The 72,089-nt window shown below is 47.3% G+C and overlaps 1 pseudogene; it reads left to right on the top strand.

Moving 5' to 3' along the window:
* The first annotated feature begins 16,417 nt into the window (after positions 1-16,417).
* On the top strand, positions 16,418-23,490 carry LOC123080790 (putative leucine-rich repeat receptor-like serine/threonine-protein kinase At2g19230; annotated as a pseudogene).
* The last annotated feature ends 48,599 nt before the right edge of the window (positions 23,491-72,089 follow it).

The following is a 72,089-nucleotide window of genomic DNA, read 5'->3' as shown; positions in this document are numbered from 1 at the left end:
TCATATTATCTCTATCAGATCTCACTTTTGCAAGTGGCTGTGAAGGGATTGACAACCCCTTTATTGCGTTGGTTGTGAGGTTCTTGTTTGTTTGTGTAGGTGTGTGGGACTTTTGAGGAGCCTCCTACTGGATTGATACCTTGGTTCTCAAACACTGAGGGAAATACTTATGCTACTTTGCTGCATAACCCTTTCCTATTCAAGGAAAACCAACGCAAGTTCAAGGCATAGCAATGAGCATCCAGGTTCCGCTATTGGTTATTGACCGGAGATGTGTCTCGGTCATGTCTACATAGTTCTCGAACTCGTAGGGTCCGCATGCTTAAGATTCGATGACGATATGTCTTATGAGTTATGTGTTTTTTATGACCAAAGTTTGTTCGGAGTCCCGGATGTGATCACGGACATGATGAGGAGTCTCAAAATGGCCGAGACATAAAGATTGATATATTGGACGACTATATTTGGACACCGGAAGTGTTCCAGAGAAGTTTCGGATAAAACCGGAGTGCCGGAGGGTTACAGGAACCCCCGGGGGAACTAATGGGCCTCGATAGGTGTCGGTGTCAAAACCGGCAGATCTCGGGTAGGGGGTCCCGATCTGTGCGTCAAGGCTGATGGTAACAGGAAGCAAGGGACAAAGATGTTTACCCAGTTTCGGGCCCTCTCGATGGAGGTAAAACCCTACTTCCTGCTTGATTAATATTGATGATATGGGTAGTACAAGAGTAGATCTACCACAAGATCGTAGAGGCTAAACCCTAAGAGCTAGCCTATGATGGTATGATGTAATTGTGATCGGCCTTCTAAGGACCAACCTCTCCGGTTTATATAGACACCGGAGAGGGCTAGGGTTTACATGGAGTTGGTTACAAGGAAGGAAATATAATATCCGGATCACCAAGCTTGCCTCCCACGCGAAGGAGAGTCCCATCCGGACACGGGCCAAAGTCTTGAGTCTTGTATCTTCACGCTTCAATAGTCCGGACGTTATACACAGTCCGATTGTCCGGATACCCCCTAATCCAGGACTCCCTCAGTAGCCCCTGAACCAGGCTTCAATGACGATGAGTCCGGCGCGCAGTATTGTCTTCGGCATTGCAAGGCGGGTTCCTTCTCCGAATACTCCAAAGTACCTGTTACGATGAATTATGTCCGGCCTCCAATCAATGTTGTGCTCCTCGGCTTCAGTGCCTCAGTAATGACCATATCCACGTGTCGAGCGAATGCGAGGAGTCAAGGCATTTTTGCATTTGCCACCCTTGATCCTCTGGGCCAACCGTCTATTTGAAGGGACAGGGATTCTCAGATCCAAGCCTAACTCTTCTCCCTCGAGCTAGCATCCTAGAGCGCTCCGCAAAAAACCATCCCAGCATGGCCGGTCGCCGCAACTCTTCTTCTTGCCACCGTCGCTCTAAGTCGGGGGATTGGGGAGAGTGCTCAGTTCCTCACAGTCGTTTGGTAAAACTACAGACCCAAGGGTTTCTCCCGCCGGCATTCATGGTCTCCGTCCGAGCTGGAATATCCACTTATGATGGAGGGGAACAGGCTGAGGGATCTCCTAACCCATCTCCGGACGAGCGGATATGCCTCATCTCGCATCTGCTAAGGGGCGTCGGGTTTCCTATCCACCCATTTCTTCGCGGGCTCTTGGAGTTTTACGGCCTCCAGTTACACAATCTTACCCCAGCCTCTATTCTGCACATAGCGGGGAATGTCGCCCTTTGCAAGCTATTTTTAGGCTGTGAACCACACTTCGGATTATGGAGGAAGCTGTTCTTCCTTGTCCCCCGCACCCAGGGAGAGTCCCTATGTCAAGTGGGCGGGGGCGAAGTATGGCGCATCGCCGAAACCGGATACCTGTCCGGCACTCCTGAGAAGGCACCAGAAAACTGGCCTTCAGAGTGGTTCTATATAAATGACATTCCCCTTCCGGATCCAGTCCGGATATGTCTCCCCAAGTTCAGCAACGCCCCTCCGAGGGCACACTTAAGCTGGCGCCCCCGGGGCCCTCAAGAAGAGGACACAAAAGAGGTATACCTCCTGATGAACAGGATAAAGTCGTTGGCCAAATCCGGACTAACGATAGTCGAGGTCATGGCGATATGCATAAGGCGAGGAGTGCAACCACTCCAATATCGGGGTAAGCCCATGTGGCATTTCAACAGGGAAGACGGTGCCACCCGTTGCGGCCGTAAGGGTCCGGACTCCGCCGCTGCTTTGGCGAGGATATTGTCCGATTTGTACAAAGGGGAAGAGGAGGAATTCCTCCGCATAAAAACGAGGGACAGATTCTCCATGTACAACCCCCCAGAGTGGGTAAGTTGCCATTCTTTTCCCAGCTTTGCTTACTCTAGCGTCCTTCCGCTGAGATTACTTGCATCACTACTTCTGAGCAGGAACTGAGGAGGGTCGTAGAGGGAATCTTCAGCCCCTCCCCGCAACCAGAGGACCCTGGAAGGGCCCTAGATCCGGGACTCAAGGTAGACCCGGATATTACAGTGGAGCTTGTCAACGGGGTATTTTATCAGGCAAGCTGGGATGGCGCCCTAGTGGCCATTACGGCCGACTACCCCGGACTGCTCCCCGCATCGCGTGTAAGCTGGGCTAAAAAACCCTATCCTTCGAAGAGGATTCCCCCCAGGTATTGTAATTTACCCCTGAGGCGTCGTTCTATTTGCAGAAACGACAGCCGGAGCAAAGGGCCGAGCCCTTAGGGACTCGTCAACCACGGGCGTCCGGATCGGGCAGGCTCAAGAGGAAGGCGGTGAGGGTTGACACACCGCTACAGAGGTAAAGTAATGACCTGCCTTGCAATTTACAGAGTTTGAAATATGACCGCGCCCTTTGTGTCTGGCAGGAAGAGGGATATCTGGACTATATCTGGGGACCCCACCAATCACGCCTCCACCAGCCGGGTTCCAGAACCGGCTTCGGGAGCGGAGGCGGACACGGGGCCAACACCGCATAGCCCCCCGACGGAGGATGCGGATATGTGTTCAGCCACGAACTCCGAAGTGGAGAGCGCCATGAATCACCGGCGCCGGAGGGTCGTGCTCCGGAACAACATCTTATCCGAAGAGGCTTTTAATGCCTTCAATTCGGCGGACGCGTATGTCTGAGCTGCCCGAGGCGGGCTTGCCCAAGCGACAAACCAGTATACCAAAGACATACGAGTAAGAAATTTTGATAAGTATGTATAGTAGTAGCCCCTGAGACTTGGAATAGTTGGGACAACTGTTTGAAGGATCAATATATGCGCAGGTCCTTGTGGACAAGAGCGAACAATTGGCGCGGGAGCTGGAGGCATGCAAAGCCCGGTTGACTGATGCGGTGGCCAAGTTAGAGGGATCCCTAAGGGCCCCCTCTGGTAATAATTGTTTCCATTATACGCAGATGTATCAGTTAGTAAATGGCTGGTGCGGTTAGTCTAACAGAAGATTCTGCAGACAATCCCGGGGTGAATCCGGAGGGCGTAATGGGTGATGATTCGCATCTCCAACGGCAGCTAAAGGCGGGCGAGCGTGTTCTTATGCAGGTGACCCGAGAGAAGAATAAGCTACAAGATGCCAACATTCGTCTGGACGTGGAATTAAAGGACGTCCGCGCTCAACTGGCGGACTCCATGAAGGAGAACAAAAAGCTTCGACGCGGCATCTATGGTAAGAGCTCAAGCGAACTGTGTGATAGTTCGGCGAGGAAGTTTCAATGAAATTTTCTGCCTGCAGGAATGTTAATGGGTCGCCCTGAAGAGGAGATGCCCTCCTCTGCAGGTGATTTGCTGCAAGAACTTTCGCAGTTGCACGAGCGTGCTCGGCAGGTGATGCACAGCGTTGCTCAGGCCTTGTGGCCGTCGAGCCTCCTGCCGAATGGCATGGGGGAGCTTGCGGACCTGCTTCAAGGAGCCCGGCGGCGCTTCCGTCTATGGAAGATATCAGCATGCCGACAAGGAGCAAGAGAAGCCTGGGCAATGGTGAAGACACGCTACACCAAGCTGGACCCGAACCACATGGCCGAAGTAGGACCGGCGGGGCCAGATGGGCAAGAAATTCCCGTGAGTCTGGTATATGACCAGGTAGCGTTAGCCGTCAAGTGTTCTCAGCAAGATTGTAGGCTAGATAGCCTGTTAGATGGTATAGAGGAGGAATATGGTCAGTCTCAGTGACTTTGTAATTTCATTGGCATAAACAGCCCCTATCCGGATTTAAATCATTTGTCATGGCGGACCTTTTCGCTTCAGCCCCCGGACCCTATAGTCCGGGGTGTGTCCGAATACCCGCTCGGTTATACAAGAACCGGGGTATGCGTGGAGACCAGGCGTAGGGGTCATAAGTGCTTGAACAGACAAGTACCCAACTAGTTATGTTATATTGCATGGATAGCAAGAAACATCTTCCAGGGAGAATAGTTCCGTTAGGGGTTCCTTTCCCTGGGTATGCATGTGTCAATGCACATGTCCGGACTGGAACTATGCCGCAGGATAAAAAGCTTCTGGGTTTTTTTTGTAACCAATAAATACATCCTTTGTTCACTAATCGAATATTCTCTTAAGGAAACTAGCTTTTGGCTTCACCCAGTCTGAGGTACACATCCGGCTTAACCGGCAGTAACAATCGCAGAGGTGCTCCCCTTATGCCCTAGCCGAATTAACGGGAACATAGGGCATGAACACAAGAGCCAGGCAACCCAGCTTGGCCACATCTTAAGTCATATTGATGCATAAAATAGTGAAGAAAGGCAAATATGGAAAAGGAACGCATATGCTATGGGCAAAAAGCCATTTAAAGTAATTATGTCTAGCTTCCGAATAGGAAGCCCCCTGGTATAGCTTACACACATGGTACGGCTGGAATGATCCGGTAACCCGCACTGTATTAAATACTTTGTGTGAGGAGAGAAGGAAAAAGAAAAAGGAAAAGTCGAGAAAGGAGAGGAAAAGAGGTGGAGCATAATTAAAAAGGAGGGGTGAGGAGACGAACACTGAGTTCGGCGTTAGGCGTAGAATCTCCGGAGTCTGGCCGCGTTCCATGTGTTCGGCTTGAGTCTGTTATCGGATGCATTACATAGACGGTACGCTCCTCCGGTGAGAACTTTGCCAATGACGAAGGGACCTTCCCATTTGGGTTTAAGTTTGTCCTTCTTCTTCTCCGATAGGCGTAGAACGAGTTCGCCAATATTGTAAGTTTTGGCCCGCACTTCTCTGCTTTGATATCGTCGAGCCTGCTGCTGATAAAATGCGGAACGGGCTTTTGCAACATCGCGCTCCTCCTCCAGGGCATCCAAGTTATCCTGCCGATCTAACTCGGCTTCCTTCTCTTCGTACATGCGTACGCATGGCAAATCATGTATTATGTCGCAGGGTAGTACTGCTTCCTCACCATACACCATAAAAAATGGTGTATATCCGGTGGTTCGATTCGGTGTGGTCCGCAGCCCCAGAGTACGGAGTCTAGCTCCTCTACCCAGTGCGTATCCGATTCTGTTAAAGATCGCACTAGTCTGGGTTTTATGCCGCTCATGACGAGACCATTTGCACGTTCGACCTGGCCGTTTGTTTGGGGGTGGTAGACGGAAGCGTAGTCGAGCTTAATGCCCATTTTGCCGCACCAAGTTTTCACTTCATCGGCTGTGAAATTTGAGCCATTGTCAGTGATGATGCTATGGGGGACACCGTACCGGTGTACAACCCCGGATATGAAGTCTATTACTGGTCCAGATTCGGCCGTTTTAACTGGTTTGGCTTCGATCCATTTGGTGAATTTGTCCACCATGACCAGCAAGTATTTTTTCTTATGGCTTCCTCCTTTAAGAGGTCCGACCATATCCAGCCCCTAGACCATGAAGGGCCAGTTTATGGGGATTGTTTGGAGAGCGGTGGGGGGCATATGACTCTGATTGGCGAAGAGCTGGCAGCTGACGCAATGTTGGACAAGGTCCTGTGCGTCTGCTCGGGCCGTCGGCCAATAGAAGCCTATACGGAAGGCTTTGCTGACTAGTGCTCGAGCTGCTGCATGGTGTCCGCCCAGTCCGACATGGATTTCAGCCAGGAGTTGCCGCCCTTCCTCTTCGGAGATGCACCTTTGGAGCACTCCGGTCGCGCTTTTCTTGTAGAGTTCCCCTTCGTGGACTTTGTAAGCTTTAGAACGCCAGACTATGCAGCGTGCTTTGTTTTGGTCTTCGGGGAGCTCCTGCCTATTTAGGTAGGCCAAGAAAGGCTCGGTCCACGGGGCGATTACGACCATGATTTCGTGGGCTGAAGATGTTATTTCGGTGGCAGAGCCTCTGATTGTATCTGATGGTTCGGAGTCTGGGGGTGTATTCGGATCCGTGCTAGTATTGCCGGACTCCCCTTCCCATACTACGAATGGCTTGAACAACCTTTCCAGGAATATATTGGGTGGGACAGGGTCGCGTTTAGCACTGATGCGGGCGAGGACGTCCGCCGCTTGATTGTTTTCTCGAGCCACATGGTGGAATTCGAGCCCCTCGAACCAAGATGACATTTTGAGGACGGCATTACGATAGGCCGCCATTTTCGGATCCTTGGCATCAAAGTCTCCATTTATTTGTGATATTGCGTGGTTCGAATCCCTGTGCAATTCCAGGCGTTGGATGCCCATAGAGACTGCCATCCGAAGACCATGCAACAGAGCCTCGTATTCGGCTGCATTGTTGGAGTCTGTGTATAATATTTGTAGGACGTATTGGACCGTGTCCCCGGTGGGAGATGTCAGGACTACCCCTGCTCCCAGTCCGGCCAGCATTTTGGAGCCGTCAAAGTGCATGATCCAGTTAGAGTATGCGTCGTACTCTTTAGGGAGTTCGGCTTCTGTCCATTCGGCGACAAAGTCAGCCAGTACTTGCGACTTGATGGCTCGCCGTGGTTTGTATATTATGTCGAACGGGAGGAGCTCGATAGCCCATTTAGTGATCCGGCCCATGGCGTCGCAGTTGTTAATTATGTCATTGAGTGGTACTTCGGAGGCCACGGTAATCGAACACTCTTGAAAGTAGTGCCTTAGCTTCCGAGATGCCATAAAGACCGTGTATGCTATTTTTTGATAGTGTGGGTATCAGGATTTGCATGGGGTGATGACCGTGGATACGTAATAAACCGGCTTTTGAATCGGGAATTTGTATCCGTTCACCTCTCGTTCGACAACGAGCACTGCGCTTACCACTTGATGTGTTGCAGCTATGTATAGTAGCATAGGTTCGCCTATGTTTGGTGTTGTTAGGACTGGATTACTGGCCAATAAGGTCTTTATCTCATCGAGTCCGGCCGCGGCTGCATCCGTCCATACAAAGTGTTCGATGCGCCAAAGAAGGCGGTAAAGAGGCAATGCCTTTTCTCCTAGCCTGGATATAAAGCGGCTCAAAGCGGCCACGCATCCAGCTAGCTTCTGGATGTGCTTGAGGTCTGTTGGTATAGCCAACTGTGACAGAGCTCGAACTTCTGCTGGATTCGCTTCGATTCCTCTATGGGAAACAATGAAGCCCAGCAGCTTCCCCGAGGGGACACTGAAAACGCATTTTTCCGGATTTAACTTGATGTCGTATGTCCGGAGGTTATCGAATGTAAGCCTCAAGTCATCTATTAGGGTTTCGACGTGTCTAGTTTTTATGACTACGTCGTCCACATATGCTTCCACTGTTTTGCCAATTTGTTTTTCCAGGCATGTTTGAATCATGCGTTGGTAGGTTGCGCCGGCATTCTTGAGCCCGAAAGGCATAGTGTTGAAGCAAAAAGGGCCATATGGCGTTATAAAAGCTGTTGCAGCTTGGTCAGACTCTGTCATCTTTATTTGATGGTATCTGGAGTATGCGTCGAGAAAACATAGCGAGTCGTGTCCAGCTGTGGCGTCGATGATCTAATCGATGCGAGGGAGGGGAAAGGGATCCTTGGGGCAGGCCTTGCTGAGGTCTTTGAAGTCGACGCATAAGCGCCAAGACTTGTCCTTTTTTGGTACCATTACCAAATTTGCCAGCCAATCCGGATGTTTAATATCTCTGATGAATCCGGCCTCAAGCAGCTTGGCTAGCTCTTCCCCCATGGCTTGTCGTTTGGGTTCTGAAAACCGCCTTAGGGTTTGTTTGACCGGTTTGTATCCCTTTAGTATATTGAGGCTGTGTTCGGCTAGCCGACATGGGATGCCTGGCAGGTCCGAAGGGTGCCAGACGAAAATGTCCCAATTCTCGCGTAAGAAATCTCGCAGTGCGGCATCCATAACGGGGCTCAACTGTGTCCCGATGGATGCTGTCTATGCGGGGTCTGTTGGGTGGACTTGGAACTTGACTATCTCGTCTGCAGGTTTAAATGAGGTGGACTTGGGTCGTTTGTCGAGTATCACATCGTCCCTGTCTACGGTGGCCCGCAGTGTCGTTAACTCTTCGGCCGCTAGGGCTTCAGATAGTGCTTCTAGGGCTAGTGCTGCGGTTTTGTTTTCAGCGCGAAGTGCGACGTCCGGATCACTGGCTAGAGTGATGATTCCGTTGGGCCCGGGCATTTTAAGCTTCATGTATCCGTAATGGGGCACAGCTTGAAAGCTTGCAAACGCGTTACGCCCTAGAAGGGCGTGGTATCCGCTGCTAAAGGGAGCCACTTGGAATGTGATTTCTTTGGACCTGTAATTCTCCGGGGCGCGAATACTACATCGAGTGTGATTTTTCCTGCGCACCGTGCTTCCCGAGTAGGGATGATTCCCCTGAAGGTGGTATCACTTTGCTCAATGCGGCCCTTATCAATTTCCATTTTATTGAGCATTTCTTCATAGATCAAGTTTAACCCGCTTCCGCCGTCCATGAGTACTTTGGTGAGCCGAAAGACATCCACGATTGGCTAAGGACTAGAGCGGCCGGTGCCCGGACAGTCTGGAATCGAGGTTCATCACTGGCGTTAAAAGTTATGGCAGTCTCGTTCCAGGGGTTTATCTTTGCCACATGGAAAATTTCTGCAGAGCTTGGATGAGCCCGCTTGCGCCTGTTGTTCGAGGCAAAAGTCTCAAAGACTGTTAGTACCGTATTGTGTCCGCTGGCAGGATGTTGTTCCGCTTTATGGCTTACAAGAAGATCCTCGCCACTTTTTGCCACCTGCCGGAGTATCCAACATGCCCTAAGGCTATGAGTTGGCATTGTATCCGGAGTACTATGGAGCTTACATGGCCCGTCGAGCCATTCCTCCAATATGGATCCCCGCCCTAGGGCGGGCGTTGGTTTCTTAGGGATTGGATCCGACGACTTACGAGAGTTCATCCGTTTAGTTCGGACAAAGGTCTTGGTGAGAGCAGTACTATCCCAAAATTCCGTTCGGGTTTTCCAAGTGCTGTCCATCGCACAGTACTTCCGTACTATGTTTGTAAAGTCCGCGAAGCGTACTATGTCGCGGCGGCTTATAGCATTAAGGATCCCTTCGTCCGTGCAGCTTTTGCAGAAGAGTGAGACCATGTTCTCCTCGCGGCAGTCCTTGACCTTGTTAAGCGCAAGGAGGAATCTGGCCCAGTAATGGTGTACCGTCTCCTAGGGCTCTTGCCTGATGCGGGAGAGACAGTCTAAGTCCAGGTAAGTGTTGCTAGCGGAATCCGAATTTTGATCTGATCTAACACCCAAGGGCGCGGGCGGTTGCGAGCTTAACAGCTCGGAATCCGGGATACCGCCCAGTTCCTTTGGCCCGGTGCCCGATTCTAAGTCCGGGGCCTGGGTCGTGTTTTCCTTTGAGCAGGTTTTTGGCTCAAGGAGTTCGGCAATCCGAACATATTTCATCCTCAAAGTTGAGGGACAATCTGCGTGTGGTTCCTCACTATCGCTACCTCATGGGTGGCCGGCGGGGACCTGATGTCCCTTCGGTCGGGTTTAAGCCCAATCCAGTCATAGTTTGTAGCGACTCCCAGAGCGGCGATGCGATCCAAGAGTTCATTAAGGGAGGAGAGCTCCATTGGGTCCATCTGTTCGGCAAGTTCCGAACTGACGTGAAGGTTATGATTGATGACCCGAGAGGCCATCATCGGCGCAACCACCGATGGGGCGGCCATAATAAAGCCGCCGAGTCGAAGCATCTGGCCTACAGCCAGAGCTCCCTCCGAAGTAATGTCGTCCTTGATGATGAGACGAGCCATCGTGCCTGACAACGACGACACAGAGGAACTCTCAATGAAAGCACCAATGTCGGTGTCAAAACCGGCGGATCTCGGGTAGGGGGTCCCAATCTGTGCGTCAAGGCTGATGGTAACAGGAAGCAAGGGACACAGATGTTTACCCAGGTTCGGGCCCTCTCGATGGAGGTAAAACCCTACTTCCTGCTTGATTAATATTGATGATATGGGTAGTACAAGAGTAGAACTACCACGAGATCATATAGGCTAAACCCTAAGAGCTAGCCTATGATGGTATGAATGTAATTGTGATCGGCCTTCTAAGGACCAACCTCTCCGGTTTATATAGACACCGGAGAGAGCTAGGGTTTACATGGAGTCGGTTACAAGGAAGGAAATATAATATCCGGATCACCAAGCTTGCCTCCCACGCAAAGGAGAGTCCCATCCGGACACGGGCCGAAGTCTTGAGTCTTGTATCTTCACGCTTCAATAGTCCGGACGTTGTACACAGTCCGGCTGTCTGGATACCCCCTAATCCAGGACTCCCTCAATGGGCCTTAGTGGAGATAGAGGAGGGCTGCAGGAGGGCCGGCCGCCCCTCCCCCCTTGAGTCCGAATAGGACAAGGGAAGGGGGGCGGTGCCCCTCCTTTCCTTCTCCCTCTCTCCCTCTCCTTCCTTCCCCCTCTCTCCTTCTTGGTGGAAACCTACTAGGACTTGGAGTACTAGTAGGATTCCGCCTTTGGGGGTGCACCAAGGAGGGCTGGCCGGCCTCCCCTCCCTCCTTTATATACGGGGCAGGGGGCACCCTAGGACACACAAGTTGATCTTTTAGCCGTGTGCAGTGCCCCCCTCCACAGTTACACACCTTGATCATACCGTTGCGGAGCTTAGGCGAAGCCCTGCGCTGGTAGCATCATCATCACCGTCGCCACGCCATCATGCTGACGAAACTCACCCCTGGCCTCAAATGGATCAAGAGTACGAGGGGCGTCATTAAGCTGAACATGTGCTGAACGCGGGGGTGCCGTATGTTCAGTACTTGGATCGGTTGGATCGCAAAGACGTTCGACTACATCAACCGTGTTATTGAAACGCTTCCGCTTTCGGTCTACGAAGGTACGTGGACACACTCTCCCCTCTCGTTGCTATGCATCACCTAGAGATAGATCTTGCATGATCGTAGGAATTTTTTTGAAATTACCGCGTTCCCCAAAAAAGGCTTCCACGCATCAGCAGTTCAGGGGCTGGGGTTTTGTTTTTTTTTCTGAAGGGGGGGGGGGTTGGGGGTTTTGGGGGTTTTGTAGGGTTAATTAAGGGGTTTCATATATTGTGTTAGCTAGCTAATAGAGAGAAGTGCCCTCTCTTATCTCCGTGCTTGGTCAACGCTGCGTACTATACATATAGAGAGGACTCGACACGCTAGCTAGCTAGTAAGAAAATAAAGGAAACCATTAAGTACAGAAGATCGTCATGAACCTATACAGAGAGGAGTGATCGACCTCTCCTTCTCCGAGAGATTGGTCGAACAACAAGTTTTTGTATATCTATCCGACGCTACTGGCTACATATATACAATATAAGATCTCTTACAAAATCCCCTAACATCTGAACTCAGCTTCCATATGGTATTCTCCGTCTTTGTCGATGACATGGTCAAGAAAGAATCCCGCCAATTCCTCTTGAATTGCTCATATGCGATCTTGTGGTAGGAGTTCATCCCGCATCTGAAACATCTAATTTGAAGAAGGGGAAGAATACATATATATGAATGAAACTCAACACAAATGATGGTAATAAAATAAAATTGTGAATATTATTGCTTACACACTTCATATTGTTTTTTAGAGTAGCCCCGCTCACAGGTCATCTGGCGGATGAACTCGCAAATGTAGTATCCACAGAAATCATTCCCGGGTTCCTGCCACAACCACTTTACAAGAAATAGATGTCAATCATACTGACAAGCAAGCATGCTAAATGGTATTGATGAAACTAGATAGAATCAAGGGAGATCCGTGGAACTAGCTAGTACTACTTACTTTCGAGTGGTTAAATCGCAGCTCCGCCGACAGTCCCAGAGCTTGTGCGGTGAACTTTCTCCAAACCCTACCAGACAAAGAAAACAATTACTTGATATCAGGAAATGAACAAAGTTGCCGATATGGTACGATAATGATCAATTGAACTTACTTCTCGAGCATTTTAGTCATGGACGCATACTCCTCGGGATTTGGTCATTTCGAGTCTATGACGGTTACTAGTCCCTTATCAAGCTTAATCTCTAGCAGAATAAAGTGGAAGCTGCACACGCATGCATAACTCATCAATTACATTACTATAACCTCGAGTAATAAGGGAAACCGAATATGCACAAGACAGTAACACTCACCTGTATTCGTAAGGAAATAGTATTGTATCTTTGTTTTGATTTCGAAGTAACAATGCGAGCAAGTTGGCCTCGGTTTATTTGGCATCATTTTTAACATTCCATTCATCCATGAGATTTGTGTTAATGAACCCAATATCACCTATTTGTCTTTTTTTTTCAATTCGGCGATCTTCAATCTGCATAATATAGTGAGGATAATTATATATACATGCAATGAAAGAGCTGAGCTATATATAGAGACTTAATTAATTACACAGAAGTAGTACTTACAGACAGTAGCAAGTGATGGTTGTTTTATCGAGGGCCTTTTGATTGAAAAACTGGAAGAACTCCTCATATGGAACAGGCAACAAATCAATTCTAACGAGGTCGTGCTCCTCTTTAACTCTCAGCGTCAAAGTATCCGTCCCAGACTTGATGCAGATGTCCATGTACCAATCATGGAATCTTCGCATCATCGTTGTTAGAGGAGTACCAGGTTTGGCGAGAGGCTTCCCGTGCCGGAATTTGAATGTGTCCACCTCCATTGTATCAAAAAGTGCATCGTCGGGTATGTAATCTCCAAGATTGGTACCGGGTAGCATCCCCGGAAGATTAGCAACGATATCGCTAGACACATTGAGCAGGGGGCACGATTGCTTCGCTTGTTCGCCGAGCTGGGGAATTTTTTCCCACTTCTTCGTTCTGCTAACCTTTGATAAGTGCAAGTACTTCCTGACCGCTCTGCTTCCTTATATGTCTTTTCAATAACGCGGCCATAGTTGGATTGCGGCAGAGGCGGTGATGGTCGTTGCAGGGCATCCAAAGTGCGCTTCGCTTTCACCGGATCTATCTTCTCCTCTGGAGGTGGATGTTTCTTAGCTTTTACCGATTCAAAGAAGTCCCTCACTTGGCCTTCACAGATCTTCTGGTTTTGCTCCTTGCTCCTCCCATATGGCAACTTCTCTAGAGGCTTGAGAGAAGATGGACTGAATCTGTATTGCCTCCCGCCTCTGGTTGTACTGCTAGACGCCGGAGCAGCCGGAGCGGCTGCGGCTGTCTTCTTTCGTTGCTTACGAGGCGGCAAAGGAGGAGGCGGGCTGCTCGGACGCGCCGGAGCAGGCGGAGAAGGAGGTGGAGTACGGCTGCCCTCACGCGTCGGAGCAGGAGGCAGAGTGCCCTGATCACTCGCCAGAGGAGGAGGAGGAGGCGGGGTGCCCAGCTGACTCGCAGGAGGCGTGAAGTTCAGAAGCTTGACGTGCTCCTTCAGCCATAGACATGGAGTCTTCAAAGAAAGACCCAGCTGAGTCTCCCCATCACCTGTAGGGTGCTCAAGCTGGAGCTCCTCAAATCCCTCCGTTATTTCATCCACTATCACAACAGCATAACCTTGTGGAACCAGACGGCAGTGAAAAGTTGCTCCGGGTGAAGGAGGGAACACAGAGCCGACAGCCGCCTTGACTTTGAGCTGAAGCCATTGCGTCATAAGGTGGGACTGGTGTGAATCCGTGATAAAATCCACATGGTAGCTAGGACCCGTGAAGTCAGGCTGCTGAACGAGCTCGGTGGAAGCCACGCTGCTTCTCCGCCGAGATGGCGGGGTAGCTTCTGGGGTAGCTTCGGCAGGATCTCACTGGTTCTCAACAGCTTGTCGTTCCTCTAGCTTTCGTACCCTTGCCTGAAGCTGCTGCAGTTCGCTCTGCTCCACTTTCCTCCTCTCTTCGGTTTTGTAACCGCCTGCGTCGGGAAACCCAACCTTCCACGCAACAGATCCTGGCGTGCCTCGTGTTCGTCCAGGGTGCTCAGGATTCCCGAGGGCCTTTGTGAGCTCGACGTTCTCTTCGTCGGGAACGAACGTCCCTTCCTATGCTTCCTTGATTGCTTTCTGAAGCTTCATGATGGGTGTTGCAAGTTGCTCATCCGTCCAACAACACTTCCCTGTTTCGGGGTCGAAAGTTCCCCCAACCCCGAAGAACCAAGTCCTTGAACAGTCTGGCCAGTGCAATGTCTCTAGTTCGACCCCTTTAGCAATCAAGTCCTGCTCAGCCTTGTCCCACAACGGTCGAGCTTTGAGGTAGCCACCTGACCCCGTGCGATGGTGATGCTCCTTCTTTGCAGCATTTATCTTGTTAATTGTTGACATCTTCTTACTCTTCTCCGATACCATGTGGGCCACAAATGCAGGACAGTGATCTCTTATCTTCTCAAATCGGTCGAATCATAGACAGGACGGGGGCCGACGGGGGCGGATACCAAAACCATCGCACTATATAATAAGAAGCAATAATAAAAGTAAGAAAATTATACAAGTATCTCTCTAAACATACAAGTAAGAATTTTTTTCCTTTCAGAAAGAAGATAAGAACAAGAGGCTCACCACGATGGTGCCGGTGACGAGATCGGCGCGGGTGATCGACGGCGGTGAAGACGGAGACGGGACGTGACGGACCGCTAAACCTAGACAAATATTGAGGAAAATGGAGTTTGGAGGTCGAGCTTGCAGAGGAGAAAGCTTAAGTAGTGTGGCTCGGGCATTCGATCGAACACCTCATGTGCAGAGGACAAAGCCCTTCCCTCGCCAGCCAGAAAAAACAGAGCAGTGTGGGGTGCTCTTCTCGCTGGCGAGGGGGTATATATAGGCATCACATTGGTCCCGGTTCGTGGCTGGAACCGGGACTAAAGGACACCCTTTGGTCCTGGTTCAAGCCACCAACCGGGACCAATGGTGGTGGGCCAGGAGCGAGGCCCATTGGTCCCGGTTCGTCCCACCAACGGGACCAAAAGGGCCAGACGAACCGGAGCCAATGCCCCCACGAGGCCCGGCAGGCCCCCTGGCCTCACGAACCGGGACTAATGGGTTGGTCCGGCCTGAACCAAAGCCTTGTTTTCTACTAGTGCTATGCTAGAAGAAATACTCCCATGACTTTGGTAAAGTGGTTGTAATTAGACTGGAACAACAATATTGTCACTCTTTGACCCGCACAAACATTACCAATAAAGGGGTATTGACAGCGCCTTGAGTCGTCCAATCAAAAATATGGGAAACCTTGATCGATGAACGTACTTGGACAAGAGATGATCATCTAGAAATGCAGGCCGTTGAATCACGATATCTTCAACATGGGGTTGAAGAAAGATTTCACCCGCACAAAGAGTCAAACCAACAAAAAAAGGTTGACACACTAAAATAAACTCATCAAATCCGAATAATCGGATTTGTGAGGAAACAAAACTATCTACCTTCATGATACCGCAAAAGATTCAGAGTAAAATTATTATATTTTTGCACGAAGAGGGTAATTTTATTCTCACAAAACTAGGATGCATGATCACCAGATGATGACCAAGAACATAGAACTCTTGAAGATCTAGGTGCATCATAAGAACCGGAAGAGTGAGGCTTTCTTTATCTTTCCTGCAATTAGAATTATTATTATTGTAATTTAGTTTTAGATTTGTATAATTAGTTTCCGCAACTACTATCTCTACCAAGCAACGTGGGCTCGTTGGCATGCAGAGCGATTGGCTGGAACCGGAGACATTCTACACACTGCCACCGCGTGAACACAAACGCATGTTATATCATGTGTACTAGTACCCTTTAGCAGTCATTTGAACCTAGCGTGATTTGATTTGATTCGATCCGATCCCATACACCAGGAAACGGCGCAAGTCATCGCATGTCTGGAGCAGTACTTGACTCACATAATGGTATTAGTACGTTGACGGTTGATCGATGCAACCTGCACGCTCTGGAAGCCAACGTGCATGGACACACTGGCCCGAGCTAGCTTGTCCATAAGAATCTGCGGGATCGCCTGTCACCGCGACAATCGCGCTGGAAAAAGTCAGAGATCTCCGGGCATCCACGCCACGGGCCCAGCAGGGCGGTTGACTGACTTGCATGCAAGTCAACCCATGGCCCATGTGATCTACCTAAACTGGGTAAGTACTTCTAACTTATTAGCAGTTCCTTGATCCGTCGTATATCTACGTTAGAGATTATTAGTGGAGGGGCCGACACCAAGAGCAAGAGAAATGGCGGTCCGGTGGCTGTTGCTGCTTTTCGTGGGCCTCGCCGGCGGCGGGGTCCATGGCCAGGTTGATAACTTAGGTGAGCACATCGTAACTTGTTGATTTCGGCGATCAATATCTGCCACTCCGCTCATCAATGTCTGCAAGTGAGCTATATCCCGTATTCCCAAATTCCCATGTGCGTGTATACAGGCTTTGTAAGCATCGACTGCGGCCTGCCGGAAAATGTCGTCGGCTACGTGGATAACGGCACCGAACTCCGGTACGTCTCAGACATGGGCTTCATCGACACGGGCACCAACCACAATTTGTCGGCCGAGTACATCAAGCCATCGATAGGCAAGATTTGGCACACGGTGCGGAGCTTCGCCGGTGGCAGCGTCGGTGCGCGTAGCTGCTACACGGTCCGGTCCCTCGTGTCCGGGCTCAAGTACCTCATCCGGGCGGGATTCATCTACGGCAACTACGACGGCCTCAACCGGCTGCCCGTCTTCGACCTCCACATCGGCGTCAACTACTGGCAAACCATCAACATCTCGGTAGCCGGCGTGATGGCTGAGATCATCACCGTCGTACCTGGCGACTCCATACAGGTGTGCCTTGTGAACACCGGCTCCGGTACGCCGTTCATCTCTAGCCTGGACGTCAGGCCCCTAGAGAACAAGTTCTATCCTCACGCGGACGAGTCACAGGGGCTGGTTCTGGTGTCCAGGACCAACTTTGGCGCAAGTGATACCACATTCGTTAGGTAACCATGAACGTTGAAGAAGACACACACACACACACATGTGTGTATGTGTTTCCATCGTCCATCGATCTTATAATGGCTTATACATTCTGATGATGAATCAGGTACCCAGAAGACAAGTTCGACCGTATATGGTCCCCATGGAGCAACTCGACAATTTGGTCGGTGATCTCGACGACTGAGAAGGTGCAGAAAAGCGCCACCAACGGCAACGACACTTTCGAGCCACCGTTGCCCGTGATGCAGACTGCCATCACGCCCATCAACTCCTCCAGCCCCATCGACTTCACCTGGGATGCCCAGGCCAGCACCACCAACAACCCAAACCCCGGGTATGCAGTATAGTACTGGCCTTAAATGTTTACGTGCTTTTGATCAATCTGCCGTAGAAGATCATGGACTGCCGGTCGGTGTTGCTTTCATGGACTTGCAACACCCTCTGTCTGTTGGCTATTTTATTTTTTTTAAAACGGAGGTAAAAGATTTGCCTCATATATTAAATAAGGAGAGAAGAGTTTGTTATAATCATACACTTAGAATACGGCATGACAACTATTCTCGCGATAGAAAATACCCTAACTTCTTTGTCCCGGCGGTGATCCAAAGGTTTGCCTCGTCGATTATAGTGTTGAGTAGAGTTGACGGAGGCGTGCTCTTGTGCCGGAACACTCTTGCGTTTCTCTCACTTTAAATGACCCACGACACAAGCATGATGATCGAGGCCTTCGCTTTTCGGCTATCCGCTCAAATAACTGACCATTACTAACTCACTATCGGTAATAGCTTCGGACAATTAATGTTCATGCAACCACCGACTGCCAGTATGTATTGTGATTGTCGGATGCCATACTACCAAATAGCCGTGAGATTTTTTTGAACCAGCCAATTATGCGTTATGACCGACCGTTATGACGGTTGGTCGCATAGTTGTGTATCCACCGCCAACTATCGCCCATTTGTATCGACTATCATCAATACAAATGCGTCTAGTCTTTGGTCCGTCAGTTATTACTCCGTCTAAACGCTCTTATGTTTCTTTACAAAAGGAGTACAAGAAACTGCATTTTTAAGGCTTCTAGCCGAGAGGCTGAGATAAGCATAGGCAAGTTATTCAACCCTCCACCTTTAGCTGGCATTCCTATATATTTTCTTTCTCTTTTTTCTATTGTATAAGATCATCAGTGATCCCAAACTATCCTCTCTTCTTTCTGAGAGGAGATCCGCTAATGATGGAGCGCATTGCAAAAAACATCGACACTTCAGGCTAGGGTTGCAGGAACCAGACATCTACGAAATTGTGCCAAAAAGCACTAATTTTTTTCATATTTTTTTGCAAAAAACACTAGTCACCTAGTTTGTTCGTTTTAATCATGATTATGATAGATGGGTCCCGCCGAAAAGGATGATGTGGCACGACATAACGGATCACAAATAGACGGAATACAAGGGGCTACAATGTAAAAAGGGAAACGTTTGGCATCGGCGCACCGGCGGAACGCTTCGGCCGGTGCCCCTCGCTCGCTCGCTTTTTTCCACGGACGGAACATTTTTTTTCTTATATGCTTCTTCTTCCTCTCGCGAGCGCCGCCTCCTGGAAGTGTGTCCCCTCCCCCTCCCCTCTTCCCGAGCTGCGACTGGGCCACCACGACCTTCATCGCCGGCGGCCAGGCTCCCCTCGCCGGCTGCCATGGCTGCCTGCCGCCATGGCCAGATCCATCCCCTACCTCAAGCTTTCACGCGGGCGCATCCCCTCCCCCCTCCCCCCTCCCCCTCCCTCCTCCCCCTTCCCCCTCCCCCCGGGCTGCGACTGGGCGACCACAACCTCCATCGCCGGCGACCAGGCGCTCCCTCGCCGGCCGCCATGGCTGCCTGCCGCCATGGCTGGATGCAGCCTGCGTATACTAGTGTTGCAACCGTCACCTAGAACAGCTTCAACAGCCGTTGAAAAAAGCTTCAACCATAGACAGAAAAGCTTCAATGAAACTGCATAATAAGGGGAAGCTGCAACCGTAGTTGGTTTTTGTTACTACAGGCGAAGGTTTTTGCTACATCTATCAGGCGGAGCTGCGACCTCACGACGATGACAACGACGATTTTTTGTTGCAATCGTAGTAGAATTTTGCTACCACCGCTGAAGTTTTTGCTACATCCATGTAAGGCAGAGTTGCGACCTCACGAAAGACGGCGACGGTGTTTGATTTTTGCTGCAACCATAGTAGATTTTTGCTTCTATCGGTGAAGCTTTTTGCTACATCCATGTAAGGCGGAGTCGCGACCTCGCGAAAGACGGCGACGGTGTTTGATTTTTGCTGCAACGTAGTTTACTTTCGCTACTACGGGTGAAGTTTTTTGCTACATCCATTCAAAACGGTGTTGATTGACTGACGGTCGCCGTCGATATAATTTCCTACGGCGAGCATCAATGGCGAGGGGCGGCGGCCGAGCCACAACCGTCGCCGTCAAGAGCTGCAACGCAGGTGGAGTTGTTGCATGGGAACTGGCGACGTGGACAGCTGGCGAGGGCGGGGACTGGCGACGAGGACGGGCGGCGAGGGCAGGGATCGGCGACGAGGACGGGCGGCGAGGGTGGGGGTCCGGCGGTGACGAGGAAGACCGGCGAGGGTGGGGACCGGCGACCACCGGAGGGGACAGGAGGCGCGGCGTCGCGCTCCCCCAAACGGGATCCAACTGACTGCCCGAGGAAGAAGAGAGCTTGGGGGCAATTCGTTTTTTTTTTTTGCTTGGGATCCAGCGGCTGCGTGGCTCAAATCGAACGGTCCGGGCTAGACCGGCCGAACGATTCGGCTGGCGCACCGGCGCCTATCGGTGCCCATGTAAAAAGGCCTGAGAGGATAAGGTCATTTTTCCATTTAGAAAAAAGAGGCTAAGGTTTGGGCTCGCTCGTACCTGACCGCCGGCGCCGCTGCTGCTCAAGGGTGTTCGCCGGCGCCGCTGCTCGCTCGCCTCGCCGCTGCTGCTCGAGCGTGTCCTCCGGCGCCGCTACTCGCTCGCGATGCTCCCCTTGCCGCTGCTGCTCGAGCGTGTCCGCCGGTGCCGCTGCTCGCTCGCGTCGCTCCCCTTAAAGATGAAGATGGCAGTATACTGATAAATGATCCTATGGATTAGAAATGTGGCTGAAATTTAAGATACTCGGATAAATAGAAATCTTGATTGTATATATGTAGGTATGTATGGATGCTGTACTTCGCAGAGCTACAGCCCACCGGCGTTCGCCAATTCGACATCTCTCTCAACGGAAAACCTTGGTTAATGAACGGTAGTTGCACTCCAAACAACCTCTCCACCACCACTCTACAGCACCAAACCCGTCTATGCCTCCAACCAGTACAACATCTCACTGGATGCCACCGTGAACTCGACACTTCCGCCGATCATCAACGCTGCCGAGATCTACTCTGTCATCCCCACCACCAGCATAGCCACTACCACTCAAGAAGGTAAGCTATGCACAGAATGCATGTGGATTGTGGACTAGTTGGGAGGTGATCATATTTCAGACGATTTATGTATATAGGGCCATGTACCTAATAGATTTATGTGTTGCTGCTGAGAATGCCACAGTTTCTGCCATCTCGGCCATCAGAGACAAGTACCATGTGAAGAAGAACTGGATGGGTGATCCATGTGCGCCCAAGAATTTTGTGTGGAATGGATTGCGTTGTAGCTATGCTGCTTCTAGCCCGTCAACTGTCACAGGCTTGTGAGTCATAAATTTCTTATTTTTCAAAACTACCTGAAGAGTTCAAGTAGCACTAAGTTAAGTTGTAATTGTGCATATATATATATTGCAGGAATCTATCTTCCAGTGGTCTCAGTGGCAACGTGTCATCTTCTTTGGCTAGTATTAGAGGTTTACAGTACTTGTAAGCAGTTAAACCAACAATTCCAAGAAACATGTTATTGTTTTCTTAAAGTAATCAAGCTCTTCAACGTGACCTTACTAATTGGCAGGGATTTGTCACACAACAATCTGACGGGCTCAATTCCTGAGAGCCTTTCACAATTGTCGTCGCTCGTGTTTCTGTAAGTAATTCATGATGTCGTTTTCATATCTATGAAAACGTTGCTTTCAGATCCATTCCTTCATAAATGCATTAATCAGTTAAATATATTATTTTCTTTTAGAGATATCACAAGCAATCAGCTCAGTGGATCAATACCTTCAGCACTTCTAAAAAGATCTCAAGATGGCTCCCTAACACTTAAGTTGGTACCCACTAGCATCAAAAAGTTCCAATTTCTATGATCATAAACATTTTATACCTCAACTAATGAATACTGGGATTGCTGGATGCTTTTATTTTGCTAGATATGGTAACAATCCAAACCTCTGTGGCAATGGAAATTCTTGCCAACCTCCTAAAAATAAGAGCAGCTCTAAGGTTGTCGTCTATGTACTTACCCCAATAGTTGTAGTGTTCGTGATTGTGCTTTCGTCAGTTATGTTCCTTTGCATGCGAAGGAGAATGCAAGGTGAGCTAGCTTTCTGAAACACATAAATCTAGGCACACGAGTGCAAGTATGAGGTGATTAGGTAACAACTTGGCCTCTGAACTGGAAAGGAACAACAAGCAACCACGTCAAGGCACAAAACGAGGCAAATATCACGCCCTTGCACTCCCAAAACAACAACGAGCACGATTCATTGCGTTTGGACAATCGACGGTTCAAGTATGATGAACTCGTGGCCGTGACAAACGGCTTCCAGCGAGTGATCGGCCGAGGAGGATTCGGGAAAGTGTATGCTGGATGTTTGGAGGATGGCACACAAGTGGCTGTCAAATTGCGTTCTGAATCTTCAGATCAAGGTGTACAAGAATTCCTAGCAGAGGTCTGAATAAGATCTTCACAGCTATAATTGATGCCTCTAAGCACACTAGTTTTTAGTTCACTATGCTAATGCATTGATCTTTTTGGTTTAGTTTAGGCTCAGACCTTGGCTAAGATTCATCACAAGAATCTCGTGTCCTTGATTGGCTACTGCAAGGACAGGGAGTACATGGCCCTTGTCTACGAGTACATGTCTGAAGGAGCCTTGCATGAACATCTAAGAAGTATGAAAATTACTCGATTTGTTCACACCCTGAACATAATTTATAGGCTCGAAGTGACGAACATGAAAAAGCTTAGCGCAAGCTACTTATCTGATGATCTTTTGCAGGGAGAGAGAACAATGCAAGGTGTTTAACCTGGAGACAGAGTCTTCGTATCGCACTGCAATCCGCGCAAGGTGAGTTTTTTAATCTGGGTTTTCTTCATCAAACTTAACCATGGAAGCTCTAATTAATGGTCATGTGGTCCATGATGATGTGATGTTGATGCGTGCAGGACTAGAGTATCTGCACAAGGGATGCAACCCGCCCCTCATCCACAGGGATGTGAAGACGTCCAACATATTGCTGAATGCAAACCTGGAGGCAAAGATCGCCGATTTTGGCCTGCTCAAGGCTTTCAACAGTAACAATGATACCCATGTGTCCACGGCCCGGGTGGTCGGCACACGCGGTTACCTTGCCCCTGAGTAAGTGCACCATTGCAAATTCTTTTTGATTATAGTGTGAAAACATAGTGCTATACTTCACTTGACACTCAAATGGATTTCATATTTTGGTAGGTACCTAACAACATTTCAATTAACCAACAAGAGTGACGTGTTCAGCTTCGGTGTGGTGCTTCTCGAGATAATCACAGGGCAACCTCACATCCTAAACGATCCAGAGCCGACAAGCATTGTCCAGTGGGTGCGACAGCGCCTCGCCCATGGCAACATTGAAACTGTAGTAGATGTGCGCATCCACAACGATCATGATGTCAACAGCGTGTGGAAAGCCACAGAGACTGCGCTCAAATGCACGGCCCAGCTACCAGAGCAACGGCCCACGATGACTGACGTGGTGTTACAACTACAGGAGTGCCTTAAGCTTGAGGCCACGCGCAAGGACGTGAATGCTTGATTTTATAGGACCACGAGTGCTGGAAACCTGAACGGCTACAACGGATATGAAACTAACATGTCCACCAATGTAAGACAGATCAACACCACATTTCAGACAGCGTGTGAGAGCCAAGTGAAGGCTGAAACTAGGACTTGCCATCACCCCCACGTCTACAAGTTGTGTTATTTATCTTCAAGGGAAGTAGCTAGTCTTCTGATGATGATTTTTATGGGAAAATTTGTAAATTTACTACTTCTCAGACACTTAATGTGTTCAATCTACTCAAGTGATCCATGTTTTTTAAAGAGAATATACCCTCGGCCTCTGCATCGGATGATGCAGACAACCATATATTATTAATTATAGAAACAATGTCAAGCAAAGCAAAGCATTGAGGCCCATAAACTCGACGCGGTAAAAAAATAAAAGAAATGTTTCAGAGGTCATTCGCATAGAACAAGCCACGCGGCAACATCTTCAAATGCGGCCGAAAACCTAGAAGCTATATAGTAATAGGCAAAGGGTGCATCGCTCCAAAACAACACCTTTAAGAAGGAATAACAGCTTGCACGCCAAAATTGGATGGCCCAACCAGATGTTAGAACAAGGGCTATCACCCTGAAAATAGGCTTCGATCCGACACCTTTAACAAGGTAACAAAACGTCGACAATGTCTAATCCGGCTGGATCATGGGGTTTCACCTCGATAGTGTGTGCCTACAATGGCTGACGCCATAACCGCCATCCACCACAGTGCTAGCCTGTCAAAGGAGAAGACGCCAGAAGGGGTGATGCCGTCACGTCGCTTTTGAACACTGCAACACCGCTGTCTTGCTTCTGGTTGCTAAACATGCCACGGCGTAACTATTATAACTTAATTTTGGGCCGTCGTGTTCCCCACCATGTAAAACGTGATATTCATGTTTCTAAACCACAATGTGTGGTCATAAGTTGTAATACCCTGATTTTTTTCCTTTTCATTTTATTGGGCTCGTTTGCTTTTTGTGCCCTTATTTGAATTTCCTTGATCGCTTTGTTTCTAGCCAGAAGAAAGGTGCATCAAGCAAACCCAAAAATATCGCTAAGGATATACCATAATCCTCTTACCACTAGTAGAAAACAGGGCTTTGGTCCAATGTACACATTAGTCCCGGTTACATTACGAATCGGGACTAATGTGAGCATTAGTCCCGGTACGAGCGTCTAGGGCGTCGGGAAGGCATTAGTCCAGGTTCAAATGGGACCTTTAGTCCCGGTTTGAGACCTGAACCGGGACTAAAGGGTGTGATGCCCTTTAGTCCCGGTTCGTGTCACAAACCGGGACTAAAGGGGTTCTGAAATTTATTTTTTGTTTTTTTCATTTGTTTTTTGTTTTTAGTTTCTGTTTTAAATTGCTTATATCTTTTAGGATATTTGATGTTTTTGAGTGATTCTTTTTGCATTAGATTCAAAATTTGTCTAGTTTCTGTTTGTGTCATTAGTTTTAAATTTTGAATGATTTAAATATGAATTTGTTCAAATTTGCTTCAAACCCTAGATTTTGAATAATTTGAGTTTAAAAATTGTTTTAAATTTAATTCTTTTTGCTCCTAGTCACATGTCAGATTGTTGTCACGGTAAGATTTATATGGTTATTTTTAGAATAATTTAACTTAGTATTTTAATTAAAACAGTATTGCTTTGCTTATATAGGTGTTTTAGTCATTTAATTGTTGTTTTCAATTATTTTTAGTTAGTTCTTTCTGTAGATTTTAACATGTTGTAGTATGCTTCTGTTAGACATTAGTAGATAAATTTTTATAATTAATTAATATTAATTTTGCTACTGTTGTGTATTAATAGTTGTTTAGCCTTTAATAATAGTTGATAGAATTAGCATGTATTAAAAAGTAACTATTTTTGCCACTTTAATAGAACGTGACTCCGGCTTGGTTAACCATAGTTGTGACTCTGGCTGGGACGGTGCTACCAGATGTAGTCGACGGTAGGATTGGATGGACACCATCCCGGACTCAAAAGGTTCAAACTCTACCCCCCCCCCCTCGTGTATCGTCATTTCAGCATTGTAAAACACAAAAGAAAATGATAAAAACTTCAAAAATTAAAATCCTTCAAGATGTAGTTATATTACTACATCTACTAATTAGGAAAATTAAAATGTTGGAAATATGCCCTAGAGGCAATAATAAATTAGTTATTATTATTATATTTCCTTGTTCATGAAAATCGTTTATTATCCATGCTATAATTGTATTGATAGGAAACTCAGATACATGTGTGGGTACATAGACAACACCATGTCTCTAGTAAGCCTCTGATTGACTAGCTCGTTGATCAATAGATGGTTATGGTTTCCTGACCATGGACATTGGATGTCGTTGATAACGGGATCACATCATTAGGAGAATGATGTGATGGACAAGACCCAATCCTAAGCCTAGCACAAAGATCGTAGTTCGTATGCTAAAGCTTTTCTAATGTCAAGTATCATTTCCTTAGACCATGAGATTGTGCAACTCCCGGATACCGTAGGAATGCTTTGGGTGTACCAAACGTCATAACGTAACTGGGTGGCTATAAAGGTGCACTACAGGTATCTCCGAAAGTGTCTGTAGGGTTGGCACAAATCGAGACTGGGATTTGTCACTCCGTGTAACGGAGAGGTATCTCTGGGCCCACTCGGTAGGACATCATCATAATGTGCACAATGTGACCAAGGGGTTGATCACGGGATGATGTGTTACTGAACGAGTAAAGATACTTGCCGGTAATGAGATTGAACAAGGTATCGGCATACCGATGATCGAATCTCGGGCAAGTACTATACCGCTAGACAAAGGGAATTGTATACAAGATCGATTGAGTCCTTGACATCATGGTTCATCCGATGAGATCATCGTGGAACACGTGGGAGCCAACATGGGTATCCAGATCCCATTGTTGGTTATTGATTGGAGAACGTCTCGGTCATGTCTGCATGGTTCCCGAACCCGTAGGGTCTACACACTTAAGGTTCGATGACGCTAGGGTTATAAAGGAAGTTTGTATGTGGTTACCGAATGTTGTTCGGAGTCCCGGATGAGTTCCCGGACGTCACGAGGAGTTCTAGAATGGTCCGGAGGTAAAGATTTATATATGGGAAGTCCTTTTTTGGTCACCGGAAAAGTTTCGGGTTTTATCAGTAACGTACCGGGACCACCGGGAGGGTCCCGGGGGTCCACCAAGTGGGGCCACTGGCCCCGGAGGGCTGCATGGGCCATGTGTGGGAGGGGACCAGCCCCAGGTGGGCTGGTGCGCCCCCCCACAAGGGCCCAAGGCGCCTAGGGTTTGGGGGAGGGGGCACACCCACCTAACTTGGGGGGCAAGTTTCCCCTCTCCCCCCTTGGCCGCACCCTAGATGGGTTTGGGCTGACCGCCGCCCCTAGGGGTGGAACCCTAGGTGGGGGCGCAGCCCTCCCTCTCCCCCTATATATACTTGAGGGTTTTGGGGCTGCCAACAGATGAGTTTGACCTCTCCCTGGCGCAACCCTACCTCTCTCCCTTCTCCTCTCCCGCGGTGCTTGGCGAAGCCCTGCAGGATTGCCACGCTCCTCCATCACCACCACGCCGTTGTGCTGATGCTGGATGGAGTCTTCCTCAACCTCTCCCTCTCTCCTTGCTGGATCAAGGCGTGGGAGACGTCACCGGGCTGTACGTGTGTTGAACGCGGAGGTGCCGTCCGTTCGGCACTAGGATCTCTGGTGATTTGGATCACGACGACTACGACTCCTTCAACCCCGTTCTCTTGAACGCTTCCGCTTAGCGATCTAGAAGGGTATGTAGATGCACTCTCCTTCCCCTCGTTGCTGGTTTCTCCATAGATAGATCTTGGTGACACGTAGGAAAGTTTTGAATTTCTGCTACGTTCCCCAACAGTGGTTTCAGAGCCAGGTTTATTGCGTAGATTCTTTGCATGAGTAGAATAAAAAGTAGTTGTGGGCGTTGATTTTGTTCAATATGCTTACCGTTACTAGTCCAATCTTGTTTCGACGGTATTGTGGGATGAAGCGGCCCGGACCGACCTTACACGTACACTTACGTGAGACAGGTTCCACCGACTGACATGCACTTGGTGCATAAGGTGGCTTGCGGGTGCCAGTCTCTCCCACTTTAGTCAGAACGGATTCGATGAAAAGGGTCCTTATGAAGGGTAGATAGCAATTGGCATATCACATTGTGGTTTTGCGTAGGTAAGAAACGTTCTTGCTAGAAACCCATAGCAGCCACGTAAAACATGCAAACAACAATTAGAGGATGTCTAACTTGTTTTTGTAGGGTATGCTATGTGATGTGATATGGCCAACAAGAATGTGATGAATGATATGTGATGTATGAGATTGATCATGTTCTTGTAATAGGAATCACGACTTGCATGTCGATGAGTATGACAACCGGCAGGAGCCATAGGAGTTGTCTTTATTTATTGTATGACCTGCGTGTCATTAAACAATTCCATGTAATTACTTTACTTTATTTCTAACCGGTAGCCATAGTAGTAGAAGTAATGGTTGGCGAGACAACTTCATGAAGACACGATGATGGAGATCATGATGATGGAGATCATGGTGTCATGCCGGTGACGATGATGATCATGGAGCCCCGAAGATGGAGATCAAAAGGAGCAAAATGATATTGGCCATATCATGTCACTATTTGATTGCATGTGATGTTTATCATGTTTATGCATCTTATTTGCTTAGAACGACGGTAGTAAATAAGATGATCCCTCATTAAAATTTCAAGAAAGTGTTCCCCCTAACTGTGCACTGTTCGAAAGTTCGTCGTTTCGAAGCACCACGTGATGATCGGGTGTGATAGATTCTTACGTTCACATACAACGGGTGTAAGCCAGATTTACACACGTGAAACACTTAGGTTAACTTGACGAGCCTAGCATGTATAGACATGGCCTCGGAACACAAGAGACCGACAGGTCGAGCATGAGTCGTATGGAGGATACGATCAACATGAAGATGTTCACCGATGATGACTAGTCCGTCTCACGTGATGATCGGACACGGCCTAGTTGACTCGGATCATGTAATCACTTAGATGACTAGAGGGATGTCTATCTAAGTGGGAGTTCATGAGATGAACTTAATTATCCTGAACATAGTCAAAAGATCTTTGCAAATTATGTCGTAAACTCGCGCTTTAGTTCCATTGTTTAGATATGTTCCTAGAGAAAATATAGTTGAAAGTTGATAGTAGCGATTATGTGGACAGTAGAAAGCTTATGTCCTTAATGCACCGCTCAGTGTGCTGAACCCCAAACGTCGTTTGTGGATGTTGCGAACATCGGACATACACGTTTTGATAACTACGTGATAGTTCAGTTAAACGGTTTAGAGTTGAGGCACCAAAGACGTTTTCAAAACATCGCGGAACATATGAGATGTTTCGAGGGCTGAAATTGGGATTTCAGGCTCGTGCCCACGTCAAGAGGTATAAGACCTCAGACGATTTTCTTAGCCTGCAAACTAAGGGAGAAAAGCTCAATCATTGAGCTTGTGCTCAGATTGTCTGAGTGCAACAATCACTTGAATCGAGTGAGAGTTGATATTCCAGATGAGATAGTGATGTTTCTCCAAAGTCATTTCCACCAAGCTGCTAGAGCTTCGTGATGAACTATAACATGTCAGGGATAGATATGATGATCCTTGAGGCATTCACGATGTTTGACACCGTGAAAGTAGAAATCAAGAAGGAGCATCAATTGTTGATGGTTGGTGAAACAACTAGTTTCAAAAGGAAAAGGGCAAGAAGGGATACTTCATGAAACGGCAAATCAGCTGTTGCTCGAGTGAAGAAACCCAAGGTTGAACCTAAAGTCGAGACTAAGTGCTTCTATAATAAGGGGAACAGCCACCGGAGCAGGATTACCCTAGATACTTGGTAGATAAGAAGGCTGGCAAGGTCGATAGAAGTATATTGGATGTACATTATGTTAATGTGTACTTTACTAGTACTCCTAGTAGCACCAGGGTATTAGATACCGGTTCGGTTGCTAAGTGTTAGTAACTCGAAATAAAAGCTACAGAATAAACGGAGACTAGCTAAAGGTGAGCTGACGATATGTGTTGGAAGTGTTTCCAAGGTTGATGTGATCAAACATCGCACGCTCCCTCTACCATCGAGATTGGTGTTAAAATAATTGTCATTCGGTGTTTGCGTTGAGCATAGACATGATTGGATTATGTCTATCGCAATACGGTTATTCATTTAAGGAGAATAATGGTTACTCTATTTATTTGAATAATACCTTCAATGGTCTTGCACCTAAAGGAATGGTTTATTGAATCTCGATCGTAGTGATACACATTTTCATGCCAAAAGATATAAGATAGTAATGATAGCACCACTTACTTGTGGCACTGCCATGTAAGTCATATTGGTATAAAACGCATGAAGAAGCTCCATGTTGATGGATCTTTGGACTCACTCGTTTTTGAAAAGTTTGAGACATGCGAACCATGTCTATTGGTGTATACGCATGAAGAAACTCCATGCAGATGGATCGTTTGGACTCACTTGATTTTTGAATCACATGAGATATGCAAATTATACCACATGGGCAAGATGACTGAAAAGCCTCGTTTTCAGTAAGATGGAACAAGATAGCAACTTGTTGGAAGTAACACATTTTGATGTGTGCAGTCCAATGAGTGCTGAGGCATGCAGTGAATATCGTTATGTTCTTACTTCACAGATGATTCTAGTAGATGTTGAGTATATTTACTTGATGAAACACAAGTCTGAATTATTGAATGGTTCAAGTAATTTCAGAGTGAAGTTGAAGATCATTGTGACAAAAGGATAAAATTTCTATGATATGATCATAGACATGAGTATCTAAGTTACGAGCTTTGGCACGCAATTAAGACATTGTGGAAATTGTTTCACAATTAATACCGCCTGGAACACCATAGTGTGTTGGTGTGTCCGAACATCATAGTTGCACCCTATTGGATATGGTGCGTACCATGATGTCTCTTATCGAATTACCACTATCGTTCATGGGTTAGGCATTAGAGACAACCGCACTCAGTTTAAATAGGGAACCACGTAATTCCATTGAGACGACACCGTTTGAACTATGGTTTGGAGAAACCTAAGTTGTCGTTTCTTAAAAGTTTGGGGCTGCGACGCTTATGTGAAAAAGCTTCAGGTTGATGAGCTCGAACCCAAAGCGGATAAAAATGCATCTTCATAGGACACCCAAAACAGTTGGGTATACCTCCTATCTCAGATCCGTAAGCAAAAGTAATTGTTTCTAGAAACGGGTCCTTTCTCGAGGAAAAGTTTCTCTCAAAAGAATTGAGTGGGAGGATGGTGGAGACTTGATATGGTTATTGAACCATCACTACAATTAGTGTGTAGCAGGGCACATGAAGTTGTTCCTGTGGCACCTACACCAATTGAAGTAGAAGCTTATGATAGTGATCATGAAACTTCAGATCAAGTCACTACCCTACCTTGTAGGGTGACGAGGATGCATACTACTTCAGAGTGGTACAGTAATCCTGTCTTGAAGGTCATGTTGCTAGACAACAATGAACCTACGAGCTATGGAGAAGCAATGGTGGGCCCATATTCCAACAAATGGTTAGAAGCCATGAAATCCGAGATAGGATCCATGTATCAGAACAAAGCATGGACTTTGGTGGACTTGCCCATTGATCGGCAAGCCATTGAGATAAATGGATCTGATATGATCATTAATGGCGCATCACTGGTGCGCCACTACTAGAAATACCACTACTAATGGCGCACCTAATATGGCCATTAATGGCGCATCACTGGTGCGCCACTGACAGCACGCCATTAGTAATTTTTACTAATGGCGCACCAGCTGGTGCGCCATTAGTATCTGGTATACTAATGGCGCACCACCTGGTGCGCCATTAGTATATGCGAGGGTGCGCCATTAGTATGCCTCCCAGTTGGCATGTACACCCAGGTGCTTTGGCATACTAATGGCGCACCACCTCTGGATGCGCCATTAGTAACCGCAGCATACTAATGGCGCACTACCCGGTGATGCGCCATTAGTATGCACTGTCATACTAATGGCGCACTGTCGTGTGATGCGCCATTAGTATGAATATTAGGTTTTTTTTATTTTTTTATTTTCTGTTTTTTGCACAGGTTACAAAATGTATAATTTGACAAAATATAGACAGCACACATCAACAATAGATTCATCAAATACAATAGAAGATTAGTCTTTGAATACAATTCATCATATTAGTCTCCGAATACAATTCATCATATTAGTCTCCGAATTAAAAAGACCGAACAAAGATAGAACATTATATTACAAGTCTCGAGACCGCGAGTAGCGAGTTTGTCTTCGCATTACAAGTCGATATCGATCATCTAAACTACCATCACATAGAAGAGAGCTGCGGTCATCACGATGAGCATCATCACGATGAAACTCGTCTTCATCCGGTTCCTCCAACGCTCCCTCCCCTCTCCCGCTAGATAGCGGGCGTATCTAGATTCGGCCTCGGCCCTAGTGGTGTACCCTTTGTAACTGTTACCGCTGAATCGGTGAACCTGTCTCCGACACTCCTCCCAGTCATCGTAGACTCCGGGAACCTTACCCTTGTACACGACATACGTCGGCATCACTATGCACTAGCCAAACGAAACGTTAGTACCAATTCACAGACAATACATAAGCAATATATAATTATGCAACAGAACGATCGGAAGAGAAAAGCAAGACATTAATAGCATCGATTACATCTAAGTTGAACGACTCTCAAAACCAAAGAGACATACTACAAGTTCATTAAAGTTTAATTACAACATGAGCCAATCGATGTTTCAGAACTAGACAACTCGACTCAAGGGACCGGAGCGTGGATGAAGCCGCCGTCTATCGTGGGAGTCATGAAAGAACGGGCGTTGTCATCCTGCATTTGTAGCATTGTGTCGATGTCACTGTTGGACGGTTGATTTCTGAGGTAGAACTGCCCCGAGGTACGAAGGACATCTTGATGGATGATTTCCGCAAACTCCGACTGGATGCGAAAGAATTCTTGTCGGAGGTCCGCGTCCTGGATTGCCGACACGCTCGCGGCCCAATCTTGGAGTTTACTCGGTAGCAGAAGTTGATGATGGTCCCGTACGATCGCCCGCATGTGATGGATGGCGTAGTAGGCACCCTTCTGACCGCCAGGCGGCTGCTTGACGCAGCAGAACGTCGTATTGTGGGAGAACACGTGCTTGCCGTACTTACGAATAGGCCTGGTGAAGGTGCCTCCAGATTGGGCGTAGCCGGGGAGAACATCATCAAGAACCTTCTTGACATTTGTGTAGTCTACGTTCGACTGACGGTCCGGGTCGAAATACGTGGCCATGGAATATTTGGGGCTTAGGAGGATGAGCGTGCAACGTGTGTCACTGCAGAAAACACGGAATGTTAAAAGAAAAACGATCGAAAAGTAAGAATTCATATGTTACGGGCCGGTTGAGGGGAGGACTTACTCGGGAAAGTAAGGCACGAGGAAGTTATCCTTATCTTGGTTTGCCAGAATGACGCCTTCGAGGTAAGAACTCGCGACTTGCCGGTCCCCAGCGCTGCCCAAGATCTTGGCACGCATGTAGAAGGGGTCGACTATCACGATGTCCGGGGTCTTGTCGCGAATGATCCGCATCTCCATACTCAGCGAAAATAGCCGAACGAAGGTGTAGTGCAGCGGATGAAGGTTAAACATAGCAAAGATGTCATCAAACCGCAGGACGATCGTACCCCCGATGTCGCCATCCACAAAGCCCTTGCCCTCTGGCACCTTGGCCACGAAAACCGGGTATGCCACATCCTTCTCTCTGAGACGCCGCTTCTCCAAAGAAAGAACACTGTCGTGCAGACTCCGCATAGCACCGGTTGCAGCATTGAGCATATTTGGTGGTAGCATCGCCCTACCCGCCACATGCACCCTCCTCGAGATATCCTGCGGTGAAGGTGGCCCGTCCTGAGCACGGATCGTACTCGGTGCCGGCTGGCTCGCACCCTTCTTAGTCTTTCTTTTGCGTGCCTTCTTCTTCTCCTGTAATGGGACCGAGTTCTGCTCACAGACCGCCTTCTTGAGTGTGTTGGGGCTGATAATATTTCGCACCTCGCCTATCTGAGGCTCGGTGAAGTCGGCAGCTGGAGGCGTCTCCTGAGAGCTGAACGCCAGACGGCGCCTGTTGCAACTTGGCTTCTCCGCGGTACGAGCTAGATCGCACACGTCTTTTGTTGGGTTTGGTTCTTGAGAAGGAGGCCCCATGAAGTCGCCATCGTACCCATGCTCGGCAAAGTACTGATCGACGTTGCCAAATGTATCATCGTCGTCGTCGTCGTCGTTCTGATCCTGTGCCATATGCATGTTTGGATCCAGTGGCATAGGGATGTCCGGCACCGTTACGGCGGTCTTGCCATGGGGCCGACTTGGCGCCGGCACGACTGGCGGTGTTGTCTTTGGGGTGGTGTCCCCCGCCCCCAAACGAATCTGGCTCTTCGGCCAAAGCAGGGGCCAGCTCAGGCAGGCGCTGAGGGTCATCACGTCATCATCGTCGGCCCCGACGGGTCGAATCGGAGGTAACAAGTCGTCGCAGCCTGGCAGCACCCGAACCAGTTGAACCCTAAACAAGTTGGGTGGCATCTGGGTACCGTGGAACAAGGGGTTGCCCGGTTGAACGATTTTGCCCTTGGCGACATCGACCAACTCGTTGTTCACGAAGTGGAGGAGAGTGCACGGAACGTCGGCGGCGCCCTGCGAAAACATGTAGGGCGTCAGGGATGCCCAGTCAAAGGCAAGGAGATGAAGTCCTCGGCCGAGAGAGGCTTAATTAGTTACCGTGATGATGGCGTCGAGCTCGGCTAATGTCGAGGCACCGCCAACGGCGGGCGTGCAGTTGACGGAGCGGCCGCTTGCTGAAGAGGTGCCGGCCGGCGTACACCCGGGTGCATTAAGCTCCCGTGCCGGCGTCGGAGACACCAATGCCGCCTCCGCCGGAGGCACCAATGGCCCCGCCATCGCATTATGCGAGTTGCTGGCCGTGAAGCTAGGAATCGGGGGCGGCCCCTGTTGGCCGCCCGCAATCCACGCACTCAACCCCGAGATCAAGGTAGGCACAAGGGCGGTGATCGTCTCTCCGAGTCGTTGTTCCACTTGCTCTTGGACAATCTCCGGAATCCGCGCCACCTGTGCCTTGAGTTCTTGAACCTCTCGCGCCTGGCTTTCCGAGCTGGTCTTTTTCTCCTTCCGCACACCAGCGGTATAGTATGACCCCCATTTTGTCGACAAGCCTTTGCCGGCCACACGACCAGCTGACGTCGGCTTACTGAGCTTATCCTTGTTCTTCATTATATTCAACCCCCTATTTAGAGTGGTGTCCCAAGGGTTGCTCTGAGTCGACCCCGCGCTACTGCTTTCAGTCGCCTGCGGAAGGAATGTGAACCATTTAGAAATTCGGCTTCATTAATTAGAATGCAACCATATGGAGCTAATTACGCGGGGGTGTATTCCTTACCAGAACAAGCTCAAGCTGCCTGGTCTTCGGATCCGTGGTAAGCTCCTTTGTTTTCGGGTCCTTCTTGTACCGGGCCCTGACAAAGTTCCTGGTCTGCTTGTCACCGTATTTATCGAAGAGGGGCGGTAGGCCTTGCTCGGCACGGTCCGCCTCCTCCTTGTCCCATATAGGCTCCGCCACTCTGTAACCGCCGGGACCGAGTGTGTGTTCCCCTATGTTCAGCTCCCGCATTTGTTTCCCCCACTCACTTGATTGGGAGCTTGCGGTGCTCGAGCAATTGATCTTGAAGTCGTTGTAGTCATCTTCGGTGATCGAAGGATTTTTCTCCTTGATCTTCTCATAACTCTCACCTTTCTCGATCATTCTCTTCACATTGCTTTTCCAAGTAGACAGGGCCTTGCTCATCTTCGTGAGGGCAGCATTGTTCACTTTATTCCCTTTGAGGCTTGTGTTTTCGAATTCAGCGGGGAACTTGTATCGTTCGTGCAGCTTCGTGAAGAGGAGGTGGCGCAAATTCCCCCGGTCAGGATGCCTCAGGTTCTCGGTGTTGATCGAGACGGTGCTCCGGACAATGCACCCGAGCTGAAGCGAGTACCCCTTGACTATTCGTTCGGGCGCCGTTGGATTCCCGTTGGAGTCCACTTCAGTAACTTCCTCCTTGAGGGTGCGGAGCACGATCGGGCGCCGGTCCTTCCGTTGCCTCTTCGGCTGGCTGCTATCTGTGCGTGCGCCGCCATCATCAGTGGTGGCATCCTCGGCGGCACCATCAGTGGTGGCATCAGTGTGGTCATCCTCGGCGGCACCATCCGTGGTCTCAGGATCGGTGGGGAAGGCGGCGGCCTCATACAAGTGAGGTTGTTCCTCCATCTCCTGGGACAGCTCCCAGAATGCCTTGCCGCCCGAACCCCCGGCCTCATCGTTGTGGGCCATGTTTCTCTCTAAATAGAAACAAAGTTTGGTCAAAAAGTTGGTTATTGTCAAGGAACAAGATCATGGTCTCATCATTTAGGGTTTGTCGACACCGAGGCATCCTAAAATCTAAGCTTTTATCATTGAGGGTTTTTCGACGCCAAGGCACCCTAAAAGCCTAACTTTTCATCATTTCGGTTTTTATCGACACCGAGGCACCCTAAAAGCCATGCATTAGTCACAAGTACGCCGGGGCACTTGATCCTACTTAATTAACTACTAAGATACCCCGGCCCATGCATTAGTCACAAGTACCCCATATGTCCTATTTTTAGCAAAGTCATGCTAAAATTCACGGAAAATTTCAGCATGACCTTTGCTGAAAATAGGACATATGGAGTACCCGAATTTGCCGGAACGGAAGTTAATCGACATTCCAGCAAACTCAAGGGCCTCTCGGGGTACCTGCAAAATCATCACGACACGATGGTCGGAGACAAAACCCAGCAAACTAGCAAAATCATCACAAATTGTTTTCTGTTAAAGATGATCATCATCTTTACAAGTCTTTCTCAATGTGATCACAAGTAATTCAGAGGCATCACAAGTAATTCAGAGCATCACAAGGCATTAGTAGTTCAGTACATGAACAAGTTTTACAAACCCAGATAAGAACAAGTGAATTCTAGTCCCATTGACACTCCTGGTTTTCTACAAACACCAAGTACTAGGGCACACAAAAGTTCTGAAATTTGTGTGCCTAACTGAATTAACTGAATTTTCAGTAACCGAATGAACTGAATTTTCAAAACTGCAAGAATACAATCGAGAAAAATCCAACAGCACTAGAACTGAGCTGATTGACAGTAGTTTTGTTCACTGTTATGTTGGCCTAACTGGATGTTGGCTATCTTTTATAGTGTCTCTGTTACATGCCAGTTTGGTCATTGCTAACTTTTGATATGTTGTGTTTCTGACATATCAGAATCGGATATCCAAAAGAAGAAACAATATAATTTCTAACAAATCATTAGCCTGTTTGCTTCAAAAATAACAGTTCCTGTTGAGATTCCTGGGATCCAATCCCAACCAGTCCATTTGATTAAAATGACTGGATTACTGGAATGAGAATACCAAAAGAACAAGATATAGTCTACAAAAAAAAAGAATACAGCCAATCCCCATCACTGTTTTCCCCTCTGGTTCAACAACCCTCTCACCATTTAAAGCAAAAATCTATATGGACCATCCATTCCTAGTTTGCATAAGTATCTAGTTTTAATTTACCTTCACAAGAGCACCAATAACACCCAAGCTGGTAAGCCTCAAGTACTCAAAAGGTCTTGTCTTGCTGGTAGTATTCAGGAACGGGTACAGGTACAGTGGGATGTGAGCTGCAAAGGAAAAAGAAGAAGACTTAATTATTAACCACTGCTAGTTAAGATTTACTTATTCTGTAAAGTCACCAAAATGAGGAAAGCTTTTTAACAATAAACAATGGAAATATTTAAGACTTGGCATAGAAACAGCAGCGCTCAGTACCATGGACAACCACCCTTACTTAAGTTTGCAAAGTCATCAATAGGACAGGATTTCACAAAGTTCACACCCCCGCCCCCCTGTCCTTGAACAGGGTATCTCTACCTGTAAAGAGGCTGTCCGGCATACATATCAAAGCAAAGGAAAGTAGATCCCTTCAACACTTGGATCAACAACAACTTATAATCCTTTCATGGAATCTCTCTAAAATTTATTCTTGTTCATAGCCAGAATAGTTGGATCTTCAAGTCAGAAGCTTTGCATTTTAGTCCCCCTTTAACACAATTTACATAAATACATCACAAGGGACCTTTAATCTCCTAATGTTAGCAAAAACTGAAGTTTTATAGACCTTTTCCTTTTCCAACCTTGTAACTGTTTGTACATAATTGAAAAAAATACCATAGAACGGTTGTTCTACGGTCAGGGCCTCAAGAAAAAAAATTACACAATAAAGCAAAAAAAATCACATGAAGAGGTGCTTCCCACACCCTGCACTGGCTTCTCTCCCTCTCCCCACAGAAATAAAATACTCCAGTGTAAACCCAATTATCGGGAATTAAAATGCCGCTGAGTTATATAACCAAACCTCTTAAGAATAAACGAAACAGTAGGTGATAACATCAATGGTTGTTCTCTAGCGGTGGGCATCTTGCAATAAGAAATTCTAATTATTTGAAAACTAGCAGATAACATCGACGCTACTAATTGTGAGTTTCCATGGTGTGGGGTTCTTTTAGGTGCTTCTGAATGTTTGAATGGAGTTGAAACCTACTCCAGAAACTAAACTACACATAACATTTTGTGCAGCTGTAGGTATATCTTGATGCAAGGTAGTCGACTTAGTCACTTGCAAATATCATTCTCAAGATGACTGATGAGACATAACAAATGTGAAAAGCCCCCGCAAAAAGGAAAAAAGGTATGTGACAATTGATTACTGCAAAATCTCATGATAAACCAAAATATTACACATGGTGCATTGTGAAACTAATATAAAGTTATCAAGCAGCAGACCGGTTTCTTCCATGACATGAAACAAGCGAACAATTCGATGGTGTAACAAACAAACAATTCGGATACAGGTAAAACTTGCCCTGCACTCCATTAAACTCCAGAATGATGCCTGCAGTCTGCAGATCACAACAACTAAATTACCAACACCACAAGCAAGTCATAGAATCGCCCTAAGGAGATCGGAAGAACAAATGCCCAACCTGTGGTGACAAGCCAGGTTCAGGCAATATATGTTCATGATAATTCAGCTGTCTATAGAGATGGTTTGGGAATTTCAACTAGGTTGCTATATTTGACCAATTGTCTGACTGCCAACAAACATGAAAAACCAACAACATAGATCCGAGGTGGGGCAAAATGGCAACTGGTGGTGGTGGTGCTGGTGACAAGAAGAAATAGAGATGGGGGCTCACGGGGGATGCGAGGGGGATAGGGGGAGAGGAGGAGGGGGAGCTCACGGGGGCGACGAGGTCCGGGTGGTGGTGTGGGTGCTCCGGCGACGGTGGTGTGGACGGGGCGGCGTCCGGGCCACCGGCGACGAGGGCGGCGGGGCGATGGCGAGTCGGCCTGGCCACCGGAGTCGGCCGGGCGAGGTCAACGGCGAGCGCCCCCTCTTCCTCCTCCTTCTCCGTGGGGAAAGCGGCGGGGCGGCGGCGTCGGGAGAGGAGAGGGCGGCGTCGCGGCGTCTCACGGCGTCGGGGCGGCGTCGCGGCGTCGGGCGGCGTCGAGGCGGCGGGGCAGCGGCGTCGGGAGAGGAGAGGAGAGGGGAGGGGAAGGGGATCGAGGGCGAGGGCGAGAAGGGGATCGAGGGCCGGGGAGGAAAAATATGGATGGGGGCACAATACTAATGGCGCACCACCCCCCGGTGCGCCATAAGTATATCCACACTAATGGCGCACCTCACCCTGGTGCGCCATTAGTACTTTTTTTTATTTCTGCTCGAGCCAACAGGTTATCTCCCACCTGACCTGATCCACACCAAGTCCCCTCTACTAGCTCGACTGGTCAGTAGCCAGTTCTCACACCAGGAGGTCCTGGGTTCGAATCCCAGGCTCCACAATTTTTTTTATCATTTAAAAAGCTGTTTGATACTTATTTATGTTTAAATATGTTCAAACTTGTTTAAATAATAACAGTAATATTTTTTTATAAGACAGTAGCATTTAAAAAGCTGTTTGATACTTATTTTTTTTATAAGACGGTGCGCGGGGTGCGGGGGGTCGGCGGCGGCGGTTGGGTAGGGGAATCGAGGGTGCGGTGGGTCGGCGGCGGCGGCCGGTGGACTTGGGGGGTGCTCGGCGCCGAGGGGGACCGGATCTGGCGAGGTGGGATAGCGGTCGAGATGGAGGGGGATCGAGGTGGGCTCCACAAATTTTTTTTAGCATTTAAAAAGCTGTTTGATACTTATTTGTGTTTAAATATGTTCAAACTTGTTTAAATAATAACAGTAATATTTTTTTATAAGACAGTAGCATTTAAAAAGCTGTTTGATACTAATTTTTTTATAAGACGGTGCGCGGGGTGCGGGGGGTCGGCGGCGGCGGTTGGGTAGGGGAATCGAGGGTGCGGGGGGTCGGCGGCGGCGGCCGGTGGACTGGGGGGTGCTCGGCGGCGAGGGGGGCCGGATCTGGCAAGGTGGGATAGCGATCGAGATGGAGGGGGATCGAGATCGAGTGTCCATGAAATTTAAAAATATTCATGATAGTTCAAAAAGTACCCATGAAATACAATCGAGAAATGAAGGCTACGATTTAAATACAATCGATCTTAGCTAGCTATCTGTTCACAATCTTCTTGCCCTTCTTTTTCGCAAATGGAGTTCTTCTGTGGAACGGACGTCCTTTAGGTAGGGTGGTCCTGCTTCTTCTTGTGGTGTATGCTGCTACTTCATCATCGTCGTCATGTTCGATCCTCGGGTCGCCGTACTTGTCGAAGTCTTGCTCATTGGCTACTCCATCCATTCCGATGATCTTCCTTTTGCCTCTCCTCACGACAACACGACTGGGCTTTGGCGGGTCGGTAATGAAGAAGCATTGGTCCACTTGGGAAGCCAGTACCCATGGCTCATTTTTCGCGGTGACGTTTGCGCCCGCGGTCTTGGATTTGGCTTCGGGTATAACCATGGTGGTGAAATACCGGTCTTCTTTTATGACGTTCTTGGCCCATCTGACACGGAACATCGGGACCTTCTCTCCAGCGTAGCTCAGCTCCCAGATCTCCTCGATCCTTCCGTAGTATCTGTCCTTGTCGTTACCGGTGTAGGATTCCATCGTTACCCCGGAGTTCTGATAACCATCGCTCTTCATGTCCTTGGCCTCGGTGTAGAATGTGTAGCCGTTGATATCGTACGCCTCATAGGTCATCAGGTTGTGCTCGGCGCCCTGTGACAAGGCGAATATGAGTTGTTCTTCCGCGGAAGAATCCTCATGTAAAGGGTACGACAGAAGCTTATGCTTGAACCAACGCGTGAAACATGAGTTGTGCTCTTTGAGTATATCTCCGTCCGTCCTCTGTTGGCCTCGGTCATTGTACGTCTTTTTAATAAAGGTTTTGTGCTCTACCAACCAAGGATCGACCACGTCTATGTGTTGTAGCGCGACTAGGTTTGCTCTTTCAAAGTCGGCGAGTCGACCCTCGAAGTCGACATGCATTTCGCGGCGACCCTCACGGTGACCCCATCCAGCGAGCCTGCCGAGGTGCCTGTTGACGGGCAGACCAACGGGGTTCTCGATGCCTAGATAATTCGTGCAGTAGGAGATGCACTCTTCGGTCAGAAAGCCCCTGGCTATGCTTCCTTCTGGACGTGACATGTTGCGAACGTATCCTTTGATGACACCATTCATCCTTTCGAACGGCATCATGCTGTGCAGGAACGTCGGCCCGAGTTGGATGATATCCTCCACTATATGGACCAGCAGATGCACCATAACGTCGAAGAATGCGGGCGGGAAGTACATCTCAAGCTCGCATAGTATCACCACGATCTCTTCCTGTAGCCTTCTGAGTTGCCTCACGCCAATCGACTTCCGAGAGATGACGTCGAAGAAGTTGCATAGGCCAAATAGCGTTTCACGGACGTGCGCGTCCATGATCCCACGGATTGCAACTGGAAGTATCTGCGTCATCAGCACGTGACAGTCGTGAGACTTCATCCCGCTGAACTTCTGCTTCGCTGGGTCTAGGTATCTGCTTATCTTCCCCGCGTAACCGTAAGGAAGTTTTACTCCTAGGAGGCAGGTGAAAAACTGCTCGATCTCCTCCTGACTTAGAGTGAAGCACGCGGGAGGGTAGTCATTTCCGGTCTTCTTGGCCTTTTTGCCTTTGCGACGACTTTCTGTGTCCTGCTTCGCCTCATCATCATCATCATCATCATCATCATCATCATCATCATCATCATCATCATCATCATATATAGCGTGAAGCTCCTGCCTGATGCCCATTGATTTCAAGTCTGCCCTTGCTTTCGGCCCATCTTTGGTCCTCTCTGGCATGTTGAGCAGGGTACCAAGCAGACTCTCGCACACGTTCTTCGTGATATGCATGACATCAAGGCTGTGAGGCACACGGTGGATCTTCCAGTACGGCAAGTCCCAGAAAACAGACCTCGTTTTCCATACCTTCAGCAGCGGCTCTGGCGCCTTTCGCTTCTTTCCCGGCTCTGGCGCCTTTTGCTTCTTTCCCGGCAGTGGGCAGTCTTTCCAATTTTTCAACAGCTTGTCTATTTCCTCGCCGCTCCTCGTACACGGGCGTTTTCGGGGTTCTGTTTCACCATCGAACAGATCCTTGCGTTTCCTCCACGGGTCATCGTCGCGAAGCCACCTTCGATGTCCCATGAACACGGTTTTCGAAGACCCGGGATCTCTATCTAGCTGGCGATACGTTGTGTCATCCATGCACCTTACGCATCCAGAAAATCCGTGGACTACCTGCCCCGCAAGATATCCGTAACCGAGATAGTCGTGCACCGTCGTGAGCAGTGCGGCTCTCATAGGGAAATACTCTTTCTCTGCGGCGTCCCACGTATTGGCTGGCGTTTTCCACAGCGTGTCAAGCTCCTCTTTCAGCAGCCCCAGATACAGATTGATGTCGTTCCCTGGTTGTTTCGGCCCTTCAATTAGCATACTCATGTGAATGTACTTCCTCTTCATGCACAACCAGGGGGGAAGGTTGTACATCCACACAAACACAGGCCAGGTGCTATGTGTGCTTCTCTGGCTGCCAAACGGATTGACTCCATCGGTGCTCGCGCCCAGCACGATGTTCCTTGGATCGTTCCCAAATTCTGGGTATTCGAAGTTCAATGCTTGCCACTGGCTCGCATCCTTAGGGTGACTCAGCATCTTGTCTTTTTTATCTATCTCCGGATCATTTGCGTCATCTTCTCGCTTCTTCTCCTCCCTATCCGCGTGCCAACGTAGGAGCTTTGCTACCTTAGGATCCGCGAAATACCGCTGCAGACGAGGAGTGATCGGAAAGTACCACACCACTTTTCGAGGAGCTTTCTTCCTCTTCTTGTATCGAGTGACACCGCACACCGGACATATTGTAGACTCCGCGTGCTCGTCCCGATAAATGATGCAATTGTTCATGCACACATGGTATTTCACGTGCGGTAAATCCAGAGGACACACGATTTTCTTCGCCTCCTCCAAACTGGTCGGGCACTTGTTCCCCTTGGGAAGACGTTCGTGCCAGAATGACATGTTCTCGTCGAAGCATGCGTCGGTCATTTTGTGTTTTACCTTCATCTCCAGGGCCATGAGCGTTACTTTCAGGCGGGTATCCTCGGGCCTGCATCCTTCATACAATGGAGTAACCGCGTCTAACTCAAGTTGATCCATCTTGGCTTTCTCTCGGGCGGCAGCTCTTGCGTTATCCGTCTGCTTGAGAAGCAGCTCTTGAATATGAGGGTCCTGCACCCAGCCCATCGATGGTCCAGCGTCGTCTGCTCCGCCGGCATCATCATCTTCATGATCATGCCCGTCGCCTGCTCCGGCATCTTCCTCATCATCATGTCCTGCATCTTCTACATGATGACTGTGTACAGCATCACAGTCGTGATCATCTCCTGGGGATTCTTCGTCTTCTCGCCCGCCCGAGCCGCGGTGGTTGTCTTGCTGCCCTTCCTCATTTCTTGCCCGGCCCGCATGGACGACTTCGTAGTCATCTTCATCACCTTGCCACCGATAGCCATCCATGAAACCACGCAACAGCAGGTGGTCCCGCACCTGCCCGGAATCCGGGTCCGCAATAAGGCTCTTCAGCTTGCATCTTCGACACGGACATCTTATCTCCGTCTCGTTCTTTTGAAGCATCTCGGCCTTCGCGGACCTCAAAAACCTATTCACGATGCCTTCGGTCATCGTGCGGACCATGGTCGCCTGCGGGGTAGAGCAAAACGATATTTTAGAACCAAACAAAAATTTGGCATGACCTTCCCTAAAAATAGGACCAAAAAGAATGCTTAATGCCAAAATTCTCGCCGAAACGGAAATGAATCAACATTCCGGCAAAATATTGGCAACTATCGCATATCAAATACCGGTACACCTCCAAACACAAACACATATGCAACACCACAAACATATGCAACACCACGAACATACATAGATCTAGCTAGGCCGTAAAAAGTGCATGTGCACATTGTTGTAAGGAGAACAACCTAAATATAGCTTCCCCCCTTACTTACCTATTAAAACAAGGTAATTTAACCACTTAATTTGAATGAATCTATGGTGGAAATGAGGTGAAAAAGAGGAGGCACCCGAGACAAGGAGGAGGTGGAGAGAATGAAGTGGGGAGAAAGTGAGTGTGTGGGTAGGAGAGGCTGTCCCAAATATCTTGTTGCTGCCCACTTACTAATGGCGCACCTCTTGCATGGTGCGCCATTAGTACTTACAACTACTAATGGCGCACTTGGGCAGGATACGCCATTAGTATGTTTGGATAGGCGCACTAGTTCAAAAAAAAACTATACTAATGGCGCACCCACTGCCAGGTGCGCCATTAGTAGTTACAACTACTAATGGCGCACTTGGGCAGGATGCGCCATTAGTATGTTTGGATAGGCGCACTAGTTCAAAAAAAAAGTTTCTATACTAATGGCGCACCTGCTGCCTAGTGCGCCATTAGTAGTTACAACTACTAATGGCGCACTTTGCCGGGATGCGCCATTAGTATGTTTGGACAGGCGCACTAGTTAAAAAAAATTTTGATACTAATGGCGCACCCGTAGCATGGTGCGCCATTAGTTGTTTAAACTCTAATGGCGCATCAGATTGTGGTGCGCCATTAGTATATACTAATGGCGCACCATCTTTCTGGTGCGCCATTAGTGTCAATCCCATCTATAGCCATTTTCCTAGTAGTGCCTACCTCTCTCCCTTCTCCTCTCCCGCGGTGCTTGGCGAAGCCCTGCAGGATTGCCACGCTCCTCCATCACCACCACGCCGTTGTGCTGATGCTGGATGGAGTCTTCCTCAACCTCTCCCTCTCTCCTTGCTGGATCAAGGCGTGGGAGACGTCACCGGGCTGTACGTGTGTTGAACGCGGAGGTGCCGTCCGTTCGGCACTAGGATCTCTAGTGATTTGGATCACGACGACTACGACTCCTTCAACCCCGTTCTCTTGAACGCTTCCGCTTAGCGATCTAGAAGGGTATGTAGATGCACTCTCCTTCCACTCGTTGCTGGTTTCTCCATAGATAGATCTTGGTGACACGTAGGAAAGTTTTGAATTTCTGCTACGTTCCCCAACAGTGGTTTCAGAGCCAGGTTTATTGCGTAGATTCTTTGCATGAGTAGAATAAAAAGTAGTTGTGGGCGTTGATTTTGTTCAATATGCTTACCGTTACTAGTCCAATCTTGTTTCGACGGTATTGTGGGATGAAGCGGCCCGGACCGACCTTACACGTACACTTACGTGAGACAGGTTCCACCGACTGACATGCACTTGGTGCATAAGGTGGCTTGCGGGTGCCAGTCTCTCCCACTTTAGTCAGAACGGATTCGATGAAAAGGGTCCTTATGAAGGGTAAATAGAAATTGGCATATCACGTTGTGGTTTTGCGTAGGTAAGAAACGTTCTTGCTAGAAACCCATAGCAGCCACATAAAACATGCAAACAACAATTAGAGGATGTCTAACTTGTTTTTGTAGGGTATGCTATGTGATGTGATATGGCCAACAAGAATGTGATGAATGATATGTGATGTATGAGATTGATCATGTTCTTGTAATAGGAATCACGACTTGCATGTCGATGAGTATGACAACCGGCAGGAGCCATAGGAGTTGTCTTTATTTATTGTATGACCTGCGTGTCATTAAACAATGCCATGTAATTACTTTACTTTATTTCTAACCGGTAGCCATAGTAGTAGAAGTAATGGTTGGCGAGACAACTTCATGAAGACACGATGATGGAGATCATGATGATGGAGATCATGGTGTCATGCCGGTGACGATGATGATCATGGAGCCCCGAAGATGGAGATCAAAAGGAGCAAAATGATATTGGCCATATCATGTCACTATTTGATTGCATGTGATGTTTATCATGTTTATGCATCTTATTTGCTTAGAACGACGGTAGTAAATAAGATGATCCCTCATTAAAATTTCAAGAAAGTGTCCCCCCTAACTGTGCACTGTTCGAAAGTTCGTCGTTTCGAAGCACCACGTGATGATCGGGTGTGATAGATTCTTACGTTCACATACAACGGGTGTAAGCCAGATTTACACACGTGAAACACTTAGGTTAACTTGACGAGCCTAGCATGTATAGACATGGCCTCGGAACACAAGAGACCGACAGGTCGAGCATGAGTCGTATGGAGGATACGATCAACATGAAGATGTTCACCGATGATGACTAGTCTGTCTCACGTGATGATCGGACACGGCCTAGTTGACTCGGATCATGTAATCACTTAGATGACTAGAGGGATGTCTATCTGAGTGGGAGTTCATGAGATGAACTTAATTATCCTGAACATAGTCAAAAGATCTTTGCAAATTATGTCGTAAACTCGCGCTTTAGTTCCATTGTTTAGATATGTTCCTAGAGAAAATATAGTTGAAAGTTGATAGTAGCGATTATGTGGACAGTAAAAAGCTTATGTCCTTAATGCACCGCTCAGTGTGCTGAACCCCAAACGTCGTTTGTGGATGTTGCGAACATCGGACATACACGTTTTGATAACTACGTGATAGTTCAGTTAAACGGTTTAGAGTTGAGGCACCAAAGACGTTTTCAAAACATCGCGGAACATATGAGATGTTTCGAGGGCTGAAATTGGGATTTCAGGCTCGTGCCCACGTCAAGAGGTATAAGACCTCAGACGATTTTCTTAGCCTGCAAACTAAGGGAGAAAAGCTCAATCATTGAGCTTGTGCTCAGATTGTCTGAGTGCAACAATCACTTGAATCGAGTGAGAGTTGATATTCCAGATGAGATAGTGATGTTTCTCCAAAGTCATTTCCACCAAGCTGCTAGAGCTTCGTGATGAACTATAACATGTCAGGGATAGATATGATGATCCTTGAGGCATTCACGATGTTTGACACCGCGAAAGTAGAAATCAAGAAGGAGCATCAATTGTTGATGGTTGGTGAAACAACTAGTTTCAAAAGGAAAAGGGCAAGAACGGATACTTCATGAAACGGCAAATCAGCTGTTGCTCGAGTGAAGAAACCCAAGGTTGAACCTAAAGTCGAGACTAAGTGCTTCTGTAATAAGGGGAACAGCCACCGGAGCAGGATTACCCTAGATACTTGGTAGATAAGAAGGCTGGCAAGGTCGATAGAAGTATATTGGATGTACATTATGTTAATGTGTACTTTACTAGTACTCCTAGTAGCACCAGGGTATTAGATACCGGTTCGGTTGCTAAGTGTTAGTAACTCGAAATAAAAACTACAGAATAAACGGAGACTAGCTAAAGGTGAGCTGACGATATGTGTTGGAAGTGTTTCCAAGGTTGATGTGATCAAACATCGCACGCTCCCTCTACCATCGAGATTGGTGTTAAAATAATTGTCATTCGGTGTTTGCGTTGAGCATAGACATGATTGGATTATGTCTATCGCAATACGGTTATTCATTTAAGGAGAATAATGGTTACTCTATTTATTTGAATAATACCTTCAATGGTCTTGCACCTAAAGGAATGGTTTATTGAATCTCGATCGTAGTGATACACATTTTCATGCCAAAAGATATAAGATAGTAATGATAGCACCACTTACTTGTGGCACTGCCATGTAAGTCATATTGGTATAAAACGCATGAAGAAGCTCCATGTTGATGGATCTTTGGACTCACTCGTTTTTGAAAAGTTTGAGACATGCGAACCATGTCTATTGGTGTATACGCATGAAGAAACTCCATGCAGATGGATCGTTTGGACTCACTTGATTTTTGAATCACATGAGATATGCAAATTATACCACATGGGCAAGATGACTGAAAAGCCTCGTTTTCAGTAAGATGGAACAAGATAGCAACTTGTTGGAAGTAACACATTTTGATGTGTGCAGTCCAATGAGTGCTGAGGCATGCAGTGAATATCGTTATGTTCTTACTTCACAGATGATTCTAGTAGATGTTGAGTATATTTACTTGATGAAACACAAGTCTGAATTATTGAATGGTTCAAGTAATTTCAGAGTGAAGTTGAAGATCATTGTGACAAAAGGATAAAATTTCTATGATATGATCATAGACATGAGTATCTAAGTTACGAGCTTTGGCACGCAATTAAGACATTGTGGAAATTGTTTCACAATTAATACCGCCTGGAACACCATAGTGTGTTGGTGTGTCCGAACATCATAGTTGCACCCTATTGGATATGGTGCGTACCATGATGTCTCTTATCGAATTACCACTATCGTTCATGGGTTAGGCATTAGAGACAACCGCACTCAGTTTAAATAGGGAACCACGTAATTCCATTGAGACGACACCGTTTGAACTATGGTTTGGAGAAACCTAAGTTGTCGTTTCTTAAAAGTTTGGGGCTGCGACGCTTATGTGAAAAAGCTTCAGGTTGATGAGCTCGAACCCAAAGCGGATAAAAATGCATCTTCATAGGACACCCAAAACAGTTGGGTATACCTCCTATCTCAGATCCGTAAGCAAAAGTAATTGTTTCTAGAAACGGGTCCTTTCTCGAGGAAAAGTTTCTCTCGAAAGAATTGAGTGGGAGGATGGTGGAGACTTGATATGGTTATTGAACCATCACTACAATTAGTGTGTAGCAGGGCACATGAAGTTGTTCCTGTGGCACCTACACCAATTGAAGTAGAAGCTTATGATAGTGATCATGAAACTTCAGATCAAGTCACTACCCTACCTCGTAGGGTGACGAGGATGCATACTACTCCAGAGTGGTACAGTAATCCTGTCTTGAAGGTCATGTTGCTAGACAACAATGAACCTACGAGCTATGGAGAAGCAATGGTGGGCCCATATTCCAACAAATGGTTAGAAGCCATGAAATCCGAGATAGGATCCATGTATCAGAACAAAGCATGGACTTTGGTGGACTTGCCCATTGATCGGCAAGCCATTGAGATAAATGGATCTTTAAGAAGAAGACGGACGTGAACGGTAATGTCACCGTCTATGAAGCTCGACTTGTGGCGAAGAGTTTTTCACAAGTTCAAGGAGTTGACTACGATGAGATTTTCTCATCCGTAGCGATGCTTAAGTCCGTCGGAATCATGTTAGCATTAGCTGCATTTATGAAATCAACCAATTGGATGTCAAAACGAGTTTCCTTACCAGTTTTTGTAAGGAAAGGTTGTATGTGATACAATCAGAAAGGTTTGTCGATCCTAAGGATGCTAAAAGGTATGCTAGCTCCAGCGATCCTTCTAAGGACTGGAGTAAGCATCTCGGAGTTGGAATGTGCGCTTTGATGAGATGATCAAAGATTTTGGGTTTATAAAAAGTTTATGAGAAATTGTATTTCCAAAGAAGTGAGTGGGAGCACTATAGAATTTCTGATAAGTATATGTGAATGACATATTGTTGATCAGAAATAATGTAGAATTTCTGGAAAGCATATAGGGTTATTTGAAAAGTGTTTTTCAATAGAAAACCTGGAATAAGCTGCTTGAACATTGAGCATCAAGATCTATGAGGATAGATCAGAAACGCTAAATGGTACTTTCAAATGAGCACATACCTTGACATGATCTTGAAGGTGTTCAAGATGGATCAGTCAAAGAAGGAGTTCTTGCCTGAGTTGTAAGGTATGAAGTTAAGAGTTAAATCTCGACCACGGCAGAAGAGAGAGAAAGGACGAAGGTCGTCCCCTATGCTTCAGACATAGGCTCTATAGTATGCTATGTTGTGTACCGCACCGGAAGTGTGCCTTGCCATGAATCAGTTAAGGGGTACAAGAATGATCCAGGAATGGATCATTGGACAGTGGTTAAAATTGTCCTTGGAGTAAATAAGGACATGTTTCTCGATTATGGAGGTGATAAAGAGTTCGGCGTAAAGGGTTACGTCGATGCAACCTTTAACACCTATCCGAATGACTCTGAGTAGCAAACCGGATAGTATGGTGGAGCAAGCATTTGGAATAGCTCCAAGTGGAGCGTGGAAGCAGCATTTACAATATGACATAGAGAATTGCAAGATACATACGAATCTGAATGTTGAAGACACGTTGACTAAAACCTCTCTCACAAGCAAAACATGATCAAACCCCAGAACTCATTGAGTCTTAATCACATGGTGATGTGAACTAGTTTAGTGACACTAGTAAACTCTTTGGATGTTGGTCACATGGCGATATGACCTATCAGTGTTAATCACATGGCGATGTGAACTAGATTATTGACTCTAGTGCAAGTGGGAGACTGTTGGAAATATGCCCTAGAGGAAATAATAAATTAGTTATTATTTTTATATTTCCTTGTTCATGATAATCGTTTATTATCCATGCTATAATTGTATTGATAGGAAACTCAGATACATGTGTGTGTACATAGACAACACCATGTCCCTAGTAAGCCTCTGATTGACTAGCTCGTTGATCAATAGATGGTTACGGTTTCCTGACCATGGACATTGGATGTCGTTGATAACAGGATCACATCATTAGGAGAATGATGTGATGGACAAGACCCAATCCTAAGCCTAGCACAAAGATCGTAGTTCGTATGCTAAAGCTTTTCTAATGTCAAGTATCATTTCCTTAGACCATGAGATTGTGCAACTCCCGGATACCGTAGGAATGCTTTGGTTGTACCAAACGTCACAACGTAACTGGGTGGCTATAAAGGTGCACTACAGGTATCTTCGAAAGTGTCTGTAGGGTTGGCACGAATCGAGACTGGGATTTGTCACTCCGTGTAACGGAGAGGTATCTCTGGGCCCACTCGGTAGGACATCATCATAATGTGCACAATGTGACCAAGGGGTTGATCACGGGATGATGTGTTATGGAACGAGTAAAGAGACTTGCCGGTAACGAGATTGAACAAGGTATCGGCATACCAACGATCGAATCTCGGGCAAGTACAATACCGCCAGACAAAGGGAATTGTATACAGGATCAATTGAGTCCTTGACATCGTGGTTCATCCGATGAGATCATCGTGGAACATGTGGGAGCCAACATGGGTATCCAGATCCCGCTGTTGGTTATTGACCGGAGAACGTCTCGGTCATGTCTGCATGGTTCCCGAACCCGTAGGGTCTACACACTTAAGGTTTGATGATGCTAGGGTTATAAAGGAAGTTTGTATGTGGTTACTAAATGTTGTTCGGAGTCCTGGATGAGATCCCGGACGTCACGAGGAGTTCTGGAATGGTCCGGAGGTAAAGATTTATATATGGGAAGTCCTGTTTTGGTCACCGGAAAAGTTTCGGGTTTTATTGGTAACGTACCGGGACCACCGGGAGGGTCCCGGGGGTCCACCAAGTGGGGCCACCGGCCCCGGAGGGCTGCATGGGCCAAGTGTGGGAGGGGACCAGCCCCAGGTGGGCTGGTGCGCCCCCCCACAAGGGCCCAAGGCACCTAGGGTTTGGGGGAGGGGGCGCACCCACCTAACTTGGGGGGCAAGTTTCCCCTCTCCCCCCCTTGGCCGCACCCTAGATGGGTTTGGGCTGGCCGCCGCCCCTAGGGGTGGAACCCTAGGTGGGGGCGCAGCCCATCCTCTCCCCCTATATATACTTGAGGGTTTTGGGGCTGCCAACAGATGAGTTTGACCTCTCCCTGGCGCAACCCTACCTCCCTCCCATCTCCTCTCCCGCGGTTCTTGGCGAAGCCCTGTAGGATTGCCACGCTCCTCCATCACCACCACGCCATTGTACTGCTGCTGGACAGAGTCTTGCTCAACCTCTTTCTCTCTCCTTGCTGGATCAAGGCGTGGGAGACGTCACCGGGCTGTACATGTGTTGAACGCGGAGGTGCCGTCCGTTCGGCACTAGGATCTCCGGTGATTTGGATCACGACTAGTACGACTCCTTTAACCCCGTTCTCTTGAACGATTTCGCTTAGCGATCTACAAGGGTATGTAGATGCACTCTCCTTCCCCTCGTTGCTGGTTTCTCCATAGATAGATCTTGGTGACACGTAGGAAAGTTTTGAATTTCTGCTACGTTCCCCAACATAAAAAACTTAAATTTGGACATGTTTTTCAAATAAGTGTTATGAAAAAGTAAAACGATCATATCTTTTGCATACGATGTCGAAAAAACGCATAATATATCAAAAAAATCAGCACGAAAATCCACAACCTATTTCTACCGCCATAGGCCGCTTTGCAAATTTTTAGAATCCTCAAATTCTTAAAGGAAAAAAAGTTATACTCAAATTTAAGTTTTTTTTGAATTTTTGGTCAAACTATGGTCAAACTACTTATTCAAGAAGCATCAGTGTTAATAAATAATTATTATTTTTTAGAATAATATTTTCAAACTCAAACGGTGCTTCATGCTCAAGTTCAACTCCTAAGGGTTAATAGGATTGACAGCTTAGTATTGTCAGGAAAACAACAAGTGCAGACTTGGAGACTAGGCGGAATAGAACTCGAAATTTAAGCGTGCTCAGGCTAGAGTAGTGAGAGGATCGGTGACCGGCCCGAAAGTACGCTGAAGTAGTGAGAGGATGGGTGACCGGCCGGGAAGTTATACGATTTGGAATAAGTGGTTTATACTTGAGCAGTGATGAGGGGTGATTAGAGATTAAATTCAAATATTTCAAAATTTTGAACTAAATTCAAAAAAAAAAATCAAAAAATCAAAAAAACAAAATTTCAAAAAAATCCCTTTAGTCCCGATTGGTGCTAAAGGTGGAGCTCCTTTAGTCCCGGTTCGTAAGCAAACCGGGACTAAAGGTTTGGGCTTTAGTCTCGACCCTTTAGTCCCGGTTCCAGAACCGGGACTAAAGACCCTCTGGAACCGGGACTAATGGCCCGTTTTCTACTAGTGTACCAGAGCCAAGCCACTCTTCCCAAAGAAATCTTCTTTTCTTCCAGAAACAATGTCCCTAATATTGTGGCTTGACAAAGCAGCCCATATTTTCTCCACTGAGAAAATTCACACAAAATTCATAGGGCCTCTACTACTTACTGATACGAGGATCCACCAACGCATGAGGCTCCATAGTGCAACTTTTGAGCAGATAGAGCAACTATTGATTTTGCCTTAGATAGATACTTGTGAAGGGACACCAACCTAGGCTTATCCTCTAGAGTTGAAAATTTACCACACTACTCATATTACCATATTACTCCACTTCTCCAAAACCGGAATCAATTTGAAGAGATGAAGACCATAAACTAGCAAACAAACACCTTTGGCTAGGAGTGAATTTTTGGACCAAATTAACCTTCTTACTCATCCCCTAGCTCTCTCCTCTCTTACAGTTGTTACTAGGGTATTCAACAACAACATGGAGGATTTTCATTCCTCTCTCCCAAGGCGACTTGAGAAAGCCTTCCTCCCCTCGATCTTCGCTGGGGAGCCTGTGGATTCACCTCTCCTCCGCCTACCGCTCTGGCAGCTGGTGGCGAGGAGGAGAATCCTGGTGTCTCGGCTCCCGCTAGTAGATAGGTAGTGTTTTAGTCCTCATAGGGGCGGCGCTCCTTCTTCAAGTTAGTCTTCCAGGCTTCGATCCTCCTCAAGTTCTTCCGCTGAGATGGATTAAACAGAACTCCGGCATTGATTCCTGCTAGATCCTTGGGGGCGAGATTAGGGTTTCCCGCCGTGCGTATGCAATAGTGATATTTGGTGCCAGGTAATTCATATCGATGCGTCATGGTCGTCTCGCCAATTATTGCTTCTACGACTATTGCTAACTCATAGCGATAAAGAAAAGCAATTACATGGTGTTCGCATTTCAGACAATAAAGAGACAACCATAAGGCTCGTGTCGGTTGCCAATAGATTACAAAACATGACCATCTCATACAACATAATGTATATCACATCATGTCTTAACCATATCACATCACAACATTCCCTGCAAAAACAAGTTAGACGTCCTCTACTTTGTTCTTGCAAGTTTTACGGGGCTGCTACGGGCTTCTAGCAAGAACCGTTCTTACCTACGCATCAAAACCACAACGGTGATTTATTAAGTTTGCTGTTTTAACATTCAACAAGGATCGGCCTCAGTCAAATTTGATTCAACTAAAGTAGGAGAAACAGACACCCGCCAGCCACCTTTATTCAAAACTAGTTGCATTTCTGTCAGTGGAACCAGTCTCATGAACATGGTCATGTAAGGCTGGACCGGGCCACTTCATCCAACAATACCACCGAATCACAATAAGACATTGGTGGTAAGCAGTATGACGATCACCACCCACAACTCTTTGTGTTCTACTCGTGCATATCATCTACGCATAGACCTGGCTCATGATGCCACTATTGGGAACGTAGCTTGCAATTTCAAAATTTTCCTACGCTCACGTAAGATATATCTAGGAGATGCATAGCAACGAGAGGGGGAGAGTGTGTTACGCACCCTCGTAGACCGTAAGCGGAAGCGTTTGACAACACGGTTGATGTAGTCGAACTTCTTCTAGCTCCAACCGATCAAGTATCGAACGCACGCACCTCTGAGTTCTACACACGTTCAGCTCGATGACGTCCTTCGCCCTCTTGATCCAGCAAGATGTCGAGGAAGTAGATGAGTTCCTTCAGCACGATAGCGTGGTGACGGTGATGGTGAAGTGATCCGTGCAGGGCTTTGCCTAAGCACCGCAAGAATATGACTAGGGGTGTAAACTGTGGAGGGGGCACCGCACACGGCTAACAATTGATGTTGTGTGTCCTAGGCGCCCCCCTCCCCACATATATATACATGGGAGGGGTAGGGTAGAGGCCAGAAGGCGCCCAAGTGCTATCCGCCGGCCCCCTTGGGGCTTCCTTGCCCTGCCCCTCCCCCCCTGCCATATTTGACGGAGGGGGGAGGAAAGAGGGGGGAGAGAAGGAAGTGGGAATCCTAATCCACACTTGCCTTTCTCCCTTCCCCTTTCCTTCTCCATCCCTGGCCGACCCATATGTGTGGCACACCAGCCAAATCCCTTGTGGCTGGTGTGTTCCCCTCTTGGCCCATAAGGCCCATATCTTTTGCCGAGGGTGCCCGAAACCCCTTCCGGTGACCCGATAAGTACCCAGTACCCCCCGGAACACTTCCGGTGTCCGAATACCATCGTCCTATATATATATCAATCTTTACCTCTTGACCATTTCAAGACTCCATGTCATGTCTGTGATCTCATCCAGAACTCCGAACAACATTCGGTCACGAAATCACATAACTCCTATAATACAATATCATCATCGAACGTTAAGTGTGCAGACCCTACGAGTTCGAGAACTATGTAGACATGACCGAGACATCTCTTCGATCAATAACCAATAGCGGAACTTGGATGCTCATGTTGGCTCCTACATATTCTACGAAGATCTTGATCGGTCGAACCGTTATGACAACATACGTAATTCCCTTTGTCCATCGGTATGTTACTTGCCCGAGATTAGATCGTCGGTATCTTCATACCTAGTTCAATATCGTTACCGGCAAGTCTCTTTAGTTGTTTCGTAATACATCATCTCGTGACTAACTTCTTAGTCATTTGCTTGCAAGCTTATGATGTGTATTACCGAGAGGGCCCAGAGATGCCTCTCCGATACTCAGAGTGTCAAATCCTAATCTCGATCTATGCCAACCTAACAAACACCTTCAGAGATACCTGTAGAGCATCTTTATAATCACCCAGTTACATTGTGACGTTTGATAGCACACAAGGCTTTCCTCCGGTATCTGGGAGTTGCATAATTTCATAGTCGAAGGAATACGTATTTGACATGAAGAAAGCAATAGCAATAAAACTGAGCGATCAATATGCTAAGCTAACGGATGGATCTTGTCCATCACATCATTGTTCTAATGATGTGATCCTGTTCATCAAATGACAACACATGTCTATGGTTAGGAAACTTAACCATCTTTGATTAACGAGCTAGTCTAGTAGAGGCTTACTATGGACACGATGCTTTGTTTATGTATCCACACATGTATCAAGTTTCCGGTTGATACAGTTCTAGCATGAATAATAAATATTTTTCATGATATAAGGAAATATAAAATAACAACTTTATTATTGCCTCTAGGGCATATTTCCTTCACAACCGACCTGTAAAAATATATCAATCACAGACACCTCTCACCACATATAAGAAAGAAGCACCAACATGTGATCCTGTACCACCAATTAGTGCATACAACTATCGATGTAAAAAACATATAAATATGGGTTGATTAGCAGATAACACGGAATCACAAAGCAAAAATTCCACCAAAACACGACATTATAAATAAAAATAAAACACACTCCATCATCTCCCTGATTCACCAAGCCAAATATTCTCTCAGTTCCAAAATATAAGGTGCATTAGTTTTATGATAAGTCAAATTTCTTTAGTTTGACCAAGTTTAGAGCCAAAAATATCGACATTCACAAATAATGAAATATGAAAATACATTTCATGATGAATCTAATGATACCGATTTGATATTATGGATATTGATATATTTCTCTACAAATTTGATCAAAGTTAAAAAGGTTTTGATTTTTAAAAAACCTAATACACCATATATTTTGAAACAAAGGGGCTAATTTCTTTATGGAAACAAGACAACACCAATGACGCATCAAAGCGCGCTCAACCCTTCTATTAAAGTTAAAAGCCGACAGCCAGCAATCCATCATGCATGCACTGATCCGGCAGATGCAGAGAACCATGAGCTTTTCAGCTGCCTATTTTTTTACATCTACCTATTTATACTATCTGCGTCCGGTTTTATTGGTCCCCTTCGTATTGTGTGCTCAACTTTGACCGCAGATTTGACTAACAAATTATATGTTGTATATCACAAAACTTATATTGTTGGATTCATATTTGAAATAGTTTTTCAGTGATACTATTTTTTAGGGTATATAACTTATTTTTATAATAAAATCAAAGGTCAAAGTTTGACCAAAACTACAAGGAGACTTAAGGCTAGTCATAGTGGGTAGTAACATAGACTAGTAACATGCATATGTTACTAGTCTACATTACTACCTTCACAGTGGGGAGTAACATAAGTGTAGTGTCATGCAAGCCTTTATTTATTACTACCTCCGTCCTGGTTTATAGGTCCCCTTTGTAGTTTGTGCCAAAATTTGACTAAAGATTTAACTAACAAAATGTTAATGCATGTAAAAAAATATCTCATTGGATTCGTATTTGAACAGAGTTTTCAAAAATATAATGTTTGGTGACATGCGTGAACATTTTGTTAGTTTAATCTATGGTCGAAATTTGAAACGAAATACAATGGGGACTAATAAACCCGGACGGAGGTAGTACGTTGTAGACTCATTTTGCATTGGGTTGCGTTATGTTTTTTTAGAACATAGACGTCAGGGACGTCTGGCTTTAAATTAATAAAGCCCTCAACTTAGGCAGAGTGCACAACAAACGACCAGACACACAGTCTAAGACATAGCACGACGAAATGGAGAAGGATTAAAGTCTATTACATGGCATATCCAGCCGAACTTAAGAGCACGCAGGCTCGAAGGAGAACACATCCAAAAGGACCACCCTTCCCTAAGAGGTAGCGGAGGGCGGCGTCGGTGCTCGCGCCGTGGAGTAGATAGTGCGAAGACGAGCCAGAGCCAGATGATGCAGATCAGAGTCCTGTTGCCTTCCTAGTGGAGCCCATTGCTGCAAGAACAAGATCCATTTGTAGATTACGTCAGCAGGATGAGAGGGGAACACACCCTCAATGGTAAACTTGTTACAGACATGCCACAGAGCCCACAACATGGTCGCCGCACTTGTCCACATAAAATGTCACGACGATCCCTGGACCGAGGACAAATACCACACAAGATCGGGACAGAAGCAGGGATCCCATTCCACCCCCGCGGCCTCACGGACCGCGCTCCAGGAAAAACGTGCCAAAGAGCAACAGAAAAACACATGGTCAGCGTCTTCCGGGATACCACACAAAGCACAAGGCCCGGAGGCCGGACCATTGCGTTTGGCAATATTGATGGAAGTAGGAAGGCGATCTTGGCAAAGTTGCCAGAGGAACACCTTGATCTTGAGAGGAATTCGATCCTTCCAAAGCCCCGCGGCAGCCAAAGGGACATGGCCATGGGCCAGCTTTCTATTAAGGGACTCGATAGTAAATTTGCCAGAGCCCGAAAGCCTCCAGGACACCGTGTCCGTGCTGCTCGACAAACGCACGTCCGCAATCAAAGCCCAAAGGTGGTCCCACTCCACCCTCTCAGGCCCCGTGAGCTCCCTTCTAAAGTGGATTGGGGGCGGGGAGGAGCTAAGGGCCGAAGCAACCAGTTGGTTGGGCTGAACAGTGATGGTGTATAGGTGGCAGAATTCAGACCAAAGAGGGTGATCGCCAATCCATGTGTCGAGCCAGAAACGAGTGGAGCGTCCGATGTTTACCGAAAACCTCGCACCCCTGGCAAAGTACTGTTTTAGGGATTGGATGGAGTTCCAAAAAGGAGATACGTGGGTCGCAGCCTCAAAGAAATTCCTATGTGGAAAGTACTTGGCACGAAGGAGATCCATCCAGAGGCCGGTCTCTCCCTGAGACAGCTTTCAAATCCACTTACACATAAGTGCAATATTCATCAACTTAGAGTTGATGATCCCCACGCCCCCTGGGCTTTGGGTCTACACACGGCCTGCCATTTAACCATGTGGTATTTACGCTTCGGACCCACTCCTTCAAAAGAAACGGGCCTGCGGGGTGTCCATTTTTGTGTGAACCCCGTCAGCCAGCAAGAACAGACCCATGGAAAACATTGGCAGGGACGAAAGGCTAGAATTTGTAAGAATTAGTCTAGCCCCTGAAGACATAAAACGGCCTCTCCACGGGAAAACCCTGCCCGCCACCTTAGTGCTGAGAGGTTCCCAATCGGCAATCGTGCATTTTTTCTCTGCGATTAGGAGGCCGAGGTAGGTGAAAGGCAGTTTTCCCAATTTGCAATTAAGCAAATTAGCTACCCGCAAGCTTTCGGCCGCATCCATCCCTATGGACACCACTTCACATTTGTGAAAATTTATTTTTAGCCCGGACATAAGCTCGAAACAAAGGAGAATGGCTTTTATCGTTGCAATACTATGTTGGTCTGGTTCAAAAAGGAGCAGGGTGTCATCAGCGTACTGAAGGTGTGACACACCTCCCGGGATCAAATTGCCAACTATGCCCCTAATATGGCCCTCAATCCGAGCTTTGTCTAGCATGGCGCCCAGGGCGTCTGCCACAAAGTTAAAGAGCAATGGAGAGGCCGGGTCCCCTTGACGCAGCCCACGCTTGTTGCGGAAGAAGTTCCCTACTTCTCCGTTCACCGCAATCGTTGTTTGGCCCCCCAAGACCAATTGCATCATGCGGTGAACCCACACAGACGAAAATCCTCGGTCCAGGAGGACTTGACGAAGAAACTCCCAGTTCACTCTGTCGTACGCCTTCTCAAAGTCTAACTTCAAAAGGATGGCAGGCTGTCGAGAGCGTTTTTGCGAGTGGATGATCTCTTGGATGGCCAAAGGCCCCTCCAGAATATTGCGACCACGAATGAAAGCCGATTGGTTCCTACTAATAATACACTGAGCTATCGGAGACATGCGAGTGGAACGCGCCTTCGTGCAAATTTTAAAGGGGACATTAATGAGCGCTATCGGTCGAAAAAGTCTAATACAGTCCGCTCCCTGGACTTTGGGGATCAGAGATAAAACCCCAAAGTTAAGTCGAGATATATCTACAGTACCGCGCATGAACCCATTACAAACGTCAAAAATTGGCCCTTTAAGCACGTGCCAAACACGTTTCAACATCGCCATCGGCCACCCATCCAGACCAGGAGCAGTGTCCGATTTCATCGCAAGAGCCGTCGCGTCTATCTCCTGAGGGAGGAAGGCTAACCCTAGGGCCTCATTTTCGACATCCGTAACCCACAGCGCAGGGTCCCAGACGTCCGCCCGTAGCCGTGCTCTGGACTCCTCCCTGGAGCCCATTAACTGGATATAGAACTCATAAATGTGGCGAACTATGTCCTGTTGGCGCAAAAGGAGCCCCTGCTCCCATTGCAGACGAAGGATGGCGCATTTACGGCGACGCCCGTTAGCGTATGCATGGAAGTACTGAGTGTTCGCGTCTCCCTTGGGCATCCACTTGATGCCACCGCGTCTACGCCAGTACTCCTCCTCTGCCCTAAGGAGGGACTCAACTTGGGCCTCAATGTCATAGCGCTGGGCCCATTCTTGTTCCGAGAAGCCCTGCGCATCCGCCACCGCGTCCATATGGGCGAGATCCGCGGTCAGCCGCACATGAAGCAGCTTATCTTCGCGGCCCTAGTTGGCCCCCCAACCTTTGAGGGCCGCACGCAAACCGGCCCCAACAGCCATCCAAAACTCCATTGGCCCGCGCGTGTGCCCGATCTTGGCTACGCAAGACTCCCATTTGGAAAGGAAGATTTGATCAAAATCCGGAACCTCAAACCAAGCCGTTTCAAAGAAAAAACGAGGGCTTCGCTTTACCCTATCCTCCCCTGAGGACAGGATTAAGGGGATGTGATCTGACCCAATCCTCGTTTCTGCTTGGAGGGAGCACAAGGGGAAAAGCATTTTCCACTCCGCGGACATGAAAACTTTGTCCAGCACCGACCGCACCAGCATTAACTGTTTGTTGGTCCATGTGAAGCATGCGCCCACGCGTGCCACTTCCCTAAGAGCCATGGCTGCTATAGCATTATTAAACAGGGACACCCTTGTCCAGTTAATGATTCCATTGTTCGTATCCGCTCCTGAGCGAATTAAGTTGAAATCGCCACCCACCAGCACTGGTAGGTTAAGCGCACGTAGGGTCGCGACCTTCGCCTGAAGTTTGACCAAAAAGTCGTGCGAGAGCGAGTGGTCGGCCGGGCCATACACAACAATGACCTCCCACTCACAGAGATTCGTGCGTTGGCGCACGTGTGCCGACAGGAAAAATCTACGGGCATCCCACGACACCACATTGCAACAAACATGGTTAATGCCAAGCAGCAGGCCCCCCGAGTGTCCCCGCAGGCACCCATTGCCACGCGAAGTGCTCGAGCGGGTCGACAGCTAGCAGGTCCCAATGGAAAAAATCTGCCTTGATGGTTTCCTGCAGGCTGATAACATCGATCCCCTCCTCACGGACGAACTCTTTCAACTGGGTCCGCCTCCCAGCGTGGCCGAAGCCACGAATATTCCAGAAGATAAAACACATTAAATAACGTGATTGCGGAGGCAAATACCGCGAGCGGTAACCGCTTTGGCCACGCGATGTGTCCTACCAGGACGACTGGTTTGGGGGGACGGCACAGCCCCTGCTACTGTGTCCTCCTGATCGGGCCGCGCAACGGACACCAGAGAAGCCCCTGCTTCGTCTACTGCCGGCGCAGCGCGGGCCGCCACTGCCTGAGCGAGTGCGTCCTGCGCGATTTCCTTCGAGCAAAGTAGCGATAATAGTTCACGAGCCTCACCCTCATCGGACATATCCACACCACTATCCTCTAATATACCCCCTAGACACGCATCTGAATACTTGTCAAAGATTGTAAAACGGGGCGGGGGATTACCTTCAATTTCCATGTCTTCTGAGCCACCAGGAGTTGAGCTCACTGCAGAGCAGGGAGATTGCCCTTGGCGCCTTTAGGGCGTGAGCTGACCCGCTCCTGCGACGCCTGGGCCACCACCACCGCCTTGGAGCGCTTGGCCGTGGGGATGGGCGCCGTCTTGGACACCGCCGCCCTCATCGCGACAGAGGAAGGAGGCGGGGCAGCCAACGAAGACCCGCCAGCCGAACCCCCAGGAGAGGCCAGCACCATCACCACCGGCCGGTACGAGGCAGGCGTGCCCGCACAGACCGATGGAGGGCTCACCGGCGCCACCGGGGGGGTCTTGCGGCCCGCCGTCTTCTTGTTGGACATCGTCCCACCACCACCTTGACCTGGCGCAGACGCAGGAGGGCACGCCACGGATGCACGTGCCCCGCCAATCTCCGCAGCAGGGGATACGAGCATCGAGCGCCCCTCCGAGTCGCAGGAAGCCGAGACGCCCTTGTCGAGGTCGAGGCCGAGTGACAAGTTGGAACCGTACTGGTTGAAGCCCGTTTCGTTGTTTCCCACTACCCCTTGGCGCTCCTCTTGATCTTTTGCCACCTCCCCGACAGGAGCCGTAGACTCGGGGGCCTTGTCCTGGAGCCGCAGCTTGTCCCAGGACGTGGTGTCGATCGAGTCATCTCCCATGCTCGTGTCTCACTCCTGATCCTTGACGTCCAGACCCTTGTCCAAGCTAGCTGGGGGAGGGGGAGGGGGCGCAGCACCCTGCAGGCCATCCGCCTCGGCCTCCAACCGAATTGTGAAGCCCTCGCTATTAAACCACAGTTGGACATATCCACGAAGCTTAGCCGGGGAGCGACAGGCAAAACGCATCCGCACCATACCGAGCCCAACCAGCAACACCTTGTCCACCTCCATGGGGCGCCCAATCATCACGGTCCCTGCCATCAGATGATCCACGCAGCGGTGCTTGGATGGCACACCCCACAGTTTGACCCACACATCCGGCATGATCTCGGCCTTGGGTTCCTCCGGGAGGGATTCCTTGATCTCCGCCAGAATGTTGTTGAGGGAAAGAAACAACTTGCCGCTGCGGGTCGCTATCCGGAGCAAGGCCTTGCTAGGGAAGACGACGGAGAAGAGATTCTCGCCGACCGCCGTCACTTGCCAATCCCACTCCCCTCGAAGAGATGGGGGAGTTCCGCCTCCAAGATGGGGACCGAGAGCAAGCCAGGCACCGCCGAGATGACCGCCGCGTCCGATACCAGCGGGGCGCGTGCCTCCTCGCCCTCCGTCTCCACGAAAGCAGGCAGAAGAAACCCTCTCCAGCGATGGCGTTGCCCATGATCTGGAGAAGCAGAGGCCGCCCGCGCGTGGGGCAGTGAGCCAACGCGTGCCCCTCCCCGTGGCACACGACGCAGAGGGGTTTGAACTGGCACATATTCTGGTAATGGCCCACCCTGCCGCACTTGAAGCATTCCGGCCCGCCAACCTCCTCCACGGGGATTGGGGCCTCGGCCGAACCCTTTGAGGCCGCCGTCCCGGCCACCAGAGCCAGCTACGACGAGCTTGCCCCCTTCTGCTTCTGCTTTTTGGGAAGCGGGTCCCTTGTTGTAGGACCTTGAAGTATGTCTAGAGGGGGGCGGGGTGATTAGACTACTTGACCAATTAAAAACTTAACATTTTCCCAATTTTAGTCTTTGGCGGATTTTAGCTATCTTAGCACAAGTCAAGCAATCTTCACACAATTCAAGCAAGAATGCAAAGAGTATATGAGCAGCGGAAATTAAAGCATGCAACTAGCAAAAATGTAAAGGGGAGGGTTTGGAGAATTCAAACGCAATTTGGAGACACGATGTTTTTTGAGCCGTGGTTCCGATAGGTGGTGCTATCGTACATCCATATTGATGGAGACTTCAACCCACGAAGGGTAACGGTTGCGCGAGTCCACGGAGGGCTCCACCCACGAAGGGTCCACGAAGAAGCAACCTTGTCTATCCCACCATGGCCGTCGCCCACGAAGGACTTGCCTCACTAGCGGTAGATGTTCACAAAGTAGGCGATCTCCTTGCCCTTACAAACTCCTTTGTTCAACTCCACAATCTTGTCGGAGGCTCCCAAGTGACACCTAGCCAATCTAGGAGACACCACTCTCCAAGAAGTAACAAACGGTGTGTTGATGATGAACTCTTTGCTCTTGTGCTTCAAACGATAGTCTCCCCAACACTCAACTCTCTCTCACAGGATTTGGATCTGCTGGAAAGAAGATTTGAGTGGAAAGCAACTTGGGGAAGGCTAGAGATCAAGATTCATATGGTAGGAATGGAATATCTTGGCCTCAACACATGAGTAGGTAGTTCTCTCTCAGAAATGGTAAGTTGGAAGTGTAGGTTTGTTCTGATGGCTCTCTCCACGAATGAAGAGGAGGTGGAGGGGTATATATAGCCTCCACACAAAATCTAACCGTTACACACAATTTACCAATCTCGGTGGGACTGAATCAACAAACTCGGTCGGACCGATTCAGTAAACCTAGTGACCGTTAGTGATTTCGGTGGGACCGACATGCAACTCGGTAGGACCGATATGGTTAGGGTTAGGGCACAACGTAATCTCAGTGAGACCGATTACTCAAACTCAGTGAGACCGATTTTGGTAATAAGCTAACCAGAGAGTTGGTCAGGTAAACTCGATGGGATCGATTCACTCTTTTCGGTGAGACCGAAATGTTACGAAAGGGAAATAGAGAGTTTACATTGCAATCTGAGTGGGACCGATCGCTCACTTCGGTTAGACCGAAACATTACGAAGGGAAACAGAGAGATTACAATCCCATCTCGGTGAGACCGAGAACCCTATCGGTGAGACCGATTTGCCTTGGGTTTATGGCAGTGGCTATGACATCTGAACTCGGTGGCGCCAGATAGAAAGAATCGGTGGGGCCGAGTTTAACTTTAGGTTTAGGTCAAATGTGGATATGAGAAAGTAGTTGAGGGTTTTTGGAGCATATCACTAAGCACTTGAAGCAAGAAACTCATTAAACAACACCTCATCCCTCCTTGATAGTATTGGCTTTTCCGATAGACTCAATGTGATCTTGGATCACTAAAATATAAAATGTAGAGTCTTGAGCTTTTGAGCTTGAGCCAATCCTTTTATCCTTAGTATTTTGAGGGATCCACTTTCCTCATCCATGCCATGCCATTCATTGAGATTTTCCTAAAATATTTGTCTTGGAAAGATGTTAGCTCAATGAGCTATATGTTGTTAGGAATTACCAAAGCCACCTAGGGATAGTTGCACTTTCAATCTCCCCCTTTTTGGTAATTGATGACAACATATAGATCAAAGCTTCAACAAAATGATAATAAGATTGAAAAACATCGTCGCTTTGAGAAGTATGTGATAAGCAAGAGCTCCCCCTAAATTTGTGCATAGTTTAAGATTCGCTATGGACTGCAAATGCACAAGGAGTTAGGCTCATGGGTTACTCTTCCATGTCACATACATCTTGGTGGAGCGCTCAAAATAATAAAGATTGAATACAAGCACTCATCACCAAGTAAAGTGAATGATCATATAAAGATAAAAGAGATAATGTCATCTAACAAGCATTAAGGTAGCATATGATCAAACACATGATCATCAATGTCTCACAGACAATAACGTAGTATCTCAAGCAAGCAAAAGCAAATAAAGTTCAACCACGAAGACAAGAGAGAACAAAAGCAAACTCTCTCTCTCTCTCGAAGCCTATGATCTATACATTTTTCTCCCCCTTTGGCAACAAGTTACCAAAAAGTTCCTAGAAAACGCATAGTACTATTTCGTCTCTCACGCTTGGTCATCAGTTGGTGGTGTAGAGATGGCTCCTTGGACGAAGACTTCTGTTGATGTGGATGGAGCTGAAGGAGTTGGTGCTGGAGCTGGTTGCACTGGAGCTGTAGCTGGTGCAAATGAAGTGGCTCTGGTGTTTGTCACTGGCTCTGCAACTGATCTCTGAGCTCGAGGCACTCTGGCAACTGCATCAGTGGTTGTCCTGCCCTTCCTCTCCTGCATGTCATCCTGTAGCTGCTCCACAACTGACTGAATCTTAGTTACTTTAACATCTAACACTACTGGAAACAGGGAATTTGCCATCAGCCAGCTCTTTGCCATCTGCCAGCTGATGGCAAAGAACGTCTTTGCCATCTGCTTATAAAAAACAGATGGCAAAGAACTGACAGACGGCAAAGAACATGGTTGCCATCAGCCAATTCTTTGCCATCTGCTAGTGGATGGCAAATAATCTTTGCCATCTGCCAGCAGATGGCAAAGAGGTTGGCAAATCTTGTGGCCATTAAGAGTGTAACGGCGTACCAGCCCCACCTCTTTGCCATCTGCCAGCATACGGCAAAGATTCTTTGCCATCTGCTGGCAGATGGCAAAGAGATGGGGTTATTTTTTTCCAGGTAAAAAAAAATTGTGGGGTTATCCCCTCCCTCTCTCCCCACCCATCCACAGCCCCAATCCACCGCCCCATGTACGCCCCTCGCTCCTTCCTTCCTCACCCGCCGCCGCTCCCTCCCACCTCCTCCTCCTCCTTCTGCGCCCTAGGAGCCCCGCCGCCGCCCTGCTGCTACTCCTCCACCGGCCAGCCCTGCTGCGTCGCGAGCCCCTCCCCCCTCTTCGTGTTCCGGTGGTCGATAGTCGGGGTCAACGAGGAGATGCACGCGGCGGCGGCCATGGACGACTCCATGAGCGGGACCACCGCCGTCGCGGCACCTGCGGCCGGCGGCGCACTCCATGAGGCTCAGGATGTCTGCGGCGGCGCGGGTTGTGGACCGAGAGGAGTGGCCCTTGATGCGTTCCGCTCGAGGGGCTGGTCGGGCTGGCGCGGGATCTGAGCCACCGTTCATGGATTTCTCGCAGCTTGGCTCCTGTTGCTTTGGATCCGGTACGATCTCTCTCTCTCTCTCTCTCTCTCTCTCTCTCTCTCTCTCTCCGAGACTCAACCAGGCACTCACAGATTATTAACATGATCGAGAATGCACCTCACTGCAGCAAAAATGGTCAACATCTCTTTCATCAGTGGAGTAGTTGCTTGCTAAATTTCTTATTAAGAAGCCAAATGATAACAAATAAAATACTTGCAACTAAATTAGAGATTTAAAAGGAAAGGAGAATGAACATACAAAGTAGTATAGTTCAGAAACAATTAAGTGTGTACTTCATGAATTAAGTTTGATCCTATGATGATCAATATCACATTGTACACTGCACGAGGGAATCGGTGATTTGTGCAAACCACTTAATAGTTCAAAGCAGTAGGTATTCTAACCACATCTCTAATATGTTAGAACCACAACTAAATCTAGGGTACTGCTCATAATTAAGGATAATTTCTCTAGGTGCATAGAGAGTGAAGGAGCTCCTTTGGTTGCAGTATGTGTGAATCTTTCTTTGCTGAGATCATGTGTATCCAAATAATTTCCAACTCCCAAACATTTGCTCGGGGACGGAATAAATTTTTTTTGTAGTTATAAGACATAAATGTTTGTTACATTATCATGTAAAAAGCTACATTGCAAACCTATCTTCTTCATATTCAGGCAGTAAATAAACGAAACATTGGAATTGACGGCTATCTAGAAACATACTCCCTCTCTAAACAAATATAGGACCTATTAGATCACTAAGAAAATGAATACTTGATCACTCCCAACTGATATTTCCTTTGAGCTTGATGTTTGTGCGATTCTGGTCCGAACTTGAATTGTTGTTTTTGTGTTGAAATATGAAAGCTCTACCGAAAGCACAACAGACCAAGTAAATAGGTGGTAATACTATTACTCATTCAAAAAATCCTCCTATAACTAAAATATTTATCTTAGACCCATCCAGCAAACTATGTGTCATGTGTCTTTCATAAAAAAGAAATCCAAAGAAATATTGCAGATCAAGTAAGATAATTTATACAATCTCACATCAAGGAAAGCATCCCTCCTTTCATTTGGTCGGCCACTTTTATTTCAGGTATAACCGGGAAATTGATCGTAGTTGTCTGATGCTCATAATTCAATTCATTTTTTATCCGCAAGGATGAATAAAAGGATCTTCATTAGGCTAGTAGCAAGACTTGCAGATCAAGTAAGACTACATCATGCCATTAGGAAGAGGTACGTGCATACATGCAGGACTATGACTTTGCATATCTATGTGGCATCACAGAATGAATTCATTATCCATCTGCTAGACATTTTGACAAGAGCCAACGTAATTAGGACGTGCTAGGCGAGCAAACCTTGAGCTTGAGTCCATCATCAGGGCGGCCCTATTTAAGTTTCAGGCCAGTTAATCCCCAAGCTCGTTTTATAACTTGCTGTCTCTTCCTTCCCTGTTGAATCAACCGATCCATGGCCTTGGTCTGCTGTCTAGTCTGTTTTGGTACAGATTCACAGAAGACACTAATCAAACATCACGACAACATACTGTTTGGAATTCAGAAATCCATTCAAGTCATGCACTGCAAAGGATGATTCATCAGTATATCGGATAAATCACCAAGAATGATTACCAACTGATTACCAACTCAAGCAGCATGTTCTAGAAAAAAATTCATCAGTGATTTTTCCAGCGCTTTTGGCTTTATTTTACGTTTTGCTGTTTATCTAATAGCAATGCCTATCTCAAATCAGCCAATACAATCTGCTGATTATTTTTGCATATCTTTCTACTATCTTTCAGGAGGATTGGCTACTACATAAGATTTGTGGAACTCCCAATTATGTTGCTCCCGAGGTTCTTAATTTGCATCCATGCCTTGAATTAGCTATGTACTTATTTTCACCCAAGTGAATATTTTGTTCAATTTTTCAGTAGTTTCTTCGATGTACAAGTTAAAAATAACAAGGGTTCTGATGGTGCCAAGGCGGATCCGTGGTCCCTCGGGTGTCACCATGGTCTTCCTCACGCGGTTGCCAACCGGCGGCGAGGAAAAGAACATTGACATTCAAATCGCTCCCATCGTGAGGTTTGAGGAGGTTGCCATCACCACTGACAAAGAGGTCGAGGACCTCCTCGATATGTAAGTCGTCATTATTTCTGTTGATCTGGCCCAATCGGATCCTCCTCGTCAGTATCTTTATGTTTTCATGCATGTGCCATAATAAAACAAAGAACATATTGGCATATCACACCGTCTTATGACTTTATAGCAGAAAAATGCATTGACAAAATTTTAAAAGCTTGGTTTGATAACCAAACAGGCAAATAGTTCATCTTTTGATCATCTCATGAAACAGAGAGTATTTTAATAATCCATAAAGTACTAATTGCTTTCCTATGCAGAGAAGTATGAATATGGGGCTTCAAACCTTCAGTTGTACTGTCATTATCTCGGATCACATGATGTTGGTTGCTGTTATTCTACATACCCTTTTATGGTGCCTGAGGGAGACACCTATGGTGGCTCTTTGGATTGTGAATGTCAAAGCCAACAATACAATAGGCTTGTACAGATTATTCTGAAAAAGACAATGATTGCTATGGGTTGTACATTCAAAATGAAATGTACCTATTGAAGGGGGTGAGGTATGTCCCATGTTTAGTCATACACATAACCTGTCTTGAACTTCATGGTGGCAATACATTATTTGATGTTATCTCTGCTTATTAATATTTTGAATATTGTATTGGTTCTGGTTATTTCTATTATTGGAAAGCACATATAGCAGTGCCTTTTGGCTATAGCAAGCAGTAAATGAAGTAGCATACCTCTGCTGCCTGTATATGATAATATCAAGTCCAAACTGTAATTGCTGCATTCAGTACTTTGTTTGTTAAATCCTTTTCAGGTTAGTGAACTGAGATCATACAGTTCAGTCATAAGAATGCATTTTTCCTCGGACAAATTTGTCGCAAATAATCATTAGTTAAATTAGGTCGCTCTTCTGACAAATCAGCAAGAAAGAAAACCCCATGTTTCCCACGGCAGGTGAGAGACGAACAATAACAGGACGGAGGAAAGTAACATATGATAGGAACACAATTTCAGAGTTAATATAATAATCTGAATTAGAAGAAAGATGCTACATCAATCAAACCATAAAAAGCATGCCGCTCAACCCTACTGGTTTGCTGGCGGTGGCCACTGAACATTGTTTTGGTTTTAGAAATGGAACATTTGTGTACCACTAATATAATAATCTGAATTTGTTTTGGTTTTAGATATGTGAAAGGCAACCCATGCAACAAATTTCACTGGGAAAAATTACAGTCTCCTGACAAAGTTACAGATGCTTTGTTTAACTTGATGATCCATAAACAAGATATATATCTGCAGCTCACTAGAATTCAACTTTTTTTTTGCCTGCTGCTTATTCTCCATGGCATTTTTATGGTTGCATTAGCATGTTCAGAACTGGTTTGACCATCTCATTTATGGTTGTATGTCGTATGTGTATGATTGGTGTGCCCAGAAATCACATGCATGATAGTATAACACAGATCCATTTGAACTAAGACTGGGTGTACCCAGGGCTGGGGCGACTGGGTTAGGGTATAAATAAATATGTTTCTTTTCTTTCCTTGTGCTATTTTTTCCTTATCATCTTGTTGTGTTTGTCCAGCTAGAGAATCACGAGGTTTTTCATGTCCAACGGAACACAAGCCTTTTTTAAATACATGTTACTTCAGGCACTGTGTTTCAGATCGACACGGCTTTATTCATGTGTTGGGTTGCCAGTTTTGAGCCACTTAATTTACGGGTTGCATTTGTTGCCACTGTTGTTTAATACAAATTATATTATCTGGCTGGCTAGATTTTTATTTGTGTTTGTATCACAGGCTGCGAACAATTTTGTAGTTGCGATGGCGGCGGCTTCATTTTGTGCTTTGAGGGGCACCTACTACAAATACAACCTTTTGGATCAGGTATGTATCATATGACTGCTTGTCTCCCAGCACACATGAACTATAGCCTTAATCCTATGTAGTAACCTGTTATGTCCCATTTTGGCGCTGTCGTCATCCTCGCACCATCGCGCGTGACGTCGGAGACATAGACGAGGTCGAGCAGTCTGTGCCTTCGTGCTCTTCCCTCGGCGTGTGGAGCTGAGGATACGTACGAGGAGACCAAGTAATCTGTGGCATCTTCATCATCGTCCTCTTGGTGCGCGACGCTGGAGAGACGGGCAAGGAGGCCAAGAGCTGGAAGTGAGGCTATATATGCAGTGCTTTGTTTGATGGGGGACTATCTTAGTGTGCCAGTATACGCTGTAGTGGTTTGTATTGATAATTCCATGCTAAATTTCTACTCAGTACCAAATGAAACTTGCTACTATTGGTAACATGTGTTGGATACATATGTGTTCATGACTATTGGTAATATGTGTTGAATATGCTATATTGGTCATATAAATATATTCTTGTTGATTTCTGTGAAAATGAGTTGATATAAGAAAAAACTAAATTAAATGGGGCAATATAGTCACTTTGCCATCTGCTGGCAGATGGCAAAGAGCTTTGCCATAAGCCGGCAGATGGCAAAGAGGCCACGTGTCATCTACATGTAAAATTTGGGCTGGCCTATTTAGGCTCTTTGCCATCTGCCAGCAGATGGCAAAGCTGTTTGCCATCTGCTGGCAGACGGCAAAGCATGCAGCCTTTGCCATCTGCTGGCAGACGGCAAACAGCCTGCAGCCTTTGCCATCTGCTGGCAGATGGCAAAGTATGTCGTTAGCCTTCTAACGGGGCTAACCCCGTTAAGAGGCTTTGCCATCTTCCAGCTGATGGCAAAGCCACAGGCTCTTTGCCATCAGCCAGCAAACGACAAAGAAGCCTTTATCGGCAGGGTTTCAGACAAACTGTTTGCCATCTGCTGGCAGATGGCAAAGCCTTTGCCATCCGCCGACCATGCCTTTGCCATCTGCCATGGCAGATGGCAAAGTGCCAGATTCCAGTAGTGTAAGTCATAGAATTTTTGTTCCATGATTCTTTCCAGGCTCTCCTGGTTTTGAGTTAGGGTGGCCAACCCCTTCTCAATCCTCAGAGTTGATGCTATTAAGTAACCAAGCTGGTCCTGTTTGTTCTTCAAAAAGTACTCAGATGCCTCCTCTAAAGTTGGCATCTTAGCAGCCTTCTCCTTCTTTGCCTTCTCCTTTTTCTCTTGAGCTTGCACTGAAGATGGTTCATTCTCATTCATGACAACTTGATTGTCCTCAAAATCTGGATAGATAGCAAAGTGTTCCTTGTCCAAAAAGTATTTGCCTGTGCCCATCTTAGAGTTGATCAGCTCCTGAATTTGTGGGGCATACCCACAACTTCTCTTCTGGTCTGCTGTTGTCCTCTTGATAGTCTCAACTATGAGGCTCATGACCTTGAATTTCTGTGGCACATCAAATATGTGTAGCAAATTTATTGCATGCCCTCTGATCATGTTGTGGTCACTTGACTTGGGCAATAGAGTGTGCCTTAGAATCCAGTTGATCGTTGGCAACCCTCATAGAAGAAAATGGACAGATCCAAACTTGAAAGTCTCAAGTGCCTTGTCTGGGATCTCCTTGTACATGTGTGACATAGAATTATGATCCTTCTTCTTCTTGGAGTAGACATCCAAGTCATCTTCACTTTCCTCTGGTGCATTGATCAGTTCAGCCCATTCTTCAATTGTGGATTGGTACCTTGTACCTTCAGACATCCAGACAATTCTGCCATCAGGATAAAAGTGAGTTGTGGAG

This window comes from Triticum aestivum, chromosome 1B (assembly GCF_018294505.1).
Source record: "Triticum aestivum cultivar Chinese Spring chromosome 1B, IWGSC CS RefSeq v2.1, whole genome shotgun sequence".
Lineage (NCBI taxonomy): Eukaryota > Viridiplantae > Streptophyta > Magnoliopsida > Poales > Poaceae > Triticum > Triticum aestivum.
This window is presented reverse-complemented; position numbering and strand designations above follow the sequence as displayed.